The 72,089-nt window shown below is 38.5% G+C and overlaps 1 pseudogene; it reads right to left on the reverse strand.

Moving 5' to 3' along the window:
* Positions 1–29,331: 29,331 nt before the first annotated feature.
* On the reverse strand, positions 29,332–36,757 carry LOC149209323 (putative eukaryotic translation initiation factor 5-2; annotated as a pseudogene).
* Between the last annotated feature and the right edge of the window lie 35,332 nt (positions 36,758–72,089).

Raw genomic sequence — 72,089 nt, forward strand, 5'->3', positions numbered from 1 at the left:
CAAAGAAAGAAAAAAGAAAAAAGCAGAAGTAATGAGAGAGAAAAACAAGTAAGGAAAGCAAGCAAGAAAGCAAACCAACATGCACACCAGAAAGCAAAGAAAAACAAGAAGCAAAGACTACTCTTACTCCTACGCTAAACATTGCATGAGCTTACTCACGTGAAGTGATATTTCTAACATAACCACCATCACATTATCTAGCCCATGTTGGTCAAGGCATGGTTAACAGTAAAGATATGCATGTAAACGAGTGAACAAGAAAGATAGATCAGCGAAGACAAACACGTTCCAAGGTCTAAAACATCGACAGAATAGAAAAGAGTGAATGCACAAAACAAACATTCTGCAAACGCACCATGGTGTTGCAGCGCACTGTGCGCAGATGATAAACATACACATTCTTTGTATTGTGACATACGAGCGAACATGAGAGGGACTAGAAACTTATGCTTTGTAAGTGCACTCGTTGTGTAAGATTACTCCAAGGCTTGAGTGATGGGATCATGTGATTCGAGTGGAGGAAGCGAAATCTGGGTGTTTGGTTGATCTTCAATGCAAATCAGAGAGTGAGGAGGAGCCTTGGTTGTTTTGAAAATTTTCTGATCAGAAGTGGAACTAACCTCGGGATAGCGAGGGCCTGACCTAACCATTAGCCCAAGCTGAAGGGCCTCGAAAGTTTGCGGGGTTTCCAATCCGGAAATAGGTAGATCATCAAAGACCAGTGGCTTAACAATAAGTGAATCCACATCATGATGAAATGAAGAAGTACATATATCACGACAACTAGAATTATAACATTTAGGATGTTCGTCAGCATCCTCATGATTTGATGAATCATGGAGAGTGGTAGATGAGAAGAAAGGATGTTCACCCTTTGTGTTTTTAGAAATTATAGATGGCAGATGGGACAAATTTTCAGAGGAATATGTGTCCTCTCTGTAATGTACTGACAAACTGACATCCACTGTGCCCTGTGAATGATCGGAAGTAGAAACATCCGGAAACGAGTTTTCACAGGGGAAATTAATAGCTGTAGAATCGCAACGGATGTCATGATAGAGCGGATGAGGCACAGATGGAATGGAGTCATCCTTCATCATAGGTTCTTCTTTAGATTCCCACAAACACTCATCATGAATGACAGTGCAAGTTGGTTTCACAACACCAACTCCATCAAAAACTTAATCCTCATTCACAACAAGTGTGGAGTCCAGAACGAAAGAACACAACATAGTGTAGTCCAAAGGATCAACAAAATGCGGGGAAGGAGGTTGAGGTAACAAGTCCACATGAAAACAGTAGGCTTGCACACCAAATCTGTGTAGATACCAAGAGTAGGTGGGGTAGGAGGATGTGACAGTTCAACAGATGTGTGTGCATTTTCTCCCACATCACTCTGCGGGGGTGGAGGTGTTTGATGAGGGGAAGGCATACAACCACTTGTGATAGAAACTATGTCTTCTTGTGATTGTGCAGCTCCATCACTGAAGGATGTTGGGAGGGGTTCGAATGATACTAATTGTTTCAAATTTTAAGATATGTAAAGAACATGGTCAAATCTTCCATGGAGGAATTCCCAATCAATTTCATCTTCAGGAAATCGATATGAAAGATTATGAAAGCGCATGTAAAATTGTTCAGTGGATTCATTAGGTTCTTTATGTAATTTCATAATTTCTTTATTGAGCACTTTACGGTCAAAATGATTGAAATTATAGTCTATTTCTATGATCAGATGATGGAAAGAGTGAATAGATTTTTCGGGAAGTGTGGCACACCAATGTAGTGGGTTCCCTTGTAGAGGGCAGGCGAACAATGCACAGGTCGTGTAATCTTCGAATATTCCATGACTTTCATAGGAGCCTACAATGCCAACCACGTGTCTAACCAAGACTACTTGGACTCCACCATCGTATGTTTTACATGACAAGTTATTCCAGAGTCCTTCTGAGATTTCAAAGTCGTTTCCATAAGACATACACTCTGGAAGAGAAATTTTTTGTTTAGTCATGATATGTATGTGGAGATTCAAAATAGATTGTAAGGACTCAGCTTGTCATCTAGCCCTCCTTCTAGCACCAGAAATGTTGACGGTCTGAACCCGCCACCATTTAGTGGATATCCCCGGTATGAAGTCCCAACTAGACCTCACACCGTTTAGTGTAGGAGTCCCAACCGGTATGATGGCCTGGTTCCCATTATCTTAAAGATATTCCTTATCTCTTTCTTGTTAGAACGTGAGAGTGGTTTTCTTTGTCTTCGAATAGTGAGGTTTTCATGCCTGGTGAGTGCTTAGTGTCGCTTGTGTTAGAGTTCTTTCACTGCAGAGGGACAGGGTCGAAGTGAGACTCAGGTTGAGAGGGAATAGTCCCAACTCTGCTAGAGACACACAACACAATAGGACATGCATAGCTTCCAGTGGAGTAGTCCACATGGATGCGGTAGTCACAAACAAAAGGTGAATAGATAACACGTACAACACCTAGCAGAATAGTCCACACGAGTGTGATGGGCGTTATAACAAGTTTATAAGAATGAATCTGTTGAGTGTCTGGCAGGATAGACCACATGGGCGAGACAAAGTTAACATCTAATACAACACATTTCTAATAGAATATGTACTAGAACAATCGAAATAGTTCAACTGCCTTAATACAGGTTAAAGCAACATGCATTACAAGCGTCCAAAGAATAATCTCACTAACGAATACAATACATGTGTGAAAATGTGTTGGCTTGTTAATAGGCTTCTGAATTAAGTGAAAGTTCCAAGACACATCTGTACACCATTACATCACTAACCCCGATAGGGGGATGTTGGAGCCACTGCTCGGTCCTCAAAGAAAATATTACAGACTCTCAAGGCTACGTGGGAGGATCCAAGGTGAAAAGTATTTTGCATGTACAAATGAGAGGTATTTATAGCCAAGGGTAAAACTGCCCCTTGTGACTGTTTGACTTCCCTCACGACTATTTGACTTACATGAAACTTCAACTTTACATGAATCTTCAGATTTACATGTGGGTCTCTTGGACTTCCACGTTACATTACATTGATTACAAAAATGTGGCCCAAAATAGTGATGTGGCCGAGATGACTCATGACATGACTCGACATGACAAAGCTGGTATGTTCATGCTACGCGTGGTGTGCATTAGGAGCTGTAGTGATGTTGATTGATGGATGTGTTGTTGGTGTATCACAGCTTCACCTCTGCATGGAAAGGTGTGAAGATTCTTCGATGGTCTTTGTGTTCACTTGATATTTCATGTGCACGTCTCTCCTTCAGTTGTATCTTGGCATGCTCCTTATGCTCGTCCATTCGCAAACAAGTCTCCTTGTATATGATCCTTTTTCATCCTGTTCGTCATTGTGCCATGTCTCATCCATGTACTTGTATCTGCAATCACTGATGACAATACGACATCAAATCCTGAAATCTCCTAGTCTATTATGATACATTGTCTTACACTTTCGAATGTAGGTGACCAGGAGAGAGGACAAGGCTCTGAAAATGCGCAAGGCACATTTCAAGTCAGGGTGCGGGCCCTGGGCAGTGCCCATGAAAATTGTGCAGAGGTCATTGGGAGGTTGAGATGGGAAATTCAGATCAGCAGTAACTGTTCGCGAGATCTTGCTCATTTGGAGGGCAGATCTGCGGATTTTTTTCAGGGAGACAGTGCAGGCAGGAGAAGGAGACTGGTAGTGAAAACTGCACAATTTCTCCAGGGAGTTAGCAGCGGCCTGCGGGAGGTTGTAGGAAAAAACTATGAAGAGCTGGGGGGGCTTGCCTTCTAGACATACCTGTGCAGGTTCTGAGCTCAGCAAGATGTTGGGTAGCTAAGAGATTGCTCAAGAAAACTATGCAGTTTTCAGGAGGAGGAGAAAGGCAGTTGACAGGGTGACTGGCTGGAAAAACTACATAATTTTTTACAATAGTGCAGTGATAGGAAATGGGTGTCTATCCGACATGTCTGCGAAATTTCTTCAGTCAACGGAAGTGGGTATGTTTGGTAGCTTCTATGCAATTTTTTGGGGGAGTGAGGTGCAGGGTCACTGCTCAGTCAAACTCTCTGGTTGACCAGCTAGAGGTTTAGTGGTTTTGCTTGTAGGCAGCGTAGATTGAAATGGCTTATCGAGAAACATCTGCGTTATTCTGGGTGACGGTTAGTTGGGTCGATTCCAGGATTGCACGGTGCAAACTACCTTAGAGGAAACCTAAAGCTTTGCGCAATTATGGGTAGTAGTCAATAATTACTAAGGGCTGAGACTACGCAGTGTAGCTCAGTGGAGACCCAACTATTGGAGGGTGGCCCCGTCGACAGGTTTCAACAAAATAACTAAGTGTGTGAACAAGTGACTTTTTACATCCATGACCTTTTGAACACACACTCACGATGACTTGATGACAAGACACCTCAAACCAGCAAGACAACATACACTCAGTGTGATTGACCGATGGGTGAAAGTGACAAGCATGACACTTGTGATAGATCATTGAACAACCATGATGACACATGTGCGACAATGCTTACAACATTGTGTGTGAGTGTGATATATGTTTACATAGTGAGCACAACTCAAAAACAACCTTCAACATCACTAGAACGAGTTCACAAGCATGACAAGCAACCAACATGATGAGGACAACAGTTGGTCGAACAAGTCAAAAGAAAGCAAGACATGTACAAGAAACACATAAAATGAATTTTTGTGTTTGCGCACATGCATGTCACTGAGGACAGGATGATATGATAATGACAATCTATCCTGCAAACTCAACTAAGAGGTGTAATTTGAAAGGTGTTCTTTACTTACCATACTTACCCTCAAGATGGCCATGCATCCGATGAAGTTTGCATTCAGTCCTTATCTTTTCCAGTACTTTGTCTCTTGGTCCTTCTCCTCAACTCCTTGGAAGTGATTTCAGCATGTCACCTTTTCTTGTGGTCACTAAGAGGTAGATTTGCACAATTTCAGAAGACAATGTCTGCTGCCGGAATGAGGCCCTGGGAGGCCCATCTGTGCAGTTTCTGCATGCAAGATAGACATGGTAGCTTAGACAACATTCCAAATTTTTGAGGCACAGGACAGTCTTATGGGGTGTGGGTCCTAGGAGGATACCCCTGAGCAATTTCTGAGTGCAGTGCAGCTGGACTGCTCCACGCATTTCTGGAGAGCAGTGTTGGTTGCCTCACTGCTCTATGCATTACTGGAGAGCAGTACTGGTTTGGGTCTCTATGGGCTGCGGGGTTTCAATAGGCAAGGGAGGAAGGTTGATTGTTGCAGAAGCAAAGCACACAGTTCTCGGAAGCTATATGAGGCTAGGTTGCTTGGGAAAATGGCTAAGTGTGAGATCAGTGAAACATATGTAAACATTGATAGGACTTGATTGTGATCTCACAGAGACACTTAGTGACCCAACGTACACCATCCAGAATACATAAGACATATTTTTCTTGATGCAACTACCTTCCTGACAAGAGTGCGTGAAGTGAGTGTGAAACATGTCTATGTGGTGACAACCACTCATGCACACATGCTTTCCCCTGAAGCGAAACAACATTCCCTTTGCATGACAAACAACAACCCCTAAGCCCAAAAATGACACATGCTGCATAAATATGAGAACATGGACAACTCTTAGGATCAAGGAGGGGGGCTTGAAATCATCATCCTACCAATAAGTGAGCAAGGAGGCAGAGAGGACCACAAGCATAAAATTTAAACCTAAACCCTATAAAGCCAAGACATAATCATCACCAACATCAACTTTCATTTTCGTTTGCAAATTATAAGAGGTTGGGGTGTGAAAGCACCTAACAATAACAAGAATTTGGAGAGCATTAACATATTGATAGTGACAACCTAATATCAAGAATTTGGAGAGTGGATTTGGCATAGTAGCATTATCATTTGGTATGTTTGGAGTGTAACGTCTTCATAAATCTTCCTTTTCCAGCCATAAAACCCTCCTCTCTATTTTCTCTTCTAGAGACAACCTTGGATTGCTTACAAGACCAGTGCCTGGTAACATCTATATTTTATGTGTCTTATATGATCTTCAGGAAAGCAAAGACATCAAATACATTTTATAAAAATAGTAAATAAAAATATACAATAAACAACATGGATTGGTTCCTTCATCCAAGGACATAAGCCATGTATTTCTGGTATCCTTTGACATATACAACTCATAGGAATATAGCTATAAACTATTGGAGGCCGAGTAATTCGAGGACCTACAGTTTAATCATCTTTTGTAGAGTAATGAAAGAAGAGAAGGAGATAGATTAACTCATTACATAGAGATTGAAACATCAAGAATTCTACAGTTATCTGAGTTAAAGATAAACATAATGGATGAAAGCAGATTGGATGCTATGATTCATGGAGCGCAAATTTAAAGATATAATCTGTAAGGTACATAGAGGAATGTGCATTAACTAGTCAACATAAATGAATACGTAAGAGCATATGAGGCATTTATGGCGGCTACAATTGCATGAAATTAGAGAGGAAACGTAAACATAATGGAATTTATCAAAGAGGTAACATAATGTAGTACTCGAAGGTTGGAATTGCCACTATTTCATGTATATTATGAAAGATGTAAATCTAGAATTCATACAGTTTCAGAAATCACATGTAGTTATTCTTCAGAATTCAAAACCTTTTCTAGATGCTTCTTCCTCCCTTTTATAAGGAGAGGGAGAACAAGAAAATTACAAAATATCTCAGGCTGAACCTCAAGCTTCTTACATGACTAACTGTATCGGCATGCTGGCTCTATCGCCTCCAATTATTTCAATAGAAATATACCTTTCTTGGAAATAAAACAACATAACAATATCAATAACAAAAAACAACAAAAAATTCGCAAATGAGCTGAAATGATGGTCCTGTAAATATCTCCACGTGACTCTTCTTTGTTGGCCTCTGCTCTAAACATGTCTCTACTAAGTTACACCTCATACTCTCTCAGGAGGTTCCCTGTCGCTTTCGGCCTTAACCTATTTAATTATTCTTTTACGGGAACTGGGAGTGACACGCATAATGGCGATAACAAACTCTTAACACAGCTGCCATCTCATCCGCCCCTTCTTACAAACTTGATTAAGTGAACAAAATGAATCATGCCCCACGGAATAAATCATACAATTGTATTGAGACTTAGGCAATTTAGGAAATTTAAACAAAATGGGATTCATAAATCTCTGATTGTCGATTTCCTTTGGACCCTTATGCCTTAGCCCCAGGGGCTTAGATGAAAATTGCATGGTAGAAACCTGGAGACTTAAGGCCTAAGCCTTCTGGAGCTAAAAGCCTTTAGCTGGGATGAGGGCCAGTTCTCTGATATATTACATTGTAATAGGTCCCAATGCGTAATACGTGGGACCGTACTACATATGCTTCTGGGACCCCTTTCCAATATCGAAGCTCAGTGAATGGGTATCTCTAATCTTTGCTTCCGGTTGCACCCTCCCAAAACATGCGATTACGATATGCAATGTGGTTTAGTCCATGTCAGAAGAGGATAAGGGAGGGCCAATGCAAAGGCTTTACCACATAAAAAATCTCAATAAATTCTTTGCCCAACCATTTGATAGATACATAAAGTGCACATAATCATGCAACCGGCCTTATGCCACCTGTCCCCCTCACTTCAAGACCACAATATCGAGGGCTTCCATTATATGCACCTTTATAAAACGTCGATTACATGTTGCTCCATGGTTGTGATCATCGATCTGCGAGATGTCATCATCCTTTTCCACATGTCACCCTATGAGTGGTGACACGTGTCACCCTATTTTGGCCACTTATGACCCCTTAAAACGTCGAATCCACATGCCACATGTCCCTCCCTACCACTACATCATGCTGACATCAGCTGCCATGTGTCTTTCTTGGGACGAATCCTGTGTTGCCACGTGACCCTACTGGAGGAGAAAGAAACAACCTGCCTGCCTTTGGATTTTCACTGAATTTGTTTGTTAATCGCACTCGGCCCTTCGCCAGTGATTTACACTATAGGCTCAAGTCCTGATACTTTTAATGTTATGAGAATTTGGCAGTTTCATGATATTGTATTTGTTTGCAGCCTTAAAAAACACTAATCGTCGATCTGCAATACAACTTTTAGTGCAATCGCCAATATGCAGGATCGTTGTAACCTCCAATATGCAATTTACACCGAACCTCTGAAATTTGCGATTGCCAATATGTGGGATTGCTGGAACATCCGATATGCGATTTACGCTGGACCTTTCAAATTTATGATCATGGATATGCGGGATCGCTGGAACCTCCGATATGTGATTTACACCGGACCTCTGAAATTTGAAATCGTGATATTGGCGACTGTTGGAACCTCCAATATTTGATTTGCACTGGAACCTCCGATATGTGATTTGCGCTGGAACTTTGAAATTTGTGATCGTAATATTGACGATCGCTAGAACCTCCGATATGTGATATACATCGGACCTCTAAAATTTTCCTTATTGATATCGGCGATCACTGGAACCTTCGATATGTGATTTGCACTGGACCCCTCAAATTTTCAATTTCCGATATCATCAATTATTGATCGCTGATCTCACTGCCCTCCCCTGCTGCTGCTGGGAACTCCGATTGTGGTTTGTGATGAGCTGTACCCCTGGTCTTTTTCTCTTTTTTTTTCAGGCTTTCAAAGGGTAACTTCAATCTGCTCTAACTTCTGATCCAAAATTCCATTTTTTGACTTTCAGGTACCATTGCAAAACTTATTCTGAGCACTACCCAGTAGAGAGGGTCTAATTTAGCACTAAGAGCTTTTTTGGCTTGGAAGATGGTTGTAAACTTCTCGTTTCTTTTGTCCTCTTTGTACAACTAAAACTATGTTTTCAGAAGGTGACAACATTGGCTCCACCTAGGGACAATGCCTTGCTAGCAAGGTGCTAAGAACCTGCATACTGTGAACTTATCTTTTTTTTTGGGAATAAAGTCTTCTTAAACAAGTAAAATTTTTGTGAAAGTGAAACTTTTAAATAGAAAACTGGAAATTTCATATGATAATTACAACACACATTGGTATTTACAATGAGTGCAAGACAATACCTTTTAATTTTGGAAATAGAGTTTGAGGAACTAACCATTTACTGGTAGCTCCAACGATTCACCTTCCAGATTTTCGAGTAGGTACGTATTATTTCCCTTTTCTTCTGAAATTTTGAAAGGGCCAAACCAAACGGAATCAAACTTTCTGTGTTTAGACTTTTCTTCCCATCAGACGTCCCATCGGAGAACTAAATATCATGGTTGAAGAGGTCAATCCTTGGCCTTTTTGTGAAATAGAGATTTCATATTTTGTTGGTAATTTACCAATTTAACCCCCACCCATTACCTATTTTCATGAAGCTCAACTAGTTGGTTTATCCTTCGTGTTAAGGAACTTGGGTCAACCTCAGCTTCTTGTAGTAACTTTGCCATTGGAATTACTAATTGGATTAGGAAGAATGCGGCCTTATCAAACACTAGCTCGAAACGAGATTTCCCAGTGGAACGTTTAGGAGTCACTTGGTTGGCTGAGAGGGAAAAAATCAATTGGGTGTCCCATTTTCTTTGATTCTCAGTGATGGTCTTCTTCAAGTCTCTCACCATGGTTTTGTTTGAAGACTCACTCAACCGTTTCCTTGAGCATATTAGGTAGTGGAGTGCTCGATGATGATATTGAACTTCTGACAGAAGCTGGAGAATTTTGCAGATTTGAAGACTTGTGCATTTTCAATGATAATTTTGATAGGACAACTGAAACGAGCTAATATGTTTTCCTCCATAAACTTGATTACCATTGAATCTGTAGCGTTTCTTGCTGGGACTACCCACTTGGTGAAATAATCAGTGGTCATTAATATCCACTTATGTTGGCCACTCGAAGGTGGGTTTATCTCTACTTTGAAGTCTAGTCCCCACTATTTGAAAGGTTCGTCCACATGCACGGGGATCAAGGGAAGAGGAGAAAGTTTTTTTCTCTTAGCATGGACTTGGCACTTCTGACACGACCTAACTTGTAAATATACATTTCCAAACAGTGTAGGTCAGTAGAATCCCACTTTGAGGATTTTGTGAGTTGTGGTCTTTCATTTGTAATGACCTCCACAAACTCCCCCATGAAATTCTTCAATCACTTTATGATTTTCACCTTCTACCAACCATAACAGCAAAACTGCCACTGGGTCTTTATAGTAAAGTTGACCATTGGATATGATATACTTTTGAGCTTGCAGTCTCAACATTCTATATTTGGATTTGTATAGCCCTAGTGGGTATCTCAGGAATAACAGATAATGGATGATATTCTTATACCAGGGTGCTCCCTCATATTTAGCATAGATATTTTTCTTTGTTATTTTAATCCCACTTTGTTGAACTTCTATTTTGTCATCCTCTATTATCAAGTTTATTCCCAAAGCTTGGCAGTTAAATTCTGATAAAATCTTAGCCCACCCCTGGCCTTTTATGAGCTTAGTGGGCTTTATGTCTAACTCATATTCCTGTATATTTTCTATCCACCTACCCCTATTTCCTTCACTGTCTCCTTTGCACAAGGATTCCCTTAACTACTATCGTTGGGACAAATGTTGTGATTTTTTATTGTAGCACATACACTCGAAATGCCTTCAAAGCTTTGAGTAGTGCATATGCTTGTTTCTCCAAGATGTTATATTTCAGCTCACCATCTTTCAAGACTTGCCTAAACAAGGCGATGGGATTCTCAAAACCATCTTTACTCTTTTGTAGCAAAACTGTAACAATAGTAAGTGGAGAAGCAAAAAAAAAGATATAGAAAGGTGTTGAATAGTCAGGGATGACTAGTATAGGTGCTTTAGAAAAAGCTTCTTTAATTCTAGTAAAATAATCTCGAGAGGCAGGGCTCCATTTGACTTCATTTTCCTTTTTAATCATATCTATAAGACCCTTTAATCTTTCATCTTAGTTGGGTATGAACCTTCTCAAGAAATTGATTCTCCCCAAAAAGACTTGGACCTCTTTCTTATTTCTAGGTAGAGGAATGTGACTGATAGCTTCGACTCGCTTAGGATCAATTTTCACTCCCTCTTGCACTACTATGTGTCCTAGTAGCTTCCCCTCACTCAGGGAAAACTTAGATTTCTTGGGATTCAAAGATAGTCCATATCTCCTGCATTTTTGAAAGGTGAGCTTCAAGTGGTGGATGTGCTCTTTATCGGTCTTAGAGAAGATAGTGGTATTGTCCAAATATACCACTACAAACTTGTCTTACTCCCCTATAAAACCTATATCCATAGTTCTATGAAAAGTGGCCCCTGTATTCACAAGACCTAAACGCGTGTGAGCATACATGAAAGTTCCCCAAGGGGTGGTGAAAGTAGTCTTCTTCATAACCTCAGGGTGGACTTCCACTTGATTTTAACCATAGAACCCATCCACCATGGACATTCTAACTATTCCCACCACCTTCTGCACTATATAATCCATCTTGGGTAGTGGGTAATTGTCTTTCAAATATGTCGTGTTAATGTTATGAAAATCTACACATAAGCTTATTTCTCCATTATTTCTTCGGATTAGGACGAGGTTGGCCACCCATTATGAGTACCCTAAAGGCACTATGATTTTAACCTATAGAAGTTTCCTCACTTCTTTCTCAATAGAGGGGCGTAAGAGTAGATTAATTTTCCTGAGCTTCTGCTTGCATGGTTTTATTCGACTCTTTAAAGGTATCCTATCTTGTATGATGTTAGTATAAAATGCTTTTAATTCCTCATAATACCAAGTGAAAACATCCTTATAGATTTTGAAGAGATTTAAATACCTTTGTTTCTACTGTGAGGGGGTTCCCATTGATAACCTGACCATCTGGGGTTCATCTTCTAAGCCGAAATTGCAATCTTCTACTTTCTCATCTATCTCTAGATCCATTGCTTTGAAGGCTACATCATTATGGTTAAATAATATTTCCAGTGGAACTAGCCCACGAGGAATAGTATTCCCTTCAAGCTATAGAATTTTCTATCCGACCACCGTGTTCTCCCACGAAGTTGGTTCTTGATCTACCACTTTTTCCTCTTCCTGATCAATAGTCGAGCTAGTGAGCTCACCAACGACTTCTATAAACCGTTTGACCTGCTCATTGTCGTCGAATACCTACCAGTTCTTGACATTACCAAGTATAGAGGGTCTATGTCTGACCTCCACCTTGTACCTGAGAAGCGGATTTCCAGGAGATTTGAAGTTGCTTGCTGCTACAACAAGGGAATCAACCATTTTGTTTTCTACTCTGGGCAGAAATTTGATATTAAAGGCCAGGAAGAAGTTGTCAATTAAATCCCATACGTCATTCTGGTAAGTCCTTAATCTGTGGTGTTTAGCATGGAACTGATTTCAGATTTGCTTTACTATCAACTCAAAGTCTCCATGCACAGTTAATCATTCAATATTCATATTCCTCATTGTTTGTAGCCCAACGAGAAATGCTTCATACCCTGCCACATTGTTGATTGCCTCAAACTCTAGCTTGAATGATATGGGTATCAAGCTGCCCTCAGAACTTAACAACAATACTCCTACCCCATTTCTCGCTTTCGAATTAGCTCCATCAAATTATAATTTCCATACTTTATTTGTATTTGTGCACTGATCGTCTAACTGAATTATTAGATGTACTTTGGTTTCTTCTAATATGGTCTCATCTTCTTCTAAGACGAGGTAGGAGATGTCACTTTCTTTTCGATATACAAGAGAATTCCAAGAACCTTTAGCTAGGGTCATAGTTTTTACAAATCTGGACTCTCTATACAACCTCCTTTCTTCACCCCAAAAAGTGGGAATAGTTGCACAAGTTAGATCTAATTTGATAGAGCCCCCCACCTTGGAACCCCAGGACCTAGTTAGGAGCATGCCGAATCTAGGGGGAATATCTGCTACTACTATGTCCATCACTACACTCTTCACATGGATTTGAGACAGGCTTACCACCAAATATTTTATCATTCCCAAGCATTTGACCCTCCTGGATTCAAAGGAGTATAGGTCCTTGTAGAGTCTGATGATCTGCAAGCGAATTTGTTCAATCACAGCTAAGGGCACGAGGTTATGAGAGGCTCCAGATTCCAACATGCAGTTATTCAATAAGAGGTCATGAATTACCAGGGTCACATAGAAGGGTGTAGTGGAAGGATCAAGTTCTTTGACATGAGGCCCAAATGCAACCATTGGTCTCTCTTCTTGAAGGTTTAAACACTCATGGGTCAGAATTGCAGTGCATGTGAGCATGAACTGGGAGACTTGAGCTTTATAAGTGGGTTGTTTTAGAAGTTCATTTAGGGGAACATTGATCTTTACCTTCTCATGTTCATTTTCAAGATTGAATGTAGACTAGCCCTTTTCTACACCTCCCAATTCCACCTCTCTTTCTTTATCACCGGTAGCTTTTATCATAACGAGTGCCTTATTTTCTATGTGTTCCTCTGAGCTATTACATTCCTTAGTCAAGGAGACTTTTACTTTGGATAATTCAGGGTTCAACTTCCTTTTTCCTTTATTTAAAACTGGAGGAATATTTTGGGGAGAAGTTTCCTCTTGCTGTTTAGGTTCCCTCGACCTCTTTTTTGAAGATCTCAGATCATACTTTCAATGTATTTGTGCTTGCATGAAATCAGAAAATTGTTTACAATAATGACCTATGTCCTTCTAAATACAGAGGAGGAGGGATCTGATCGAGTTGATCTTTTCTTTCGATTTGAAGTATCTGTAATGGTGGTCTTCGGTATTGTGGGTTGTAACCTTGGTTGTTACCTTGAGCATTCTGTTTAGGGAGACTTTTGTTCTCGAGCTCAAGCTTCACCACCTTGTGTGATAAACTCTTAATCAGCTTATCCATTTATTCCCACTTCAGGTCTGGTAATTCTTTACCTTGACCAAAGGAAGATGCTTCTTCTTTCCCCCTTTTCTTCTCATGAGGTTCATTCTTTCCTCTTCACTTCCCTGCTGAGGTGAAAATTTCTTCCACCTCAAGAGCATCCACATGGAGTTTATCTAAGGTACGAGACTTCCTCTCCCTCAGGGGAAAGACAAATTCAGATTAAAGGGCTCCCACAAATATTGCACGAGAAACAACTTGATGAGGCTTTATCTTGACAGACAGGTTATTATAGTGCTTATTGAATCTTTTTATGAATTCTAAATTGTCCTCTTCTGGCTTCTTCCTTATAGAATTGAACTTTGTGAAGAGATGCTCATGACCTCTCTATTCACCCCACTTTTGTGTGAAAGAGTTTTCGAGTTCTTCCCAGGTGGTGATGGATGAATTGGGTAGGGATTTAAAACACTTTCTGGCTTCTCCATCAAGGGATTGCACAAAGAGTGTCACAAACACATCCAATTGTTCTACATTTATATTCTTAGGAAAAGCACAGAGGGTTTCAATGTGTCATTGTGCCGTGTTTTAGTCTTCCCGATTAAACCTAGGAAAAATTTTTAGGTAGTCCTGAGGCATAGCACTTAGGGGTTGAGGTAAATCAAGAAGGGTATATTTATTCAGTAAGTAGCTCGGAACATCCATTTGGATTAATGGGGGAGGATTAAGATTTATAGGAGGAACTTGGGCAAAAACCACAGTGGTTGGAGTAACTAGGCTGAGAGTAGTGAGACTCATTGTATAGTGGATATTGCTATTATTGAGGATAGCTTTACCTTTTTCAATATCAAGAGGAGGAGTAAATGAATCAGAAGTAGTCGTAACTGAGATTTCTTTCTCTTCAATATCTGATTTGTGGGCGCGATGCTCTAGCTCATCTTATGCAGTGTATGTAAGGACCTTAGGAGTAAAATATCAGAAGTGGATGGAAGCATGTTGGGAGATGGAGGAGGAACCTTCAAAGAATGGTGAGATAGTACCACACGTAGTAGGATTTTTCTCCTTCTAGACTCTTCTAAAAATTAATTTCTTTGGGTCAGATATAGAAGGGGTTTTCTGCCGAGAGGTATTTGAGAAAGTGTAAGGCTTTCTAAAATCTAGGATGATAAATGATAATGAAATTTGTGGAGTCACCAAGGTGACGAGGATGCAATCAGAACGTCTTTTCTCACCTACAAAAAGAGTGCTTAACTTATTGTATCCCAGGGGAAAAATCCTTCAATTCAATCCATGGCAATGACGCCAAGAGATGTTGTCACTTCGAGAGACAACCTTGGATTGCTTACAATACCAGTGCCTGGTAACATCTATCTTTCATGTATCTTATATGATCTTCAAGAAACCAGAGACATCATATACATTTTATACAAATAGTAAATACAAATATACAATAAACAACATGGATTGGTTCCTTCATCCAAGGAAATAAGCCATGTATTTCTTGTATCCTTTCACATATACAACTCACAGGAATATAGGTATAAACTAGTGGAGGTCAAGTAATTCAAGGACCTATAGTTTAATCAGATTTTGTAGAGTAATGAAAGAAGAGAAGGAGATAGACTAACTCATCACATAGGGCTTGAAACATCAATATTTCTACAGTTATCTAAGTTAAAGATAGACATAATGAATGAAAGAGGCTTGGATGCTATGATTCATGGAGAGAAAATTTAAAGATATAATCTCAAAGATACATACAGGCATGTGCATTAACTGGTCAACACAAATGCATCTGTAAGAACATATGGGACATTTCTAGCAGCTATAAGTGCATGAAATCAGAGAGGAAATGTGAACATAATGGAATTTCATAGAGAGGTAACATAATGTAGTACTCAAAGGTTGGAATCATCAATATTTCATTTATATTATGAAAGATGCAAATCTGGAATTCATACAGTTTCAGAAATTTCATGTAGTTTTTCTTCAGAATTCAGAACCCTTTCTAAGTGCCTCTTCCTCCCTTTTATAAGGAGAGGGAGAACAAGAAAATTACAAATTATGTTAGGCTGAACTTCAAGTTACCTACATGACTAGTTGTCTCGTTGTGGTCGCTCTTTCGTCTCTAATTATTACAATAGAAAGATACCTTTCTTGGAAATAAAACAGTGTAACAATATCAATCAAAAACAACAAAACATAATTCAAAAATGAAATGAAATGATGGTGTTGTAAAGATCTCCACACCACTCTTCTTCACTGGCCTCTGGTCCCAACATGTCTCTAGTAAATTACGCCTCGTACTCTCTCGGCAGGTTCCCTGTCACTTCTAGCCTTAAACACTTTAATTCTTCTTTTGCAGGAACCAGGGGTGACACGTGTAATGGCCATAACGGACTCTTAACACAACTGCTATCTCATCCTCCCCTTCTTACAATCTTGATTAAGTGAACATAACCAATCACTCCCCGTGGAACAAATCATACAAATATATCGGGACTCAGGCCATTTAGGAACTTTAAACAAAATGGGATTCATAAAGTTGCAATTTCCAATTTCCTTTCGCTCGTGATGCCTTAGCCGTGGGGGCTTAGGTGAAAACTGCATGGTGGAAACTTGGGGACTCAAGGCCTAAGCCTCCTGGAGCTAAAAGCCTTTAGCTGGGATGGGGGCCAATTCTTTGATATATTTCATTGTAACAGTTCCCAACACATAATACGTGGGACCATTCTACATATGTGATTAGGACCCATTTCCAATAGCGAAGCTCACAGATCAGGAATCTTTAATCTTTGCTTCCAGTTGCACCCTTCCAAAACTTGCAATTTCGATATGCGACGTGGTTTGGTTGACATGGAAAGAGGATAAGCGAGGGCTACCGTGAAGGATTTAGCACATGAGAACCCTTAATAACTTCTTCGTCCAACCATTTGATTGATACATAAAGTGCACATAATCATGTGACCCACCTTATACCACCTGTCCCCTTCACTTTGGGCCCAAAATATCGGGGGCTTCCCCAATATGCCCCTTTATAAAACACCGATTACATGCTTCTCCATGGTTGCAATCACCAACCTGCAAGATGATGTCATCCTTTGCCATGTGTCACCCTGTGAGTGGTGACATGTGTCACCCTATTTTAGCCCCTTATGACCCCTTAAAATGCCAAATCTGCATGCCACGTGTCCCTCTGTACACGTCATGCTGACATCAGCTGCCATGTCTCTTTCTCGGGACCAATCCTGTACTGCCACATGGCCCTACTGGAGGAAAGAGGAAGAGCCCACCTACCTTTGGTTTTTCACTGAATTTCTTTGTTAGTCACAATTGGCCCTTCCCCGGTGATTTACACTATAGGCTCAATTCTCGACACTTTTAATGTTATCGACGTTTGGCGGTTTCATGACAATGTATCTGTTCGCAACCTTTGAAAACACTGATCACTGATCTACGATACAACTCTGAGTGCGATCACCGATATGTGGGATCACTGGAACCTTCGATATATGGTTTACACCAGGCCTCTGAAATTTTTCATCGCCGATATGTGGGATTGCTAGAACCTCTGATATGAAATTTACATTGGACCTCTGAAATTTGTGATCACTGATATGTGGGATCGCTGGAACCTTCGATATGTGATTTACACCAGACCTCTAAAATTTACGATCACGGTATCGATGATCACTAGAACCTCCGATATATGATATGTGCTAGACCTCTGAAATTTTTGATCGTGATATCGACGATTGTTGGAACCTCCAATATGCGATTTAAACCAAACCTCTAAAATTTGAGATCGCGATATCGGCGATCGCTGGAACCTCCGATATGTGATTTATGTTGGAAGTCTAAAATTTGTGATTTTCAATATCAGTGATCGTTGATCTCTGATCTCACTGGCCTCCCCTACCATTTCTGGGAACTCCAATTGCGATTTGCGATGAGCATTACCCTTGGTATTTTTCTCTTTATTTTTCGAGCTTTCAAAGGGTAGCTTGAACCTGCTCTAACTTCTGATCCAGAAGTCCATTTTAGGACTTCCAGGTACCATTAGAAAGCTTATTACGAGCAACACTCAGTGGAGAGGGTCTAATTTAGCATTGAGAGCTTCTATGGCTTGGAAGATGGCTGAAAACTTCTCGTTTCATTTGTCCTCTTTGTACAACTGGAACTCTTTTTTCAGAAGGTGACAACACTCTCTACGATTATGAATATAGCTCATGAATTTATGATGTAATTTTTCAATCCTTATTGTGACATGTTTGAAATGAAAATATGAAATTAGAGTTTACTATATACTATAAATATGACTTTTTGTTAAATATTTAATCGTTTAATATTAAAAAATAAGGAATTTTGATTTTGGAATTTGTTTATGTATTATCATATGAATGATGAATCTGAATATAGAATATGAATTCTCGCTATATAAATGATGAATCTGAACAAAGAACATTAATTGTGATGGTATGAATGATGAAATTAGAAACAGTGTAATGTGTAATTTTTAATTTTTTTTCCAAAAATTGATTCTCTTTTTTGTAGGATATAAGTTAAATATATATTTATAAAAAAAATAAAGTTTGGGTGTTAAGTACACAATTCCTAATTTTGGTATGGTTTCCACACACATTCCAGAACCTTTTCCCATTCCTTATTCACCTATAATTCTTGTATCTTTGGAGTAGGCTGAGTTCTGTATCATTTTTGTATAAGAGTTGTGCTCAATTCTTGTAAAGTCTAAGACCTCTATAGGATATGCCACGCAATATGAAGGCTTAAGTGTTTGGTTTAGATAGGGATAATGTAGCATTTTTTTTTGTAAATATGAATTCTAGACTAGTTTCTTTTCCAAGAATTTAAATATTTTCCAAGTCCTTTTAATTCTCTAGAGATTTAATTTCATTTAGGAAAAAAAACTTTTATCTTTAAACCAAAACAATGCGAACAACCAAAGAAGAATAAATAATTCCTGAAGAGATTACATCCTAAAACGTTTGAAAATCAAATTCTCCTCCAGTATGAAGTGGAGATAGTACATTATAGAATTATATATAGAGGTTGGAGCAAAATGAAAAGAAAACATAGAGCAACAACATTCTAAATATGGATATGAATAAAAATAAATATAATATTGGCGGTGGTTGTATCAATTAATGATATCACAGGCCTCATCCTCTCCCTAAACCATCATATTATTTACATGAAACTCAGTAAATTTCCATTCCCTCACGCTGTTGAGATGCCCTTCTCTCAGCCTTCCAACATAGTATTCGAAATTGGAGGTTTAATCAACCAAATTAAGCCCTTTTTTCAAGCCATTACTTTAGTTTCCTCAACATTTATAAATCTCGATATGACAATTCCAGATGATAGTATTGATAGCATGATGGCATAAAGGGAATTTTTGTATGGGTTGAGACGTAAGAAATGGCTATGTTTATCGATTCTAGACTCAAGGAATGCCTAGATCTATTTCGGGTTTTCAAGAAAAAGATCAATTGAATTTTCTAAAGAATTAAAAAAAGTTGATTTCTTGTTTGGACACACAGGACATTTGAGGTCTTCATTAGATTTTCATGTACTAGTGCAAACTAGACTCATGGTCAATAGGCCTGCAGCTTGACATTTAAAGGACACCTTTAGGATGACTACATAAACCTTATTCATTTGCGAGACTTGAATGCAACCATGTTGTGGTGGCTACACTAGTTTTCTCAGTTACGACTGCAAGAATTTAGGATGGAGGCGAGCACGTTGGACAAAGAGACTGTGGGGGATAACACACTTTGGGATTTTAAAAAGTATTAACTTCATAGGACAAAATTAAAATGTCAGTCCTAATTTATGGATGGAAACTTTAGGAAGGATGACTTTCGCAAGAAATCTAAGGGAAAATGGATCCATATGTAGCCACACTTGCATGATATAACAACCCCCAAAATACGTTTTAATGGTATTCAATGGAGAAAGGGTATACAATGGAATTTATTCTTATGAAGGCTATGCTAGAAAAGTCCTAAATTCTGAACTGGGTATTCCTAGTTGTCAGTTTACATGACAATTTTCTAATTGTAGAAATAATAACCATTACACCAGGCCCATTTCAAAAACCCAATAGTCGCCTAACCACTGAGTTATTTTAAGATGCTTCTTGTCCTAGAATGTGTGTGTATATATAAACTAGAGAGGAAAATCATTTTTTAGTTAAATATATTGGATAAATTATAATGGAATTTTAAAATAGGAAACATGAAGAAGTTGATAATTCAATTCAATACTAACCATGTACAGAGTAAAACCATAAAGTCTAGGAAGAAATTTACTATTAAAAGGTAGGTCAATATGATCCTAATGTGAGTTACAACTCTTCCAAATATTCAATAAGCATGTCCAAGTACAAAGCGGTCAATCTTTTCAGCTCCACCATGAATCCATAGTTAGCCACAAATTCAAAAAATATCGCAGAACCTTTCTCGTAGCTCCGACCAGTGATGAGTCCTTGGAATATTAGATAAAAGGAGAAAGCACCTCCAATAAATCCTACCATCAACCGGTGACATTATGGAAGCTCAATATAGGTACAAATCATGTGACTAGCTTCTTAGGTGACTAGCTCCATCAATCAATAGGTACGAAGTTAGATCTCCCACTCCCAATAGTTATGTTACCTTATAGAAAGGATTAAGAGTGCCTTACAAGCTTGGATGAGCAATAAATCTATGTCAGTTATAATTTACACTTGAAGGGATCTTACAAAAGCACAATGAGTCATAGAGTTGCTACATCCCTATTCCATTGGTAGCTTCTTATCCATAATCTTTATGAAGTTCCCACCCACACCTTCACTTCTGCTCCACCACGTCATTGTACACAATTTTCTCTAACGATTAAATCAAACTAAGAATCAACTTCAAGTAAAGATACAAATTTATAGAACTTGTAGCCATCTACATACTAGTAAAGGGAAGAATGAAGAGGGAGTCAGATTTACAGTGAAAGCCCCTTAAATGAAGGGAAAATCCAACTGGTAACCCTACATGAACCAAACTTCCAACACTTGGGCCCTAAAATCTAGGACTAATTAAACCTAGACTTGATTTTCGAGGAATGGAGAGGGCAAAGTAGCCCCTAATTAGTCCCATTGCTGGAAATCACGGCGATCTAAAGAAAATTCTACCTACAAACTAGGCAAACTGGCCTTGGAATGTTTATCCACCCTATTTTTGATGGGCTAAAATATAATAATTATTTATTTTTTAAATATTTTTTGGGCCAACTATTGAAAAGGGGTGTAATTTAAAAAGAAATTCCCCTCCAAAATATGAAACACCTTAAATTTCACCAATGGGCTAAGATTCACTGTAAATGTTTCTATGCTATTACGAAAGAAAGGGATATTGAGGAGTGCTAAGCTGAAAGTTTCAAAGTGGGAGGATCTATCCTCATCCCTCATATGCACAAACTCCGCAATTTTGTAGTGAAATACGACTCTTGTGAGCCTTGGAGGAAAAGCCTTATTGTGCCGATCTTTAAAAGTGGGGATAAAAATGTTTTCTCTAAATATAGGACCATTATGATTAGCCACGTTTTAGCCAAACTGTATGGGCTAATTTTGGAAAAGAATATTAGCCTGTGGCTTTAAAGCCATGGTAAATGAGCTAAAGGTAAAGCTAGTTTTAGGAGACGTCACTCAGCTATTGACCATCTTGTTACTCTTAGGATCATTGTCGAGGATTTTTTAAATAATAAATGTATCTTTGTTGTTTTGTTGACTTTAGAAAATATTTTGACATATTTCCTCAAAATAAGAATTAGCGGAGACTTGAAAAGATAATGGTTCCTCTCGAATTGAGCATTGTTATGACTAGGCTATAACGTAATGTTATTGTCAAGCTTAAGACCATCGAGGATTGGGCTCCTGAAATTAAAGGGTGTCCCCTATCCACTGTCGTTTTTGGCATTTATATTTATAAGCTACAGGAGTGTTTGGAAGTTGCACGATGTGATGGCCCCAAGCACATTAGTATGGTCATTACACTTCTCCTTTATACTGACGATATTGTTCTTCTAGCCATAAGCCATGATGATCACGATGAGTAGCCTAGAATCCTCCATGACCACTTCTTGAAGATTGGTATGATCATTAATATTAATAGGACTAAATTCATGATAATTAAAAATCCAAAACTATCAACTATGATAGTTTCATTTATGATAGCGATCACTTGGAAAAATGTTTCTTCATACAAATATTTAGGTATTGGAATTCATCATCGACTAAATTGGAATTGTAGCATTGAGAAAAGTATAATAGGATGCTAGAAAGCTTATTATGAGCTTGGAAATAATTATAAGTCGATCGATCTTTGGGTATGGAGTAAAAAATGTTCTTCTTGGAGACTCTTGTCACCTTTTTTATATTATATGGATGTGATTCTTACTATTCCAGTATATCTAGAGATCATGGAGGAAGATTGTGTTGATTCAAAAGAAATTTATAACCTACAACCTCAAGATTAAAGGAAATACTTCAAAGCCTATCCTTTTCATTGAGGCTATCCTTCCCCCCATTGAAAGCATAGCTATGTTCAAGGGTTTGATGTATAAGAAGAATATTTACAACATGGAAGCTAAGAGTTAACCAAAATTTCTTCTAACTCTATCCAAAATCCTCACCTTCAACACAAGAGAGGGTGATATAAGGATACTTAGTATTAGCTCGACCATTTGGGGGTAAAGGATGAGATCATATTGCATAATAAGGATAATATTGAAAATACTAATACTTCCAAATTTAAGGATAATTTTTTGGAAAATAAGGAGTTAAAATGAAAAATGAAGCTAAGGTATTATAAGGAGGTGATTAACCCCAATCTTGCTAACCAAAATTATTTTTCTGACGAGTGCTAAGAAGAAAATAAACATTGTGAAGATAAGAACTAATTCTTATGAGCTTTGAAGTGAAATGGTCAAAGAACTAATCCTTATAAGCTTCGAAGTGAAATGATCAATTCCCAAAACACCTTTGGACAAAACAATTTCTCCCCTTTCAGATACTAACAAGGTTGAAGATGAAAAACACTTTCTCTTGGATTGTCTAGCTTTTACTCGCATCCATTCTCATTCACAAAACATTTTCCATACTACCAACCTTCTTGACTTGTTAAGGAAACAAAACTACATTGATACACTAATGCTTCTCTCCCTTCTTATTTATCGTTGAATATTAATGAGTCTTAATTAATATCTTAATTTCTTAACGTAAGACAAACCATATTGGTCTTAGTGAGCATAATAATCATCATCATCAATAATTAGAAAACATATATATAAATAATATAATATAGTATAATAATATTACTTATATTTAAAAAAAAAAAAAAATTAAAAAATTTGATAATTTAATAGAAAAATTATTCTATAATAACTAATTTATCTATGAGTTTCATTGTAACCATATTTATTTTACATAAACATATTTATTGACATTCTCTAGAATTCAAAATTGAATATGATTGAAAAATTAGAATTTCTTGAATAAGTAATTTTATGCAAATACATGTGTTTATTTTGGAATAATTTGTCGAAAATTTTAATTGAATTATTAATAATTGTTAAACATACATGGGAAACATAGAATAGGAAAGATAAATCATGTGAGTTCATTTTTTTATTAACATCAGATATACATTTATAGTACAATGTGTGACTCTTGGGTTTCAGATCCCAAGGTCTCTTGGACTGCTTTGGTCTATTCGGCTTCCACACTAACCCATTGAGAATTAGGTGTCCAACATTCCCCCCCTTAATCCGAAGGGTTATGTATGAGTCCAAGAAGAGAGCTGTAATACAACATGTGCAAAAAATGCATGGCAGCACTAGGGTGAATGTGCTCTATGAAATGTTGGTATAAAGGGCGGTGGTTTAAGGATGACCACCAACACTGGAACGCTTAGTGCAGTTCCCGGAACTCTTCCAAAACTGGCAAGAAACTGAAGTTTTCTGCTAGAGGAAGTGATCCTATTGTTTTAAAGAGGGAAACCTTCAACCATAAAAGGGAGGTCTCACCCCGCATAAAAGGTAAAACTTCAACCTGAAAAGGGAAGTCTCAACCTGTGATGGTTTAAGGATAACCAACAACTCTGGAATGCTTAATGCAATTCTTGGAACTCTTCCAAAGCTGGCAAGAAGCTGGTGTCTTCTGCTAGAGGAACTGTTCTCAATTTTGTTCCTGGAATTCTTCCAAAACTGGCAAGAAGCTGAAGTCTTCTGCTAGAGGAAGTGTCCCAGATTGCCAACTGAAGGCATGTTCAGGGGCATATTTGTCTCTGGCTACAACTCTGAAACTGGTGTGGCAGGTTGTGGCTCAGGCTCGCCTGATGTGACTTTGAAGCTTGTAGATGACCATCATTTCCCCCCCTGTCAGATACAAGGTGAGATGATGGAGGAAACTCGACTGCAAGACTGTTCAATATTCTGGAACAAGTTCTGACATGTGTTTGGAATATCTTCTTGGCTGTTGATGCCCATTGCCAAGAAGCGATCCATCCAAGATGAATCTTTGTTCTTGCAGGACGTTTGTTTCTGAAGCATCTGTGTGAAGAATGGCTAGTTTTATGACAGTGCTTACATGGATGAAGATCAAAACAGTGATCTTTCAAATGGCCAACTCGGTCACAGTGTTGGCATTTCACGATCTGTTGTTTTTGTTGTTGTTGTTGCTGTGGAAGAGGTGCAGAATCTGGAACAGCTGAAGATGAACTGTCATGAGAAGGAGGTGAACTGTCATGAATGAATCCAGCACTCTGAAACTGAATGGGCTTGGCATAGTCTAGAATATGAAAGGACAAGTCCTTGTCATATCCAAGACCAGTTCTGTGCTTGTTGTGGACAAGTTGTTCCCAAGGTCTGATGATGGGCTTGGGAAGTGCAGACTGAGTTTCTGCATCTGCATGTACAGCTGCTGCTTTATTGGGCATTGGATCTGAATGAACTGTACCATTATTAACATGCTGCTGATGGGTTGTTGTCTCAATGTTCTGAACAAAAACAGGTTCAGAATGGTGTCTATTTTGATGTAGCTCTTCTTGCTGTAGCTGTGATTCAAGCTGCAAAAAATCGATCTTTTCCTGTGCATCATGCAGGCAGGTATGAATGTCACAAAGAGTGTCTTTGCTAACATTTACCTTCCCACCAATAGTTGAGTGTATTAGTGTATTCAGTAACTCTAATACATCATCAAATCTAGCCATTGTCTCAATAAAGAAATGAACACTCAGCAAGTCTAGACAAACCCTAGCTATTGAAGATTTCAAAAATTAAGAATATCAGTTTGAAAAATACATTGTTCAATACCAGTCTTTCAGAGATTCTGTTCTTTAAATTCTGTAGAAATTTCACATCTGACTAGACTTTGTAGCTGATTCCTTCAAACTTTATAAAACTTGCCTCTATATCCCTTCTGGAAGCTCAGGAATGCAAAAAGAATAAAAAATCCGCGAATACCAGCAATGGAGACACGGCTCAAACTCCACGAATATACACAAGGGTAGCTCGACCTCTTCCTTCAATAATAAATCCAAGAATCTCAACCTCTTTTTTATTGGAAATGACCCCAATGATGTAAGAAACTTCAGCAGGGCTTTATTATGTATTCTGCCCTCAAAATGCAGAGATTCCAGCTAGGAATTTAGCCAATCACTAACAGATTTGTGTCCAGCAAGAATGAGAGGCTCAAAGTCCTTCCAACATAGATACAATAGATATGTTTTACCCTTAAAATGCTCAGGTATACCAAGATACGCTTTGTATGGATGCACAACTAAATGACTTCTTCCTTCTTTGAAATTCAAACTTCAACTACAGGAATGGATTACATATACCTCTGATATATCAACTCTAATAATAACAGAGATCTGAAGTAGAATATACCAGCAAATGTTAGGAAGAACAGTGGCTGTAGATAAGTGTTATAACATCAAAGAAGCTCTATCATTACAGAGAAAACACCACAGTGATAATATATGCAACGTATTCAGCTCCAAGACGGGGAAATAAATATGGAGTGTCTTCAATATATTCACAGCCACACATCCAATGAGATGAGGAAGTTTGAGACCCTCTATAGCAGAGGTACATCACCAAAAATCACTTCCAATAGTCTATACTCATTAAGATTTCAAGCACAGGTACAGTGATATGCTGCTCAACTGAAACAACCACAGAAAATACAAGTTTGTAGCCTTGGGACTAGATCATTCTTTATGGAAGTCGCTGTAGAAAATACAAAGTTGCCTATGCAGGTCACGAACCAACTTTAGAAAGATTGCTTTAGGCCTGGAACCAATTGTCTTCTCAAATTAAAGCCACAGGACTGAAACAAAGTTTCTAAAAATGAGCAGGCAAGAACTCCTCGACTTCAATCACCAAAATCATTTAACCAATTCAACTTGGCATCTCTAAAAGAGTCTGCTACAGCAAAGATAATATGGACTTGTGCAAAATACAAAGCATTCGACTTTCCAACAGTAATTTATCAACCACCAAAGTATGCACTCGGCCTTTCTAATGGAGGAAATATATATCTTGCCAAAAATGTGGTGCGGTGAACAGTGTATGAATTTCAAAACCCAAACACGAGTCAGTTGATGGTTTCGGGCTCAATATATGTCTCAACAATATTTGTCCCAATATTTTTAAAGAAGAAACTTCACGGGCTCTAAGAACATTTAGCGGTATTTAACAAACAATTTGTCTATTCCATCTTACTGGTGAATACCTGTGAGAACTAAATTAGAAAAGACTCTCTCCATCCCTGGTGACAAATTCCTTTGAGCACTGCACCTACAATATATCATAGACTCCTCCCTTAACGCACGGAAAAAAACACCGCGTTAGATCATAAACTGCGTGCTGGTGGAAGATGGAACAATAAACTAAAGAACCATCACATTTAACCACATCACAGGTGAAGGCATCTGCGTGACATTATATGGCTCGATAATGAGAAACCCTTTTTGGTCTTGTTGGCACTACTCCAGCAATTGCAAATAACCAGAGAATAACAACCGTCAGTATCTTGTTTCTGAAATGGATCACTGAAACCGAGAAAATGGATCTCGTAAATAAGACCGAGACCCATGTCTAGACTCTAAATCATTTAGAGAGACCTTCAATCAACCTTGCAGCAACTGTAAAATATCAATGCGAAAATCCCCAACCCTGGCCGCGATTCTAGAAAATGCGACAGAGGGATTTCAATTCCAGTGCTCGTGCAACACACAATGAAGAAGTAAGTGGGTGGTGGAAAGTGCAAGAGTTGACGATTGAAACCCTCGAAGCACAAACCTCGAACGCTATAGCACGACAACCATGTAGTGGAATCAAACAAAGAGCAAGAAGAGAGTCACTGTCTTATATTTCAACTGTGAAAGAAGCAGGAATAGGAAATGGTAGAGACAGAACAGAGTTCTGTGCCCGAATTTCACAATCGAAAAATTAATCGACAAACTGGAACTATTACGCAGCGACGAGCCATTGGCTAGACGTTTGGATAGTTGTAAGGCCACGATCAATCCACTCTCATGTCAACATTACCCACTTATGGAAGATGAAAAATCCAATATTGCTGAGTCGGTCTCACGTTTAAAGATCTTCCTAATTGATGGCCAAGTGTCGCGTGAACCAGCATCAAGGATGTGCAGATGCAACAAAACAGCGTTCAATGCATGGCACAGTGCTTCCAGAATCTTACTACAGTCTAGATGGTCAAATTGCAGGTTGTCTAGCTGATCTCAAGGGCATTCTACTCAGCGATTCAGAGGATTCTCCAGGCTAGCGCTAAAAATACCATGGACAGCGTTTCTTTTATGAACCGTTTATGAACAGTCAGGAGCCAGAGAGCGCAGGTAATGGCAGACACTAAAAAATTATGCAGAATTTATGTGACTGACAAACAGCATTCAAAAATTATGAAATGTATGGATTCTAAACGTATTCAGATGAATAGGGCGTAGGTCTTATAAATAGAATACGACAGAATGCAGGTAATGTCAGACATAGAATCTTAAAATAGCCAGAGACCTGCGGATTTCAGAGGTCAGGAATGTCGGGATGGCAGAGCCAGCGCGCCAGGGCTTTTAATGCACACATTGTTGTATTCATTCAAACGCACCGAAAATTGTACATATGCCAGCACAAATATATATAACGAATTCAACACCAGCACATAAATTAATCAACCAACAATATCACCAAGAGTTCACGACCCACATAACATTAATGGTCAATGCATAGGTCAGGTGAGAGAAACACAACAAAAGGCCACAAGCAAACAGTGACTCAAATATGAGCAGGGCCAGAATTCGCCTGCTCTGATACCATGTTAAACATACATGGGAAACATAGAATAGGAAAGATAAATCATGTGAGTTCATTTTTTTATTAACATCAGATATACATTTATAGTACAATGTGTGACTCTTGGGTTTCAGATCCCAAGGTCTCTTGGACTGCTTTGGTCTATTCGGCTTCCACACTAACCCATTGAGGATTAGGTGTCCAACAATAATTATTACGTAGATGGTTGGAATTTAACCTTCACAAAATATAATGTTGGTTTTAATCATAAACCGAAAGTTAAGATTTATCTTAAAAGTAGTTAAGATATTTCTATCATTTTAATGAAATTGATTAATCAAGAAAATAACATGCCAACATGTGTATGGATTTTTCGGCATGTGTTATTATTAAATGGTCGTATTGGCCGAAGGTATTGTAAAAAAGGACATTTACAAGTTAAGAATCTCCATGCTAAAGGGAGAGAATCTCCATGGTTGAAAATCATGTACATGCTTTTTCTAATGTATATATGTTTAACTCATATATAAACTAGGAATTTCACCACATGTTCCAAAGGAAACACCATAAGGCAGAAGCATAGGAAAGAGTAGCGTAGGAGAAAGAAGATGTTGCATAGAAGGAGCCATTGTGAAGGAATGAGAGGAAAATTATGCTTCGATGGAACCAGGTCATGGAGGTTTCAAAGATATTGATGATAAGAGTGATCAACAGGTAAACACTCCAAAAATGCTAGGAAGATGCATGAAACACACACTTCTAAGGGATGAACCCTCCTGTATCACCAAGTTGTCATAAATACATATATATATGTAACCAACATAATATGTTCACATATATAAAAAAAAAATGTTATCGATATTGAATTAGAAAATTAGGGGTGAAAATCCTTTGGTGATTGATATCAGATGGAAAAGCCTCATGGAAATTGATTGTTCACAAAAAATACCTCCATTTAACTTCGCTGCACAGTGTAGACAAGAAGCTTCATGATATAAAAGCTTCAGCAATTTGGAAACACTACACTAATCGCTTTTGTGACACAGCTTAAAATGGTCAAACATTTTTAGTTCACCAACTAATCCTCTTCAAATTTAGACCTTGTACTTCTCATCCACTCAACAAATGGCTTAACATTTTTCCATATTGAAGAGTTATTTCCGTGGGAACCCAAAGTATGGTTATCATTGATCTAGATTTAAACAGGAATGCAGCAAATTACAGAGATAACCATAAACACAGAGATGTAGCGCAAATAATACTTCAGTTCATTAATGTAAAATACTGAAATATGCTTACAAACAGAATTGGAAATAAACCAGCTAGGGCGATGGTAGCTTATCTTTGAGAAGAGATGTGGCAGCTACCTGAAATATGTTACAATGAAGCTCGAAGGCCTATTTATTGTTGAGGAACAATGGAAAACCCTTAACATCCCAAAACCTAACCCTAGAAGATGAAATGCCAAACTGTGGGCTCTGTTTGGGTAAATTGGTACATCAACTTCACACGGTCGTAACTTTGGCATACGATCTCCATTTGACGCGCACAATATCTCGTTAGAAAGATCTATTCGAGAACTACAACTTTAGGAAGAGCAACATCGGTTCTTGGACCCACGTTGCTCCCAGTTTTCCCAAAAAACATCGTTTAGGGCCTCAAAACGGCTCTAGAAGTTCAGGACCCGAAAAACTGCTAAAAATAGTAAACTGGGCTACAATTAAGGAAACTGAAAAGCTGAAAGAAACAATGGTGGGGGTCCAACTGGACTTGGTAGGTGGCCACAAATATCTACCCAGATCATTCCTCCCCCCTTAGGAAGCAATGGTCCCCATTGCGTTGAGTTCCTCCATGAGATGAAACTTCTGTTGAACTTGGTCCCTGGTGAGCCACTTGCCCTCATGAAGGAGTTGGCCTGGTTTGAAAACTTGATAAAATTGGATATTCTGCTGGCAAGTGTGCTTGATCTGTGTGTCCATGATCTGATCAGTTGCAGCTTTTTCCATGCAATCTGGATTTAACTCTGTGGGTGTGCGTTGTTCTGCAATGTTGGATGTGTCTAGTAATGGTGGAAAGTATGGCCAAAGGTAGTCCACATTAAACATTGGGTCCAGGCCAAGGAATGGGGGAATGTTGAGCTCAAATTCATGGTATCCCACAGCCTTGGTAATGGTGTAAGGGCCATATCGGAGTGGTCTGATTTTCCGATAGGCTCCAGTAAGGCGTTCCTTTTGCAAATGCAACCAGACTTTGTCGCTCACCTGAAAGTTGTATGGCACCCGATGTTGATCATGTCGCTGCTTGTACTTGGAATTTTCTTTCTTCGGAATGTCATGGACCTGCTGGTGAATATGTTGGATGTGCTCAATGAACCTGTTTGCCTTATCTGTTTCGGACTGGACATGAGCCGAATCTGCGTGAGTAGCTACAAATGGCATGGCCACATCAATGGGACATAGTGGTTGGAATCCCAAGGCCACCTGAAAAGGGTTGTGGCCAGTCGAGCTGTGGAGAGCCCGATTGTAGCTGTGCTGAATATAGGGGAGGCTCTCGTCCCGTGTGCGTGGATGCTTTGAGTTGTACATGCACAGAATCTATACGATCATCCTGTTGACAACCTCTATCTGGCCATCAGTTTGAGGACGGAGGGCTATGGACTTAGTGAGTTTGGTGTCAAGCATCGACCAGAGACTGGACCAAAATGTACTGAGGAACCTTTTGTCCCGATCTAAGATGATAGACTGTGGGATCCCAAAGTGTACCCACACTCGTTCAAAGAAGAGTTTAGCAGTGGCTTCTGTTGTCATATTCTTCTTGCAGGCAGCCAGAATGGCCATCTTCGAGAACCTGTCGACGACCACAAAAACATAGTCGTTTCCATGCTTAGTGGAAGGAAGGCCTGACATGTAATCCGTGGAGATGGATTCCCAAGGTCGACTAGGGGTAGGTAGCGGGGTATAGAGGCCTTGCTTCTTGATGGTCGGTTTGGCAATGGCGCAGGAAGTGCATGATCTGATGTACTTCCCGACATCCTGTCGAAGGTTCGGCCAATAGAAATAATTTTGCAGTACTGCCACCGTTTTCTCGACCTCGAAATGTCCAGTAGCCCGACTGTAGTGTGCTTCCCAAATAATCTTGGCACGCTCGCTTGAAGGAACACAAAGGTGACCCAGGTGGCATAACAGGGCATCCTCGAGGTGAAAATCTGGAACATGCTAACCCTCCAAGAGTGTCTAGTCTATGTGGCCGAATTCTAGGTCACTTTTGTAGATAAGTGGCCAATCAGAAGTCTCGTGGCCACAAGAGTTGAGCACAGTGGTTAACTCCATGATCGGTGGTCGAATGAGGAAATCTACAACATTATTGGTGCTACCCTTCTTATCCTTGATATTCAAATTGAACTGTTACAGGTATGTGGACCACTTCTGATGGCGATCATTCTGTAATTTCCCTTGGGTCTGTATGAACTGCAGGGGTTAGTGGTCTGTGTGGATGACTGTTTCCTTCCCCAAAATGTAATGCTTCCATTGTCGGCAGGCCCGCACAATGGAATACATCTCTTTGTCATAAGTGGGATACTTCCGGACTGTGTCTGAAAGTGTCTCACTGTGATATGCCACTAGATGCCCATGTTGAGTGAGGACTGCCTGAATAGCATAGTCAGAGGCATCTGTCTCGACCTCAAATGGTTGTTTCAAGTCTGGTAATGTGAGCACTAGTGCCATGCAGAGGCGATATTTCAACTCTGTGAATGCCTTCTGTTGAGATTCAGACCAAAAGAATTTTTCTTTCGCTCCTCCCTTGGTGACTTGACTCAAGGGCCAAGTGATATGAGAAAATCCCAACATGAACCTGCGGTAGAATTTGGCAAGACCTAGAAAACTGTGGAGCTCTGTCAGAGTGGTTGGAGATGACCAATCTCAAATGACTTGGATGTTTGATGGATCCACATGTACCCCTTGTTCATCAATAATGTATCCCAGATACTGAACCTGGGTCATGCCAAAAGTGCATTTCTCCAAATTGGCACATAACTTGTGTTGCTGCAGCGTTTGGAGAACCTGTCAGATGTGGTGGAGGTGCTCTTCCCAACTCTGGCTGAAGATCAGGATGTCATCCAAGTATACCACTACAAATGAGTTGGTGAATGGCCACAAGATGTCATCCATTAGCCTCATGAAGGTTGCAGGAGAATTCGTCAATCCGAAAGGCATAACCAACCATTCGAAAAGGCCCGCCCTGGCTTTGAAGGCAGTCTTCCACACATCAGAGGGTTCGATTGGTACCTGGTGATATCCTAACTTCAAATCGATCTTGCTGAAATATTTTGCCCCCTTCAGTTGGTCCAAGAGGTCATCAATCCGTGGGATCATGTACCTATTACAGACAATGATCTTGTTCAGCGTCCGATAGTCAATTCAGAGTCTCCAAGTCCCATCCTTCTTCTGTACCAACACGATCAGGCTCCCACAGGGCAATGAACTTGGATGGATGTGACCTTTCTATATCAGCTCTTGAATCCGCCTCTTGATTTCATCATTCTCCAGAATAGAGTGCCAATAGATTGGTCCATTGGGTAGCGACGCACTTGGGGTTAGATCGATGGAGTGCTTGACCTGACAGTGCAGAGGAAACCTTGCGAGGGAGGTGAAGATATCCTCATACTCCTCCACGACCTTGTCCATCTATAGTTGTCGTGCGGAGGGACCTTGTCTGGAGGTCACGCCCACCATCTTCTTCTTTCCTTCTGGGCGTATCATTAGCAAAACAAATTTCCCGGTTTTGGAAATCAGCTTACTGCATTGATTTGCAGTTTTCAAAGAGATGGCGGTAGGTGGTGCTACCTCTGGTATCCTGTACAACTTATTTCCCAAAGTAAAAATAACAGCATGGGGCCTTGATTCATACATAGTATGTCACTTCCACAAGTAAGGTTGTCCTAATAATACATCACAAACATTAAGGGGAGCAATGTCAGACAATACCTCATTCATGAAGGGCTTGATGTTGTATGGAAGGCGACACTGCTAGCTCACGCGAAGATCCTGTCCTTGGTGAAGCCACCCGATGGTGTACGGTTGTGGATGTGTTGTAGTTGGTAAGCCTAGCCACTTCATGACCTTTACCAAAATCAGGTTCTTTTGGCTCTCACTGTCGATAGTGAACTGTAGTGGGGAGCTCTTTACCCACATCTGGGAGTGGAAGAGACGCTCCTCCTCCTCCTCTGGATCTTCGTGGTGGCAATGGTGGCATTGGGCTCTCCATCGATAATATGCTTCCCTTTGTCATTCCCCTTGTTGGGTTCTGACTTAGAGTTGGAAAATGCATCTGATTCTGAAACCTTTAGCTCGGCCACCAGTGAATGTTTGGTCCGTGACTCACTTGTGTTGTGAGTGGAGCTCTTATGGAACTCACACCACTTTCCTGTGTCCTTTTTCAGCTTCATGGCACTTTTCTTTGCTTGTAGCTTTGGCGGGTTGTCTTGGGCCGCGCTGCCTTGGCTTTGTCCTTTGTTCTGCAGTTTTGGGGTACCTTTCCCTTGCTTTGGATTCGCAGATCCAAAGTCTTACTTCTTCTGTTTAAACTTTTGCTCGACCTTGACGACATATCGGTATGCTGTGCCGAGTGAGGGCATGTTTAGGAATTCTATTTCTTCCTGGACGTACTTGTGCAGGCAGCCATGGTATTTGAGTATCAAATGCTGCTCTGAATTCTTGATACCCAACTTTGTGCGAAGGGTATGGAAAATATTGGTGAACTCCAGCACATCTTGGTCCCTTCCCTGCCGCATCATGGTCCACTTTATGTATTGATCCTCATAGCTTCCAACAGGGTAGTACTACCCCTTGATGGCATCTCGGAATGAATCCCAAGTGGGTGCGGCTGAAAACAGTGAGCATGTACTCTCATCCTTCTGCTCATAGTAGGTTTCCCACTAGTCCCTAACGTGGGGGGCTGCTTTGAGAAGAGCGAAAATAATCTTTTCTCAACTGGAAAAATCATGAATAGAAAAATAACCCTCTATTAGATTTAACCATTTATCGACGGCATCTGTGTCTATCTGACCCTCGAATATGGGGATTTCAAAATTAACTTGTACCTTAAATGGTGTGGCATTTCCAGAGTAGCTGTTGGAAGCCGATGCGTCGCCCCTGGGTAGCCGCTGAAGGATCTGGGCAAAGTTGTCCATCATCGCGTTCCTTTGTCGCTCGACGGCTTCTTCGAGCAAGATTTTGATCGGATCTCCTACCGCCCGGTCTTTCTTTTCATCCGCCATGGGAGGCCATCAGGATTTGCGAGGTTGGTCTTGCAAAGGTTCGACCAGTTCAATCCCTAACTCCTTATCTCCTGACCTCGTTGGGGACATGCAAAGAAAAACATAAAAAAAGCAGACCACTCTGATACCACTGATCTAGATTTAAACAAGAAAGCAAAAAATTACAGAGATAACCATAAACATAGAGATGCAGCGGAAATAATACTTCATTTCATTAATGAAAAATACTGAAATATGCTTACAAACAGAATTGGAAATAAACCAGCTAGGGCGATGGTAGCTTATCTCTGAGAAGAGATGTGTTGGCTACATGCCTTTGAACTGTGTTACAATGAAGCTCGAAGGCCTATTTATTGTTGAGAAACAATGGAAAACCCTTAACATACCAAAACCTAACCCTAAAAGATGAAACACCAAATTGTGGGCCCCATTTAGGTAAATTGGTACATCAACTTCCCGGGGTCGTAACTTTGGCATACGATCTCCATTTGATGCGTACAGTTTCTCGTTAGAAAGATCTATCCAAGAACTACAACTTTGGGAAGAGTAACATCAGTCCATGGACCCATGTTGCTCCAAGTTTTCCCAAAAAACATTGTTTAGGGCATTAAAACGGCTCTGGAAGTTCAGGACCCGAAAAAATGCTAAAAATAGTAAACTGGACTACAAGTAAGGAAACTGAAAAGCTGAAAGAAACAATGGTGGGAGTCCAAGTAGACTTGGTAGGTGGCCACCAATATCCACTTGGATCAATCATACCATTAGAAAATAACTTTTTCTAATATGTCATCGTTATATAAAACTTTCATAACTAAAGAAACTTCCTTGATTGCATTTTCACTAGCATGCTTGTAAAAAGCATCAATTGCATTCAACAACAGCAACTAGGAATCTTCATTATGAAGAGCTTTGGACAAGTAAATATTTCTCTTTGCAACCTCCTTGGAAAATCCTTTGCCAACACCTTTTTACTTCCCTCAAACAATGCAATCATCACTTCTTGAGGAGAATCACTGAGAGATTGTATGTACTCTGCCAACTGATTAGGAGACTTTCTCCTTTGAAGAAAATCATTAAAATGAACAAGAAGCTTAGCATGAATGCTTAGCCCTTTAACTGTCTTGACGTTTTTCTCATCAACATCACTATCTTCATCCTGATCATCACTCTCTGGCATAATTTCTCTTGATTTCTTACCATTCTCAGTAGTAGTCTTGCTTTCTAGCTCAACCATTGTGTTCTTTGAAACGATCTTCCCTACAACCTTCATATCAATGCATTTCTTTGTACCTTTTTCAGGTATAATTAACACGACCATTTCACTTGTAGTAAGAGTCAATTTCCCCTTGATCCTTTGAGTGGTCTCAATAGAGGTGTCAGTATGCCATTCTACTTCATCATCATCTTCCTCATCACGGTCGTCGTGGCTCCCTCGAGGAAATTGATCATCGTCATAAAAATATTTCTTCTACACTACTCTTTCCTCTCTGGATTTCTTACCATTCTCAGTAGCAGGATTGCTCTTAGGCTCAACCATTGTGTTCTTTGAAACAATCTTCCCTACAACCTTCATATCAGTACATTGCTTTGTACCATTTTCAGGTATAATTAACATGACCATTTCACTGGTAGTAAGAGTTAGTTTCTCCTTGATCCTTTGAGTAGCCTAAATAGATGTGTCAGTCTACCATTCCACTCCATCATCATCTTCCTCATCATTGTCGTCCTGGATCCCTTGAGGAGATTGATCATCTTCATCAAAATATTTCTTCTACGCTAATCTTTCCTCTGTGGATTTCTTACCATTCGCAGTAGCAGGCTTGCTCTTAGGCTCAACCATTGTTTTCTTTGAAACGATCTTCCGTACAACCTTCATATTAGCACGTTGCTTTGTACCTTTTTCATGTATAATTAACATGACCATTTCACTGGTAGTAAGAGTCAGTTGCTCCTTGATCCTCTGAGTAGCCTCAATAGAGGTGTCAGTCTGCCATTCCACTCCATCATCATCTTCCTCATCATGGTCATCATGTCTCCCTCGAGGATATTGATTATCCTCATCAAATTATTTCTTCTACGCTACTTTTTCCGATGTTGATTTCTTACCATTCTCAGTAGTAGCCTTGCTTTCAGGCTCAACCATTGTGTTCTTTGAAACAATCTTCCTTACAACCTTCATATCAATACGTTGCTTTGTACCTTTTTCAGGTATAATTAACATGACCATTTCACTGGTAGTAAGAGTCAGTTGCTCCTTGAACCTCTTAGTAGCTTCAATAGAAGTGTCAGTCTGCCATTCCACTCCATCATCATCTTCCTCATCATGGTCCTCCTGACTCCCTCGAGGATATTGATCATCCTCATCAAAATATTTCTTTTATGCTACTCCTTCCTCTATGGACTTCTTACCATTCTTCATAGCAGGCTTTCTCTTAGGCTCAACCATTGTGTTCTTTAAAACGATATTCCCTACAACCTTCATATCAGTACGTTGCTTTGTACCATTTTTAGGTGTAATTAACATGACCATTTCACTGGTAGTAAGAGTGAGTTGCTCATTGATCCTCTGAGTGGCCTCAATAGAGGTGTGAGTCAGCCATTCCACTTCATCATCATCTTGCTCATCATGGTCGTCATGGCTCCCTCGAGGAGATTCATCATCCTCATACAAATATTTCTTCTACGCTACTCTTTCCTATGCTACTGACTTACGACATTTACTTTGTACCATTTGGTGAAATTACTAGTCATACAATTTATAGATGTAGTTGTTAATGTATAAAAATAATTATGTGTATTTTTGTTTTTAACAAAAGTATGAAAAATTCTAATCGACTTTGTTGTGAAGTACTAAGTAAATCATGATATTTAATGTTCAAATCCTTATGGGTCAAACAAAAAAATTCATAAATATGAAAAATATGATATTTCTTTAGTGAGAATAAAGTAAAGGAATAATAATATTCTTGTTAAAGTTCCAAGTTTGAAATCATCTAGTTACACATTCAACCATATTAAAGACTGTGAACTTAAAAATAAAATAAATAAAAAAACACTATAAATTTATTATTGTGGCCCAGGTAAAATACAATCCCAACATTGTAAATTCATTGTTTCATTCTAACAAGATCAAAATGGACACATTCCCATTTGAAAACACTCATTATACTATTTCATAAATGAATTCACTTTGTGCACGTTTTTCATTCATCTAGATCTAAAGTGCCTCCTTTAAAATATTATTTCCAAAGTAATCATACATTCTACTCAAATAAATTCATAAATAAAACATAAATAAGATAATATTTTAACCCCATAGAAAGATAGGAAACCAAAATCCCTCCAACACCAAACCTTCTTCAAATATCTCCAGAGGCAAGCACCCAAGACGATTAAGTGGTGTCACTGAAGAGAATAGTGTACTATTTCCAAATTGTTGATGTTGCTTTTATATCTTGAAGTTGTCTCAAGATTTTCCATTTTTGCGTCATATAAAAAAAAATCCCATGTCTACAAAATAGTTACTACTAATTGCTAAGCTATTTTGGTGTGTTCTTTCACCTAAACTATTATTGGTTCATTTTTACCCCAGATCTGGGAGCATAAATTCACAATAAGTAGTAAATATTTATATAAACATAAATACTAAAACCAAAACAATTTTATTTCATGTGAAACAAAATACCGATTCTTGTTGCTATATATAAAATATAAAATACAATAAAAATAATTTATCCCTTATAACCTATTTAAAACACATGTGAGCAAGGTTTATTGATATAACATATCTTAAAAAATAAACCATAACCATTATATCATAGAATCTATTATTATCTACACCATTTTATTTCTCCTTATTTCTCTCATTATTCAGTAACTAATCCTATTATATATATTAGCAATCTCTTCCAAGTTAAACGATGTGGATTGCCCGGAGCTATTTTTTGGGTGGCAGGAATGGTCATCTATAAGGAGGAAAAGAAAAAGGAAAAATCATAACCATTATATCATAGAGTCTAGTATCTACACCATGCTATTTCTCTACAACATGTTATTTTTGTACATGAAATAAGATTTTAATTCGAATTTCTCTACTACTTTTGGCAATTGTTATGGAATTGGTTTATACCAAACAAAGGCAAGTATTTCCTTCCATTCACATGATAATGGATCAATTGAGGTAGCAAATTTCACTATGATTCAATCATTATGTATATTAAATTAGAAACATTCAATTGTAATAAAGTTCCTTGCGCACATATAATCAAATTCAAGAAGCTTAATAATAGAATTCATTCAATTTAACCACAAAAAAAATTGACTTACTGGTCTCATCAACTAAGAGTTTCATTAAAAATCAATACAACTACGACCCATGATGATTTCAAATTCAAGAAGCTTAATATAACAGAATTCATTCAATTTAAACCCAACAAAACTGACTCACTCGTCTCATCAACTAAGAGTTTCATTAAAAATAAATACAACTATGACCCATGATGATTTAATGATTCTCACTGTGATGTCCTTGAATCATGAATCACATTTCTAAACTACTTACATTATTTATATAATTATGTTTATATACACTTATTATTACAATATCATATATTTTTGAAAAGAAAGTTTTTCATTTTAAAAACAAAAGCATAAGCATAAATCAAGTCAAAACATGGTAAAGGTATAGATTTTAGTAACTTTTCCATTAGTTTTCTTGTACTTCTCACACATGCAAAGTCCAATATAACTAATAAATGTGAATACATGAAGTTGTTGTTATGTGAATTTTATACAGAGAACACTGCTAAGATGCTTAAAGGAGAGGGGCTTGTACCTGGGCTACAAAAGATAAAGCGTCTATTATGTTCTTCCTCTTGCACATTTTGATAATAGAATTCTATGGAAAACCTAACATGCTCACGAAATTTGGAGAAACTTTCAACTTGAATCGATTTTATAAGGCACCTTTTTCATGTGATTTGTCATTCTCATAGTGTGCGTTCTTGAAAGTTCTCATTAGGTCATATGAAAGTTGGCCAATCTGTTTGATCATGGAAAAAGCAGCAGGGTCGAGTCTTTATCCTTTCAATGTGACGTTCATAGGACATATTATGCTTTTAGGACCTCCTCCTTCCACAAACAGAATCATTCAACACTCCAAAATGCTAAAATTATAAAAGCACAAAAGAAAGATCAGACAGATCTGCCTATTTCCCACTTAAAAGAATCTTTCATGGCCACATATGTTTGTTGTCACAATGGTAGCTTATACATTTGGGAAAAACACATCTAGTTCTGAATCTTCAAAAAAATTCAATTGATCTTTGAAACTTTTGGGCTCCACAATGTTTACAAGAAAACATTAGTCTAGTAATTTGATGGGATGGAAATGAGATTAGCTCTCGGAATTACCGAGAACAAATAGGATCGATTAGATGGGTCTAGAAACCAACAACCATATGAAATAGAAGAGTTTTATCATCATATAGAAATCACAGAAACTCCTCATTCATTCATACTCATTACTCATCTCCCAAGTACAAAAAAGAGCCCTTATCACTCTTCTTTTAATGAAAAGAGGTGGAATTTGGTTTTTTTTCTTTGAAATGGTTGTGTTGTTATGAAGGATTCAAAAAAGACAATGTAAGAGTGGAGATTGATGACACTGGGACTCTAATATTGAGTGGGCAAAGACGGTTCCAGGAAATTGGAATGATGGGATGGACATGGCACAAAATGGAATGCGCTGTAAGGGGAGTTCTTCTCAAAGGGGAACACCTTACAGTTTAATAATATACAAAACTTAAAGGTTAAGGCTTTTTGGACATGTGGTATTCATAAATCATGGTATTGAGCCATAGTATTGTAATGAAATCTATTTACAATTAACAATATCCATGATAAAATTAAAGTAAGTGTTTCAATGTTTCTTATAATTGGATGTTTATCAATATTACCAGACCATTTAATTTATATGACTGCGTTTTTTTTTCCTATATGATTCATCCTCACCATAGATTGTTGACTCGCTACATCTATGAAATATTGTTCCAGGCATATTCACCTGAATATTGCTAATGCACTACATCTATGGAATATAGTCCTAAGAACATCCACGCCAAGGGATCACTTTGTGTCGAGAGAATTGAATCCATGATAAGCTATAGAATTAAATCCGTGGAAAGCTAACCCTTAAAGCTAAGACTAATTTATATGACCTCAAGTCCCTTTAGGTGTAAACATGTTTTAGAGTGAAAAGTGATTTGATCCCTCATAATTGAATCCATGACAAGCGATCAGTTAGTGTCGAGAGAATTAAATCCATGTCAAGCTAACCGTTAAGGGTAAGACTAATTTATAGGACCTCAAGTCCCTTTAGGTGCAAACATATTTTAGAGTGAAAAGAGATTTGATCCCTCTTGGCACTTGGTAGATCCGAATTAAGATGTATAGAGGCTAATTTAATTATTAATTATAATTATTTATTTTATTGTATTTTTTATTTTACTTTTATTTTTAGATAATTTGATGTCCTAATTAATAATTATAATTATTATTTTATTTTATCATAGCATAACAGGAATATAATTTCTTTAGAGTGGAGAGCCCCTTTCAATGCAATTCAGTGTATGTTCAAGCTTTAATGAAAAGATTTAATGAAAAAAGAATTATTCTTCATTATCACTATTCAATGAAACTTGGATTTTATAAATGACGGTTTTAATTAAACCACATACTTGACTTTCAACACTATTGTTATTGTCACTAATTATTTTTCTTAGTTATATTAATATTCTAAACTTATCAACCTTTAAACTATTTACTTTATATAATCAAACTAATTCAATTATCTATATATTCTTTTACTTTATTTTAGTATAAAAATGATTTTACACTTATTAATAGATATTTGTTATTTATCTTACCATTTAACTTAAAAAATAAACCTATTAAAAAAAAGTTGTGCTCACCCTTATCGAAAAAATTCTCTAACAAACCTACCTAGTAAACCTGGGTTAAACTTATGCAAAATTTTCTAATTGATTGTAATTTAAGAAAGCTTTTACATATTTTTACTGGGTAATGTTAAAAATCTTCTTATTGATATATACAGTTTTGAATCTGTGTTATTAATTACTTGTTTGAGTGCTATGGATAATCAATAATATGTATGCATTTTCGAATTTTGTAATTGGTATGGTTGTGTTCAATGTAACTTTAGGTTGATGTCATAAAATACCCAAAACATAAATTTTTATTTTATTTTTTTAAATTTTAAATTGGAATGCTATAACTTGTAAAATTTAAAAGTTCAATCATTTTAAAATGTTGAATTTATTTATATATTTAAAAAAATATTTTAAATAATAGAAAAATACAATTTCATAATTTTAATTAAATTGTAACTAACACCAATACATTAACAAATATAAACTAATAAATATATATCAATTATATAAACAAGTTCATTACGATTTTTTTTTTCAAATTTTAGAATATGAAATCTAACCCGCATAAAAACAACATTTAAAAACAAAAAAATGTTAATTTATACTACACTACTGTTAAATAAATACACTCTGTGGAAGATCTAATGTTTGTGAAAGAACTAATTTAAAGCATATCAATTGCTAACCACACCAAATTGCATCTACCAATCCACTCTAAGTAAAATTTAAATGAATTAATCACTTACAACATAACGAACCTTAAAAATGGCACTGTAAATTGCATTGAGAATGAAAGGCGCACTTCATTCACCAAAGCACCTAAATCTTGCATTCCAACCCACAGGGAGAAAAAAATTCTCGAAATAATGTCAGATTTAAGAATACAAATGCGTGACTAATACTTTTGTTAGCCTCCTATTGCAATAGGTTTCATATTTCATGATTGACTATTTTAAATGCCAAATATGTCATCTTTTCATGCTGCAAGGTTCCATATTTCCAAGAAGTTCCATTTTTGAAGAATCATACCATTTTTGAAGAGTTGTACAATTAAGGGAAAGCCAAACAGCTTAATCTTGGCTTCCCTAGGTTTAAATTGCTTGTTTTAGAAGATAGAGAATGAATATCTGTCCAAACTGTTTAATCTTGGCCGATTTTAGCTAGGTAGAGAAACAAGGGTGCTCAACAACTTAATCTAAGCCCCTGGAAGCTATAAGGGCAGATTTAGATCGGAGGATAGCGAAAAGAAAAGTTGAAAAGTTGGGTTTGCTAGTTCAAGTGCACCCAAACCAAAAAGAAGAGAAAATGCTAGGTAAGTACGCTGGGTAGGTAGTGTTGAGGTTGCAGAATCAATGATTGTGATCCGTTTTGTGTTTTCAAGAGTTAAATCTATTCAAATCACAATTTCAAGGAAAAAATCCTTTTGGAGCAGCTCAAGTGAGGCATGTCTAACTTCCCCCTCTTCCTCTTCCCCAAATCACTCACTAATTCCCCTAAAGAGGTCAACATTTGCTTGACATCTCTTAGTTTCATCATGCTTCATAAACATTTGCCTAAGTAAAGATCTGCTTTACTTGGGAGTACTCATATCTCATTCTATAAGTCCTATTTCCCCTTTGAAGCCTAAGATTTCTATCCTTAGCGCTTTTCTGATCAAAATCCATATTAACTTCTAACATTATTATATAAATCCCATGAATTCTCCCTTCCCCTTACTAGAATATGTATAAAACTCCCCTATGTATATATCCCCTCCCTCTGGTTGAAATATAACATTAAATATGCCTTTGGAATTACTAAGTTTACCTGAAACTTAGTAAGAACCCTAATCTTGCTCATCTAGCCACCTTCCTATGCATTTGGACCCCTTCCAAAGCATATGTAACCCTCTTCCATGCGATCGGACCCCTTCCGATGCGTTATAAACCATCTGTCCACCTCATTTGAGCTCCTCTGATTTCAAAAGGCTTCCTCTAATCTCATTTTTTCCTTCTCCGATCATAAAAAACCTTTTAAAGAAATAAAATCCCCTTCAAATGTTATCGGACCCCTTCCGATGCATTAAGGACCCTTCCTAAAGCATATATACCCTTCTTCCGATCACCTAAGCCCATCTCCGATCAAAAGGATCTACCTCCAATCTCATGGACCCTTAGCCGATTTGCAATAGCCTTTGCCTAATCAAAAACCCTCTTCCGATCGCATTGGACTCCTTCCGATTGCGAAATCCTCCCTCCGATCATATTATGCCTTGGCCGAATTATAAAACATGCTTTTGATCAAAGTTTCCCCCCCTCCGACGCGATATTGCTATCGGAGGTCGCAGCGAAAAGAGTTGCCCCTTAATCGTTTAAACTTAAGGTTTTATGAAACTTAAGGTTTTAACAGAAAACCCGCATTTCTCAAACATATCGCATCGGCATTCATATATATATAAAACCCCGCCCCCCAGGTTTTGCCGATGGCGAAACAGCGATTGAATGTCAGCCGTCGGATCACCCCGCCCATTCAACGGCTCAAATCATTTCGGCGATCGCATATGTATAAACCCCATGTCCCTGCCGATAGCGAAGTGCCGAGTTAATTGCGGTTGCCCATTTTGGCCCTCAGATCAACGGCCCATATTCAGTCGCATCGCCCCCATATATGTCTCCGACTGGCCGGAGCCGAAATAATATAGAATGCAGCATAATAGGAGTTCGGGTCTGCAGGCTATATCGCTCATCGGAAGTTTTATTTGTTGGATCCGCCGATCGTCGATTTAGTGCCAACCGTTGGATCTGCCTTCGCGCGATCCAATGGCCAGGATTTAATCTAACGTACAATGCCGCGCACGCCCATATTTTTCACGAATTTTGCATAGAAATGGGTATTTTCTGTGTAAAAGGGAAAGGAGGCAATTTTCCATATTTTAACATATATGCCTGTACGCGCTCCCAATAAGGGAAATCATGCATCCTTAAGCCATTTTGGGTCGCTCCAAGCCCAGTTTGTTCCAGAAAGCCAGCCTCCGCCTCAGCACAGTCAGCAGCATACAAATCCTCCTCTTTTGCAGCATTTCTTCAGATTTTAGTACTATTTTTTATCGGCCAGTGCCGATAGCATTCCAAAGGCCACAGAAATCATTGCAGCAGTTATTTTTGCCTTGAAAGGGCAGAAAAGGGGCGATTTGACAGTTTCAAGCATAGCAAGGGAGAGAAAGTGGCCCGATTCAAGTGTTAAAGAGTATCAGAGGAAAGATAAAGCCCATATTCAATTAAAGAGTATCAGTGAAGCGGCAAAGAGTATCAGATCGACAATATCAAAGCAGGTGAACATTAAAAGCCTCCATCAAAGTCAAAGAAAGCAGTGAAAGCCCATTAAGGCTCATCAGATCGAGATCAGTGCATATTAAAGCCACCTAAGAGTAGCAGAACCGACTAAGAAGTGCGGATCAAAGACCAATGCGCAGTTATGGCTAAATGAATAGCACAGAGCCACCAAGAACAGATTTCAACTCATTTTTGATGCAGCTGCCCCAGCGCAGCATTAGATAGATAGTTTTGCATTAATTTCAGGATAAGATTAGATTAAAGAACTCATTTCCCTCAGATCTGTTTAAGATCTGCTGTAATAGATATTTTTGGATATTTTCTCTATATAAACCACCCTGATGCATTGTTTAAAGGGTTGGTTGGTTGATAATCCTCATTGTAGACTTGCGCTGTAAGCCTGAGAGTTTCTATAATCAAAGACTGCTGGAATGCTTTGGATGAAGAACTGTCTGTTGTGTTATTGAATGGCTGAAGAGTGGCTATGGAATTCATGTGCTACTACATGGCTCAATAAGTGTTTCCTTACCTCTGTTTGCAGTTTATATATGTTTATGCCACCATTGTGTTACCATCTAAATAGCAGGAAGGAAGACTAGCTTAGAATTTGCTTAGCAGCACTCTATGCTCAATTGCTGCCATTTCTTTATGTTTTCCTCTGAAATGGTTATGAACATGCATACTTAAATGATCATGTTTACCCTGTTTCTTTCACATATGACTGTTATTTAGGAATTCTTGACTGCTCCTAGATAAACTTTCATTCACCTTCCCTCTCTGTTAGCTAATGAAAGATTCTTAGTTTCCTTTCATCTCTGACCTTCATTCCATCTTTATTCCAGCTTGATATTGTTCTATGTGCAGCTATCCTGCTCTGTATTCCCCTTCTGACCAAGAAAACGTAACAGCAAGCCCTTATCCTTGACTCCATGCCCAATGGTTTGAACTTCTCACACTATGCATCCCAACTCTGCTTGCAAACATCATCCTTCCCACCAAAATCAAAACAAAACCCAAGTACGTCATAACTAGCCTAAACTCACCCCAAAACAAAGCTATATTATAAAGAGAGAGCCCTCTCTGATTGCAGGTAGGCTAGAACCTGCAATCCAAAGATTGGTTTGTGGTTACCTCGGCCGTATCCCTTAAGGAGCCGAGGGACAACCTGAGTGATAACATACTGGCGACTCCGCTGGGGAACTTATTTAGAAAATTCCAAAAAACAAGTTAGAAGCTGGCTCCCAAGACAAAAACACGTAATACTAGGTCAAATCCAGACCCAAATCCACCAGCTGTTTTTGAAAATCCCAATTTAATCCCTAGAAACCTTAGCAAACAAAACCAAGAAGAGTTTGTTGGTTCTAGTCCTGAAACAGTTCAGCCAAGCTGCTTTCCAACCCCTGTTAAAATTTTGTTTCGTTCAACCCCTACTTCCCTTTGTTCATCATCCACCTCTCCAAGCACCTTTTCCAAACCTCCATTCACTGCACATACTACCATTACCACCATTGTTGTCACAGCTGTTCCAGCTGTTCCATTTATCCCTGCTGTTCCACTTATCCCTATAAATATGGCTAACAGATATGCACCTTTACAGTTACCTGCAAATCTAGGGGCTATGCCTCAGGATTATCAAACCAAAATCACATATTTTGATGGTACTGGTTCTTGCATAGCCCTGCAACATATCAAGAAAATGTAGGATTATTTTGAGAGTTATGAAATAGATGATGATCACGTAAGAATGAAAATTTTTGTCCAAAGTTTAACAAGTGATGTAAGGCCCTGGTTTAGAGCTCTCCCTGCAAATTCCATAGCTGACCTAGAGGCCCTTTACCAAACATTTCTTAATAGATGGGAGAAAAGGAAAGATCCACTGCACACTCTAGCTTAATATGACACTATCAAAAGAGGCCCTCAAGAAGCTGTCTTAGACTATTGTGCCAGGTTTAACAATGTTTACAACGCTATTCCACAAAACCTTAGACCTCCACCTGATTTAGCTTTATACAAATTCCCTGATGGATTTGATTCAGACATGGCTTATCAGTTAAAGGAAAGAGCCCCTCAAACCTTAGCAGAGATGCAGAATATAGCTGTTAGTGTGGAGGCAAATCTGATTGCCAAACGAAATAGAGCAAGAGCTGAGAGAAGAACTACTTTTAAAGATGAACCTTCAGCCTTTGAGAAAAAATTGGATACAATCATCAAAGGTATGGATAGCTTTGAAAATAGAATGGGAACTATTGAAAGAAAAGCCTCATGGGAAGGACAACAAAACAATCCTATCAGAAATCCAAACTTTAGGAAAAACCAAAACCCAAATGTTGGAAGGGCAAGTCCTGACCATGATATAAGACCTCATTTTCATGAAAACTATGCCGAAGCATCAACATCTAGTGAGCCAACCGAGGACTCTCATATCAACTTGATGGGTTTGAAAAGTGAACAACAAGTGTTTCTAACCCAAGAAGACCAAGATGACCATGATATAAATCAATTTCAGACCAAGTCTGGAGAGTCATTTGACTTCAAACAAGGCTATGATTCAGCTGTTTACGAAGTCCATAAACAATACAAATTGAGAACAAGAACCATTGATGTGTCTGATCCCATCAAGCCAAAGGATGCCAAGCAGCCTAAGAAAGTAAAAGACAAGGCCGCTATCACAGAACCTGCTGATAAAACAGACCCAAAATTAAAAGAAGTGACCATAGAGGATGTATCTGACATGCAGCCCTCTAATAACCAGCCTTTTGTATCCTTTCCCTCAAAAGACAATGTAAACAACACTCCTGAAAGCCTTCCCAAAACAGAAAAATCTCAAGAAATCACTGATAACCAAGAGAAGATCACTGAAGATACAATTGAAAAGGGAAAATCTGCCAGTCACAATACTAAAACACAGTCAGAAAAACCTTTTGATTTAGAAGCAGAAATTGGTAAATTAAAGATATCTATTCCTCTCTCTGAGCTTGCCAAACATGATGTGTACAGACAGCAAATCAAAAGATCACTGCAAATGCCAGAGAACAGGGATGATGTTAATGTCTTAGATGATCAACCTGAATTACTTTCTGGTCCTGAAGTCAATGGTAAATCAAGACATGCAGTTGTTTTACCCTTTTATGTCAGTTTTCATATTCATGATAAAGTGTTGCACAATGCTATGTTTGATTTAGGTGCTTCACACAACCTAATGCCCAAAGCTGTAATGGAGAAGCTAAACCTTCAGGTTACTAGACCATACAAAGACTTATTCTCATTTGATTCTAGTCAGGTCAAGTGTTTAGGCTTAATCAAAGATTTATGTGTGTCTTTAGTTCAATTTCCCAACAAGACGATCCTAATGGACGTGGTGGTTGCTGACATTCCACCAAAGTATGGCATGCTCTTATCAAGATCTTGGGGAGCAAAACTCCAAGGATCTCTCCAACTAGACCTCTCTTATGCCACTATTTTAGTCTTTGGGAAACCAGAGAGACTGTATAGGGAAACACTTATGAAATATGTGGTAAGTAGTGAGGAAAAGCCCCAAAACTTTCCAATTCATTCCATCCATTCGGATATGGATACATTTATCTTGTTTAATGATGATATGTCTCCTCCCACTAATGATAAGCCTTTAGCTTCAGAACAAGAAACATGCATAAATGAGGAATCGGTTGCCCATAGCCAAGAAACTGTCAAAACAATCAATGCAACCAGCACACAAGAGGAACTCAATGAAACAAAAAATCCAAATCTGCCACTCCTAAAATGGTTGAAACTCTCAATACTAGTCAAAAGCAAGAAATCCTATGGTATTTAGAGTTCGATGGTTCAGTTAATAGGCTAGGAGCAGGGGCAGGAGTATGGATCCATAATACACAAAACAATCATGCAGAGGGTCATGCTTATAGATTAAATTTCAGATGTACTAACAACATGGCAGAGTATGAAGCCCTCCTTTTAGGCCTTAAGCTAATCAAATCTCTAGGAGCTGCAAAAGTTTCCATTCTAGGTGACTCCGACCTGATTATTCAACAGATGAAAGGTAACTTTGTTACTAATGACAATAAGCTAAGAGCTTATAGGACTGCTGCCACAGAAATACTTGATACCTTCACCGAATGCAAGCTTACCAAAATTCCAAGAAGCCATAATCTACATGCACACAGCCTAGCTACTTTTGCTAGCACTTGTAAGCTACCTTTTGAGCCCAATCACCATTTCTCAGCTGAAATAAAGCACAGGCCTGCTGTCCCAAACAATGTCAAAGACTGGCAAGTCTTTGAAAGTGATGCACAAATCAACAATTTCCTCACTTTACAGCAAGAATTCTCAAGCTTAAACATTGATGAAGATGCCATGGATGACCCACAACAGCAAATGAGCCAAAATGAGCAAACTATAACAGCTGAAGCAGCAAATCAAATGCTGCACCCAACCATTTTTGATGAGAAAAACATGCAAGAGCTGAAGCAAATGCATTTAGAAGAAATAGCTGAAACAGAGGCTGAAATCATTGATTTAAAAGACAATTTTCTACCTGCTGGCCTCACTCCATTAGAAGACATATTTGATTCAAACGATGTCCCCAAAAAGCCAAAGATGCAACCATTAAATGCTGCTGTGGAAGACTGTAATATTGGGACAGCAGAGAAGCCCAAAATGATTAAACTGTCCAAGTCTTTGCCTCCTGATCAAAAGCCAAAATATGTTGACTTGTTTAAAGAGTTCCAAGATGTTTTTGCCTGGAGTTATGAGGACCTCAAGTCCTATGACACCTCTATTATTCAACATACCATTCCCTTAAAGCCAAATCAAAAGCCTTTCAAACAGAAACTAAGGAGAATCAATCCTGTGCTTCTCCATTTGATTGATAAAGAAGTGAAAAGAATGTTTGAGGCTGGTATCATAGCACCCATTAGATTTTCCGAATGGGTATCCAATCTTGTTCCCACAAGAAAGAAAATAGGTGAGATTAGACTATGTGTAGATTTGAGAAACTTAAACCAAGTCTCCCTTAAAGATCACTACCCATTGCCAAAAATGGACCATATTCTACAAAGAGTAGTGGGGTCTTCAAGAATTTCTTTGCTAGATGGATTTTCAGGTTTTAATCAAATACTTGTTCACCCGGATGACCAAGACAAGACAGCCTTTACAACACCGTGGGGAACCTTTAAATATGTGAAAATGCCTTTTTGACTAAAGAATGCAGGTGCTACCTTTCAAAGGGCCATGGACATTGCATTTGCCAAGGAAATCCATGATTTCTTGGTTGTCTATCTTGATGACCTTTCCCCTTTCTCCAAATCTGATCAAGAGCACCTAAAACATTTGAGACAAGTTTTCTTAACATGTAGGAAATATGGCATTTCCTTAAATCCTAAGAAATCTCTCTTCGGCCTAGAAGAAGGCAAATTTCTAGGCCATATCATTTCAAAAGATGGAATTAGAATAGATCTGGAAAGAATCCAAGCCATTATCCAAATCCCTTATCCAAGAAACATCAAAGAGTTGCAAGCATTCCTAGGAAAGATCAATTTCCTAAGGAGATTTATCCCAAACTTGGCCGAGATGATAAGAATGCTAAATAACATGTTAAAGAAGGATTCCAAGGTAAAATGGACCTTAGAAGCCAAGCAAGCCTTTGAGGGCATAAAAACTGCATTAACCCAAGCACCAGTCCTCACAAGTCCTCAATTTGATAAAGATTTCATTATTTTTTCCTTTGCATCTGATCACACCATTGCTGCTGTCCTTTTGCAGAAAGATGATCAGGGAAATGAAAAGCCAATTGCATTTTTCAGCCGAGCCCTTAGAGATGCCCCCTTAAAGTACCAAATCATGGAAATGCAGGCCTATGCCCTTATTAAGGCCATCAAAGACTTCAGAATTTACATTTTATATTCACATGTGATTCCTTACGTGCCAAATGCTGTTGTAAAATACATATTAAGTCAAGAGGGAATAGAAGGCAAAAGAGGTAAATGGATTGCCAATATCCTTGAGTATAACATTGAGATAAAACCCACCAAGCTCATAAAGGGACAAGGTTTAGCCAAACTGATGTCTGAAACGAATTTTCAAGCCCTAGACATAAATTAACTGGACAACGAACAGGAGCTGGCAACTCCACAGATCAGTCAAGCTTTCCTACAATCACCTTGGTATGCTGATATTTGTTTTATATTGTTAAACCTGTTTGCTCCCCCAGGGTTGTCCAGAACCAAAAAGAGATTTTTAAAGATGAAAGCATCAAAGTTTTGTGTCTTAGACAGTGCCCTATTTTGGAAGAATCATGAAGGAATTTTGCTGAGCTATTTAACTTCAAATGAAACTGACAGTGTCATGAAAGAATTCCATGCAGGGGACTGTGGAGGGCACTTATATTGGAAGTCCACTGCTGACAAGATTTTAAGGGCTGGTTTCTATTGGCCCTCTTTGTTTGCTGATGTGAGAAAATTTGTTGTTTCATGCCACAAATGCCAAATCTTTGAAGGAAAAAGAAAGCTGTTGCCCTTGCCCCTTAAGCCCATTTCAACCGAGAAGCCTTTTCAACAATGGGGTCTTGAATTCATTGGAGAAATCCATCCATCCTCTTCTGGCTAGCATAAGTGGATTCTAACAGCTATAGATTACTTTACCAAGTGGATTGAAGCCATCCCATGTAGGCAAGCCAATGACTCCACCATCATCCAATTCCTTGAAACCAACATTCTGTCCAGATTTGGCTGTCCTGAGAAGATCATTACAAACAACACTGCTGCCTTCAAATCCAAGAAAATAATTAGTTTTTGCCATAAATTTCACATCACCTTAGGCCACTCCACAGCCTATTACCCTCAAGGTAATGGTTTAGCCGAGTCATCCAATAAAAGCCTCATCAATATCATCAAGAAGGTCTTAGAGGAGAACAAGAAGAACTGGCACAAAGAGCTTGTAAGTGCCCTATGGGCAGACAGATTGTCAACCAAGAGATCCATTGGGATGAGCCCATATGAGTTAGTCTATGGCATGGAGGCCAAGTTCCCCTCTTCTTTGGGAATCCCCGTTATCAAATTGCTGCAAGAGATTCAGGCAGAGCCAAATGATATCCAAAGAAGAATAAACCAAACCATCCATTTGCAGCAAACAAGAGAGCAAGTGTATGACAGAGCCCAGATGTTACAAGAGAAGCTTAAGAAAATGTTTGACAAAAGAACCAAGGCTGAAGATTTCTACATAGGCAACAAAGTCTTAAGGTGGGATTCAAGAAGAGAGGACAAAGGAAAGCATGGCAAGTTTGATTTCCTGTGGAAAGGCCCCTTTATTATTTCTACTGTTCAAGGCAGCAACACATATTTTCTGAAGAGTTTGGATGGCACAGAAGCTGAAGAAGACCCTGTCAATGGTCGAATGTTAAAGCATTATCATGATCCCTTTTGTTGAACACAACGCAACTGTATTATATTTGTACATAAATACTTGTATTATCAGCACTTTTATTTTAATATTTGCAGTAGGCCGATAAGAGGGAACAACGCAGCAAATTTTGAAGGAAAGATCAAAGAAACCTCCATATCTGATCCCTGTTTTGAATCAAATTCCAAAGAAGTGCTCAAGCAGATTTCAATATGTTTACAAGCACTCAGAAGGCAAGAAGCAGAGCTGTAATTTTTCTGCAAATTCATCTCAAAAGGATACTGCATATTAGCTTATAAGAATTCAGTCAAAGGCATTGAGAAGAAGGAGAATTTCAATTTACACCAACAATTGAAGATCAAGGCATTCTGACCTGCTGTTCTTGGCTTTTCATCTTGAAAAACCATCCCCAAGTGGAGCCATTATTAGCCTCCTGTTGCAACAGGTTTCATATTTCATGATTGACTTTTCTACATGCCAAATATGTCATCTTTTCATGCTGCAAGGTTCCATATTTCCAAGAAGTTTCATTTTTGAAGAATCATACCATTTTTGAAGAGTTGTACAGTTAATGGAAAGCCAAACAGCTTAATCTTCGCTTCCCTAGGTTTAAATTGCTTGTTTTAGAAGATAGAGAATGAATATCTGTCCAAACTGTTTAATCTTGGCAGATTTTAGCTAGGTAGAGAAACAAGGGTGCTCAACAGCTTAATCTGAGCCCCTGGAAGCTATAAGGGCAGATTTAGATAGGAGGATAGCCAAAAGAAAAGTTGAAAAGCTGGGTTTGCTAGTTCAAGTGCACCCAAACCAAAAAGAAGAGAAAATGCTAGGTAAGTAGGCTAGGTAGGTAGTGTTGAGGTTGCAGAATCAATGATTGTGATCAGTTTTGTGTTTTCAAGAGTTAAATCTATTCAAATCACAATTGCAAGGCAAAAATCCTTTTGGAGCAGCTCAAGCGAGGCATGTATAACTTCCCCCTCTTCCTCTTCCCCAAATCACTCTCTAATTCCCCTAAAGAGGTCAAGATCTGCTTGACATCTCTTAGTTTCATCATGTTTCATAAACATTTGCCTAAGTAAAGATCTGCTTTACTTAGGAGTACTCATATCTCATTCTATAAGTCTTATTTCCCCATTGAAGCCTAAGATTTCTATCCTTAGCGCTTTTCTGATCAAAATCCATATTAACTTCTAACATTATTATATAAATCCCATGAATTCTCCCTTCCCCTTACTAGAATATGTATAAAATTCCCCTATGTATATATCCCCTCCCTCTGGTTGAAATATAACCATAAATATGCCTTGGGAATTACTAAGTTTACCTGAAACTTAGTAAGAACCGTCATCTTGCTCATCTAGCCACCTTCCTATGCATTTGGACCCCTTCCAAAGCATATGTAACCCTCTTCCATGCGATCAGACCCCTTCCGATGCATTATAAACCATCTGTCCACCTCATTTGACCTCCTCCGATTTCAAAAAGCTTCCTCCGATCTCAGTTTTTCCTTCTCCAATCATAAAAAACCTTTTAAAGGCATAAAATCCCCTTCAAATGTTATCGAACCCCTTCCAATGCATTAAGGACCCTTCCTAAAGCATATATACCCTTCTTCCAATCACCTAAGCCCATCTCCGATCAAAAGGATCTACCTCCGATCTCATGGACCCTTAGCCGATTTGCAATATCCTTTTCCTAATCAAAAACCCTCTTCCGTTCGCATTGGACTCCTTGCGATTGCGAAATCCTCCCTCCGATCATATTATGCCTTGGCCGAATTATAAAACATGCTTCTGATCAAAGTTTCCCCCCCTCCGACGCGATATCACTGTCGGAGGTTGCAGCGAAAAGAGTTGGCCCTTTATCGTTTAAACTTAAGTTTTTATAAAACTTAAGGTTTTAACGGAAAACCCGCATTTCTCAAAAATATCGCATCGGCATTCATATACATATAAAACCCTACCCCCTGGGTTTTGCCGATGGCAAAACAACGATTGAATGTCATCCATCCGATCACCCCGCCCATTTAACGGCTCAGATCATTTCGGCAACCGCCCATTTCGGCGATCGCATATGTATAAACCCCATGTCCCCGCCGATAGCGAAGTGCCGAGTTAATCACGGCCGCCCATTTTGGCCCTCAGATCAACGGCCCATATTCAGTCGCATCGCCCCCATATATGGCTCCGACTGGCCGGAGCCGAAATAATATAGAATGCAGCATATAAGGAGTTCGGGTCCGCGGGCTATATCGCTCATCGGAAGTTTTATGTGTTGGATCCGCCGATCCACCGATCGCCGATTTAGCGCCAACCGTTGGATCTGCCTTCGCGTGATCCAATGGCTAGGATTTAATCTAATGTACAGTGTCGCGCCCGCCCATATTTTTCACGAATTTCGCATAGAAATGGGTCTTTTCTGTGTAAAAGGGAAAGGAGGAAATTTTCCATATTTTCACATATATGCCTGTACGCGCTCCCGATAAGGGAAATCATGCATTCTTAAGCCATTTTGGGTCGCTCCAAGCCTAGTTTGTTCCAGAAGCCAGCCTCGGCCTCAGCACAGTCAGCAGCATACAAATCCTCCTCTTTTGCAGCATTTCTTCATATTTTAGTACTATTTTTGATCGGCCAGAGCCGATAGCATTCCAAAGGCCACGAAAATATTGCAGTAGTTACTTTTGCCTTGAAAGGGCAGAAAAGGGGTGATTTGACAGTTTCAGGCATAACAAGGGAGAGAAAGTGGCCCGATTCAAGTGTTAAAGAGTATAAGAGGAAAGATAAAGCCCATATTCAATTAAAGAGTATCAGATCGACAATATCAAAGAAGGTGAACATTAAAAGCCTCCATCAAAGTCAAAGAAAGCGGTGAAAGCCCACTAAGGCTCATCAGATCGAGATCAGTGCATATTAAAGCCACTTAAGAGCAGCATAACTGACTAAGAAGTGCGGATCAGAGACCAATGCGCAGTTATGGCTAAATGAACAGCATAGAGCCACCAAGAATAGATTTCAACTCATTTTTGATGCAGCTGCCCCAGCGCAGCATTAGATAGATAGTTTTGCATTAATTTCAGGATAAGATTAGATTAAAGAACTCATTTCCCTTAGATCTGTTTAAGATCTACTGTAATAGATATTTTTGGATATTTTCTCTATATAAACCACCCTGATGCATTGTTTAAAGGGTTGGTTGGTTGATAATCCTCATTCTAGACTTCCGCTATAAGCCTGAGAGTTTCTATAATCAAAGACTGCTGGAATTCTTTGGATGAAGAATTGTCTGTTGTGTTATTGAATGGCTGAAGAGTGACTATGGAATTCCTGTGCTACTACATGGCTCAGTAAGTGTTTCCTTACCTCTGTTTACAGTTTATATATGTTTATGCCACCATTGTGTTACCATCTAAATAGCAGGAAAGAAGACTAGCTTAGAATTTGCTTAGCAGCACTCTATGCTCAATTGCTGCCATTTCTTTATGTTTTCCTCTGAAATGGTTATGAACATGCATACTTAAATGATCATGTTTACCCTGTTTCTTTCACATATGACTGTTATTTAGGAATTCTTGACTGCTCCTAGATAAACTTTCATTCACCTTCCCTCTCTGTTAGCTAATGAAAGATTCTTAGTTGCCTTTCATCTCTGACCTTCATTCCATCTTTATTCCAGCTTGATATTGTTCTATGTGTAGCTATCTTGCTCTGTATTTCCCTTGTGACCAAGAAAACGCAACAGCAAGCCCTTATCCTTGACTCCATGCCCAATGGTTTGAACTTCTCACACTATGCATCCCAACTCTACTTGCAAACATCATCCTTCCCACAAGTACGTCATAACTAGCCTAAAATCACCCAAAAACAAAGCTATATTATAAAGAGAGAGCCCTCTCTGATTGCAGGTAGGCTAGAACCTGCAATCCAAAGATTGGTTTGTGGTTACCTCGGCCGTATCCCTTAAGGAGCCAAGGGACAACCTGAGTGATAACAACTTTGACAAAATAAAACAGTAAAAAATGACATCCAATTATCTTCTTATCTATTCAAAGTGCATGAATTATTTCTTTTAATATGTATTGCATTCTCGAGGGCTGAATTTATTTTTCTACCTATAGCTCTCTCGAGTAGTACGGCGTCTGGAAACTCAAAAGTGTGGATTAAAACGAGTCATTAGCATGTCAATTGTCTTAATCATTTTCTCCTAAGTAAATACTAAGTAAATACTCTATTGAAGATTTAATGTTTGTGAAAGGACAATTCTAAATCATATCAAATGCGAACTACCCTAAATTGCATCTAGCAATCCGTCTGGTAAATTTTAACTCTAATAGATTTTGAAAAAATAATTAATCATTGAACAATAACAATGGCAATGTAAAGTGCATTTGTAGCCCGAACAATAACAATGCCAATATAAAGTGCATTTGTACCCCTGTATAATTTTGGGAGAGAATGAAATGTGTATTTCATTCCCTTGCAGGTAAATTCACATTTTATTTGTTAATTTCAAGGTCTCTCCAACTGCTCAAAGAAATTTATAAATATCACAGAAATCCCAAATAATATAACTATCATTGGAGTCTGCTAAACTCATCCAGCTTGAAGAGTATATATATATTAAATCAAAACATACAAATACAATACAATAGTAAGGACAATGAAAGATCCACTTATTTCATGAATGGTAAAACAAGGAAGTCAGAAATCCCTCTATTACATATATACTAAGGACATATATACTAAGTACTCTGGCGATCTTCCCAGATTTCGATCCCTCTACAGCAATCATCACCAAGCTCCCCATCTGGGTCAGACTTCCTAATCTCCCAGCGCATCTATGGCACTTTGCTGTATTCCAAGGAATCGGCAATTCTCTAGGCCGCTTTCTAGCCACAGACACCTCTAGAGGGGAAAAGGGCATATACTCCTTCCCCAGAATCTATGTAGAAATAGACATGAGGAAAGGTCTACCTGATCAGATTAATCTCAAAATTGGAGACTTCCATTGGACTCAAACCCTGGATTACGAGAACACAGCCTTTCGCTGCCGAAATTGCCATCTCACAGGGCACCTTCAAAGCTCTTGTCCCTTGATGCCTACCCAAAAGAATAAAGCCAATCCTAAGCTGAAATCCAAAAGCTGGAAACCTCATGATCCTCCCCCCATGGATGATTTTGATTCCAGCTCAGATGAAGAGGAAGAGGATGCGGAAGGAATGGACGCAAAGCAGGCACAGGATCCGCCCTCGACTGGTCCTGAGGAATCTAATGTCCCACCTGACTCACAGAAAAGAACTCTTGAGTCCTCTCCCTTGGATTCAGACAAGGAGACCTCTCCGTCAGCCCAGCTCAATTTGCAAATTATGCCAGCTCAGCAGAGTCATCTTGGTTGGGTCAAAGTTGGTAAAAAGAAAGGGAAAAAATGCCGAATAGTTGATTCTACCCACGTTGGGTAGAATCCTTTGTCCTGCTCTTGTTACTCTGTTCTTCTTGTTACTACTTGCTTAGCACTGCTCTCTTCTTGTATTCTCTTAGGGGCAGAGGTGGATAGTCTATCCTTTCCGGCTGCCCGTTTTCTTGCTTCTCTTGATTGTAACTTCTTATTGTACCATACGTCCTCTTAATAGAATTAGTTTTTACGAAGAAAAAAAAAGAAAGTACTCTGGCGATCTTAATAATAATAATGTGTGTTAAAATTTCAAGTTTGAAATCCTGTAGTTACACAATCAATGATATTAAAAATTGTAAACTTAGAAAATAAAAATAAAAAATAAAAAAAAACCTATAAATTTATTATTATGACATATATTTATTATTTTTAACTAGCATTTGCCGTCAAAAATATTCCCAACTCATTCTTTCACTTCTTTGGCCACCCTCAAAAATAATAACATAGAAAAAAAACTATAATTCCCGTCAACCCACAACCGGTGCTTGGTAAGCAAGTAGCTAGACAACCATCCCTTCTTACTTATTGATTCATCCTTTGTTACGTATTTATGCAGACAACCATCTACAGTAATATCAATTTTTTTTCACCGTCATTCCAATCAATACACTCCTCTTGATTTTTTCACCGCCATTCCAATGATTACACTCCTCTTGATTAGCCAAATAAAATTCATGGTTCTAACCTTTCCTTTATTGACTTATTTCTTCATTTATTTCAACGATTTTTTTTTCACCGTCATTCCAATCAATACACTCCTCTTGATTTGCCAAATAAAATTCATGGTTCTAATCTTTCCTTTATTGACTTATTTCTTCATTTATTTCGTTGAGTTTCGTTGCATTCCGGGAAATTCCAATAAATTCAGTCATTCCAATGAATACACTCCTGTTGACTAAAATCCATAGTTCTCACTTTTCATTTATTTCGTTGTGCTTTGTTGCCTTCCAGGACAGGACCTCTCGACATTCTCTTCATCCATCTCGCTGGAATACAATACAATAGTAGGGACAATGTCCTGATGATGAATCACATTAGATGGTTCCAAAAGTCTAACCCAAACTCATAATGTGATTAATCCCAAAAAATTTACCAAAAAAATAATAATGTTTCTTTTGAAATTTCATGTTTGAAATCTTGTTACTACACAATCAATCATATTGAACATTGCAAACTTAAAAATAAAAGAAATAAAAAAATATTATAAATTTATTATTGTGGCTTATATTTATTATTTTTAACTAGCATTTGCCTCGAAAAAAACTCCTAATTCGTTCTTTCAATTCTTTGGCCACCCTTCCCCAAGTTTAATAGTAAAGAAAAAAGATTCAATAATAAAGAAAAAATAATAACATAGAAAAAAAATTGTAACTATAATTTGATGGAAATGAGAATTTGGGGGTTAATCCAAATCCTTTTTCCTTAACAAATCGATTCTGAGGCCTATGGGTTATGGCCCACAAAGCCTTATCGGAAGTGTTTATTCATTTCTTAGGCCATAAGCCTTTAAATCCATAGACCATATAATTATCAAAAGCTTTACTATAGGCACTTAAGCCTTAAAACCCGCATATATACATTAATCAAATTATAAAGGGATAACGGGGAAAACCCGTTCCTACTGCATACAAGAATTTCAAATCTCATACACTGCATTTATAAATCATGTCGGGTCCGTTTCCTCCAACCGTTCAAATCTTCGATCGGCCGACCTCTGATCCAATAGAGCTCCGATCGCCGACCTCCGCTAGACCCGATCACTCGATCGCCGATTAGTTTATCGGCGATATCGCCATCAGCGTATTGCCACTCCACAGACCATAGCCCTTTGACCTCCCCGATATGCGATCGTCGATTTCATTTAAACCATCGATCTAGATCCTCGATCCGACGGTTGCGAGTTCATCGCATATCGCTATCACCATACCTTAAGGTCTGTGGTCCTCCTTCTTACAAAAATCCGACGATGCGATAAAGGATCTGGACCATTGAACATTCAGATCTAACGGTTTCTGCGTATTCTTGCCCGCTTCCTCCTTAACTTGGTCTTCTTCGCGTTCAATGGGGGTTTTTTTTGTGCTAAACGCAGTTCTGCCATACACCAGTTCACTCGTAATATGCACATATATAACAGTAATTCATTAGATCGCCATCACTCCTGATGGTCGACCAACACGCATAAAATTGGGATTTAAACTGTCGCACACATATATGAAACAGTGTTAATAAGAGACATAACATAGCCACGTTGTAAACACACAACACATATTTATTATCATATATGCAGTACAATTACAGCTAAGGCATTTCAGCCTTAGAACGAGTCTCTCTCGACTACATTGTAAAACACTCTATTCTCACAATCTTCTATCTATTTCACTCTGTCTCACTCCTCTTCTCCACTTTGAACACGCAGGTTCAACACATATATATATATGGAAGCATTGTTGGATCAGATCACGGAAGGATCCGATCAATCGTCTAACAAAAGCCCCAAAGCTCTCGTTAATGCATGCACATCATGGCAGATTACAAGGAAACATTGGATCGGACCACTATGAGGGATCCGATCACATCCCCTCCTTGATTTTCTCAACAACCCATATACACGTGGCAGATTACATTAATAAGTCTCCTCGAGACTTTATCCAATCCATCTTTATCTCTGTTTTAAAACAGAAAAGTCCCTGTTTTGCTCCCCAGTCCACGTCTTCCTCTTCGCCTCACTTTGGATTCCTCACTTTGACTAAGGGTGCTGGATGCTCATGCATGAGTCTCCTGAGGCACAAAAATTTATGACCTCCTGGCCATATGCTTCTCCTTGTTCTTAGCAAGTCTACCCAGTGCATTTCTTCAGTGGAACTGCTTTCATTGTCTTCTGTGAGCTGCAACCAAACCTCTCCCATAACAGTCTTCTTCTGCTACATGATACCTCGCCAAGCTTTCTCCTGACCTTAGTCTTTTCGCATCCTTCAGGTTCTCTTCTCTGGAACCATATGAGCACTCCTTGCTCTAGGTCTGCTGTAGGTCTTCTCACCTTCTGTTGTCATTCTGTGTGATAGTAAGACCATAAACTCTCCAGTCTTCAACAGCTGTACCTCCTGCTCCTTCTTCTTTCTCTCTGTAATCCTTTCCTTTCTCTTGTACGAAGAATCTTCGTCTGCCTTCTCGCAGGAAACTTTCCCTGCTTTGATACCAAATGATGGAAATGAGAATTTGGGAGTTAATCCAAATCCTTTTTATTTAACAAATCGATTCTAAGGCTTGTGGGTTATGGCCCACAAAGCCTTATCGGAAGCGTTTATTCATTTCTTAGGCCATAAGCCTTTAAATCGGCAAACCATATACTTATCGGAAGCTTTACTATAGGCGCTTAAGCCTTAAAACTTGCGTATATACATTAATGAAATTACAAAGGGATAACGGGGAAAACCTGTTCCAACTGCATACACGGATTTCAAATCTCATAGACCCCGTTTATAAATCATGTCGGGTCCGTTTCCTCCAACCGTTCAAATCTCCCATCGGCCGACCTCCGATCCAATAGAGCTCTGATCGCCGACTTCCGCTAGACCCGATCACTCGATCGCCGATTAGTTTATCGGCGATATCGCCATCGGGATATCGCCGCTCCACAAACCATCGCCCTTTTACCTCCCTGATATGCGATCGCCGATTTCATTTAAACCATCGATCTGGATCCTCGATCCGACTGTTGCGAGCTCATCACATATCGCTATCACCATACCTTAAGGTCTGTGGTCTGCCTTCTTATAAAAATCAGCTGATGCGATAAAGGATCTGGAACGTTGATCATTTAGATCCAATGGTTTCTGTGTATTCTTGCCCGCTTCCTCCTTAACTTGGTCTTCTTTGCCTTCAATGGGGTTTTTTTTTTGCGTTAAACGCAGTTCTGCCATACACCAGTTCACGCGTGATATGCATATATATAACAGTAATTCATTAGATCGCCATCACGCCTGATGGTCGACCAACACACATAAAATTGGGATTTAAACCCTCGCACACATATATGAAATAGAGTTAATAAGAGACATAACACAGCCATGCTGTAAACACACAACACATATTTATTATCATATACTCAGTACAATTACAGCTAAGGCATTTCAGCCTTAAAACAGAGTCTCTCTCAACTACATTGTAAAACATTCTATTCTGACAATCTTCTACCAATTTCACTCTGGCTCACTCCTCTTCTCCACTTTGAACACATAGGTTCAACACATATATATATATGGAAGCATTGTTGGATCAGATCACGGAGGGATCCGATCAATCCTCCAACAAAAGCCCCAAAGCTCTCGTTAATGCATGCATATCATGGTAGATTACATGGAAACATTGGATCAGACCACTATGAGTGATCCGTTCACATTCCCTCCTTGATTTTCTCAAAAACCCGTATACACATGGCAGATTACATTAATAAGTCTCCTCGAGATTTTATCTAATCCATCTTTATCTCTGTTTTAAAATAGAAAAGTCCCTGTTTTGCTCCCTGGTCCACGTCCTCCTCTTCGCTCCGCTTTGGGTTCCTCCCTTTCACTAAGGGTGCTAGATGCTCCTGCACCAGACTCCCGAGGCACAAAAACTTATGACCTCCTCGCCACATGATTCTCCTTGTTCTTAGCAATTCTACTCACTACATTTCTTCAGTGCAACTACTTTCATGGTCTTCTGTGAGCTGCAACCAAACCTCTGCAGTAATAGTCTTCGTCTGCTACATGATACCTCACCAAGCTTTCTCTTGAGCTTAGTCTTTTGGCATCCTCCAAGTTCTCTTCTCTGGAACCATATGAGCACTCCTTGCTCTAGGTCTGCTACAAGTCTTCTCACCTTCTCGTGTCATTTTGTGTGACAGTAAGACCATAAACTCTCCAGTCTTCAACAACTATACCTCCTCCTCCTTCCTCTTTCTCTCTGGAATCCTTTCCTTTCACTTCTACGAAGAATCTTCGTCTGCCTTCTCGCAGGAAACTTTCCCTGCTCTGATACCAAATGATAGAAATGAGAATTTGGGGGTTAATCCAAATCATTTTTCCTTAACAAATCGATTCTGAGGCCTATGGGTTATGGCCCACAAAGCCTTATCGGAAGCCAAATCCACAGACCATATACTTATCAGAAGCTTTACTATAGGCACTTAAGCCTTAAAACCCGCGTATATACATTAATCAAATTACAAAGGGATAACGGGGAAAACCCGTTCCGACTGCATACACGGACTTCAAATCTCATAGACCGCGTTTGTAAATCATGTCGGGTATGTTTCCTCCAATTGTTCAAATCTCTGATCGGCCGACCTCCGATCCAATAGAGCTCTAATTGCGGACTTCCTGTAGACCCGATCACCCGATCTCCGATTAGTTTATCGGTGATATCGCCATCGGCGTATCGCCGCTCCACAGACCATCGCCCTTTGACCTCCCCAATATTCGATCACCGATTTCATTTAAGCCATCGATCTGGATCCTCGATCCAACGGTTGCGAGTTCATCGCATATTGCTATTGCCATACCTTAAGGTATGTGGTCCGCCTTCTTATAAAAATCCACTGATGTGATAAAGGATCTGGACTGTTGATCATTCAGATCCAACGGTTTCTATGTATTCTTTCCCTCTTCCTCCTTAACTTGGTCTTCTTTGCCTTCGATGAGGTTTTTTTTACATTAAACGCAGTTCTGCCATACACCAGTTCACGCATGATATGCATATATATAACATTAACTCATTAGATCGCCATCATGCCTGATGGTCGACCAACACCCATAAAATTGGGATTTAAACCCTCGCACACATATATGAAATAGAGTTAATAAGACACATGATACAGCCATGCTGTAAACACATAACACATATTGATTATCATATACACAGTACCATTACAGCTAACGCATTTTAGCCTTAGAATAGAGTCTCTCTCGTCTACATTGTAAAACACTCTATTCTCACAATCTTCTATCTATTTCACTCTGTCTCACTCCTCTTCTCCACTTTGAACATGCAGGTTCAACACATATATATATGGAAGCATTGTTGGATCAGATCACGGAAGGATCCGATCAATCCTCCAACAAAAGCACCAAAGCTCTCGTTAATGCATGCATATCATGGCATATTACATGGAAACATTGGATCAGACCACTATGAGGGATCCGATCACATCCCCTCCTTGATTTTCTCAACAACCCGTATACACATGGAAAATTACATTAATAAGTCTCCTCGAGACTTTATCCAATCCATCTTTATCTCTGTTTTAAAATAGAAAAGTCCCTGTTTTTCTCCCTGGTCCACGTCCTCCTCTTCGCTCCGCTTTGGATTCCTCCCTTTGACTAAGGGTGCTGGATGCTCCTGCATCAGACTCCCGAGGCACAAAAATTTATGACCTCCTGGCCATATGCTTCTCCTTGTTCTTAGCAATTCTACCCACTGCATTTCTTCAGTGGAACTGCTTTCATGGTCTTCTGTGAGCTGCAACCAAACCTCTGCAGTAACAGTCTTCTTCTGCTACATGATACCTCACAAAGCTTTCTCTTGAGCTTAGTCTTTTGGCATCCTTTAGGTGCTCTTCTCTGGAACCATATGAGCACTCCTTGCTCTAGGTCTGCTGCAAGTCTTCTCACCTTCTGCTGTCATTCTGTGTGACAGTAAGACCATAAACTCTCCAGTCTTCAACAATTGTACCTCCTGCTCCTTCTTTCTCTCTGGAATCCTTTCCTTTCTCTTGTACGAAGAATCTTTGTCTGCCTTCTCGCATGAAACTTTCCTTTCTCTGATACCAAATGATGGAAATGAGAATTTGAGGGTTAATCCAAATCCTTTTTCCTTAACAAATCGATTCTGAGGCCTGTGGGTAATGGCCCACAAACGCTTATCGGAAGCATTTATTCATTTCTTAGGCCATAAGCCTTTAAATCCATAGACCATATACTTATCAGAAGCTTTACTGTAGGCGCATAAGCCTTAAAACCCACGTATATACATTAATCAAATTACAAAGGGAGAACGGGGAAAAACCGTTCTGACTGCATACACGGACTTCAAATCTCATAGACCCCGTTTATAAATCATGTCGGGTCCATTTCCTCCAACCGTTCAAATCATCGATCGGCCGACCTCCGATCTAACATAGCTCCGATCGCCGATTAGTTTATCGGCGATATCACCATCGGCGTATCGCCACTCCACAGACCATCGCCGTTTGACCTCCCCGATATGCAATCACCGATTTCATTTAAACGATCGATCTAGATCCTCAATCCGATGGTTGCGAGTTCATCGCATATCGCTATTGCCATACCTTAAGGTCTGTGGTCCGCCTTCTTATAAAAATCCGCCGATGCAATAAAGGATCTAGACCGTTGATCATTCAGATCCAACGGTTTCGGTGTATTCTTGCCCGCTTCCTCCTTAACTTGGTCTTCTTCACCTTTGATGGGGTTCTTTTTTGTGTTAAATGCAGTTCTTCCATACACCAGTTCACGCGTGATATGCATATATATAATGGTAATTCATTAGATCGCCATCATGCATGATGGTCGACCAACACACATAAAATTAGGATTTAAACCCTCGCACACATATATGAAATAGAGTTAATAAGAGACATAACATAGCCACGCTGTAAAAACACAACACATATTTATTATCATTTACACAGTACAATTACAGCTAAGGCATTTCAGCCTTAGAACAGAGTCTCTCTCGACTACATTGTAAAACACTCTATTCTCACAATCTTCTATCTATTTCACTCTTGCTCACTCCTCTTCTCCACTTTGAACATGCGGGTTCAACACATATATATATGGAAGCATTGTTGGATCGGATCACGGAAGGATCCGATCAATCCTCCAACAAAAGCCCAAAATCTCTCATTAATGCATGCATATTATGGCAGATTACATGGAAACATTGGATCGGACCACTATGAGGTATCCGATCACATCCCCTCTTTGATTTTCTCAACAACCTGTATACACATGGCAGATTACATTAATAAGTCTCCTCGATACTTTATCCAATCCATCTTTATCTCTGTTTTAAAACAGAAAATTCCCTGTTTTGCTCCCTGGTCCACGTCCTCCTCTTCGCTCTGCTTTGGATTCCTCCCTTTGACTAAGGGTGTTGGATGCTCCTGCATCATAATTCCCCTCAATCCACAACTGGTGCTTGGAACGCAAGAAGCTAGACCACCATCCTCTGTTACTTATTGATTCATCCTTTGTTACGTATGGATCGACACACCCAACTACAGTAATATTAGGCTTTTTCCGTCATGCCAATAAATACACTCCTCTTGATTAGCCAAATAAAATCTGTAGTTCTAACCTTTCATTTATTGACTTATTTCTTCATTTATTTAGTTACATTTAGTTTCTTTCGCCGATAAGAAATCTCGACCTTCTCTCCATCCATCTCGCTATGATAAACTCAACTTCTCCGGAGTTCTTTTTCTTCCACCATTATTGTTGTGAAGAAATCCAACAATATAGCAGCATGGCTAGACAAGCTCTATTTATGGGTTAGGACTGAGTCCGATTGGGATTTTGCACATCAAATATACGGAGGGAATGTTGTCTTGTTCCGGAGCTTCTATTTTTTCTGCCACTATAAGATTGATGGATCTGTAGCTATTTATTATGATGGGGTTGGAAGGTGTTAGTCTCACTATTTGGACATGTAAAGCCAGAAAGAAGGGAAGCTATCACAAGAAATATGGAAGAGTTTCTTTGGGAAAGAAGGCGGGAAAATAGTGAATGCAGGAAGAGAGATTAATAGGGCTTAGTGAGTTAGTTAAGCTTTCAGTGGGGTAAATGAAAGAGGTGGATCCAATGGCCTAAAATATTTGAATAGTTTAATATTTAATCTTATGGTGTAGATAGGTACACGGTGGCAGCTCGGGAATTGTTTTCAAAGAAGGGAGAGTCGTTTTCAAAGAGAAAGGCCTCAGGGCATAATTATTTTTATAAGTATTAGTAATAATATTGTTGTTATAATTTAATTATTTTTTCTAGTGTTTTTTAATATTTAGCAATGCCAGATATATCATAATATAAGTATTTTGATAATTATTATGGATTTATTTTTGTTTACATTTATCAATCAATTAGTCTTTTAGTTTTATAAGAAGAAATTAATAAGTATGGATTTTTTATAAAAATATTATTGTTAATATTTTTTTAATTTTAATTTTTTAATTAGAAATTAGAATATAATTAAAAAAATTATTAAAAAAAATAAATGATAAATTTATTGATTTTTGGCGTAGTTATTTTTCTACAACTCTTGGTGGGCTTATATTTTTTTAATGGATCGAATTATATTTTTATTATATAAATGAATTTAGTGCTCCTAAAATTTATTGGAGTAATTGGATTCTAAAAATTACACAGTTTAAATCTACAACTCTAACAAATCTCTATCACACATTTAATAAAATAAATCCATAAAAAATAAAAGATCATAATAATTAAATTATATTTTTGTTTTATGGTAAATGTAATATTTTTTAATATAAAATTATTTAGAACCAATTTAATAACGTTTTTATTTATATGGAAAAAATACATATAATAATAAATTATAATAAAACATATTTTAAATATTAACACAAAATTTTAAAATTTTAAAATATTTTTTTAAAATATTAAAAAAATAAAATTGTTGAAGTTTTTAAGTAGGGAGGTTTTGATAGTTGAATTCACAAAGTTAAAATTCAAATGTATTTAGTTAAAACAATGAAATTTCTACTTTTCATTAAAGTCATTTACAACAAAAAATTTCACCACAAATGACATCAATTGCCTTTTGTTTGGTCTCTATATTGTTAAATAAATAATGAATTTACAAATGTTTATAAATATATATCTTGCATTATTTGACAAGTTAATATTTCAATGTCTTATATCACTCTTACAAAAGTTTCCCATAAAATCAAGCTAGTTATTAAAGGCACGTAAAATTATTTGAAAGAAAAACATTTAATATGAGAAAACCAAGGTAGCTATTAAAGGGGGGTAAAAATGCTTGAAAGAAAAATATTATATAATATTAAAGGAACATATAACTAATTATAAAAGACATGTTCACTTAGGGGTATACCAAAGAGCTACAAAGATTTATAATGGAGGAGACAATGTTTTTCTTATCAATATTTGAAATATATTGTTAGTAAAGACATAGTTAAGTTTTAGGCATTTTATGTTTTTATGAAAATAACAATAGAGAAATATTTATAAATATTGGGAGACTTTAAGTTATTAATATATTAGATAGGAAATAAATGTAAAACTGAGACTATAATATTAGTTCCAATTAGAAATAAATTTATGAAGGTAAAAAGTAATTTTGATGATTTTTTTCATATATATATATATATATAAAATTCAACTCAAATGTTGATCATCAATCTAAAGAAGTTGTATTAATGTAAGAAAGGACTCAAGTGCACCAAGGGTTTATAGGAAGAACTTAGATTGCATTTTCAAAAATATTCCTATATTGATATAGGAAGTGATAGCATATCATAAATGTGTTTGTTGAACATTTTTGTAGTTGTTGCAATAGTATTGGAGTCCTAGTTGTAAGGCTTCAAAGAGATTTTGTTAAAGATTTACCATTATAATTTAAAAATATTTTATTTATGTAATCAAATTAATAATTTTAGATGTTTTTCTTATATTAAGTAGATTATATATGCCAATATTATATATAAAGGTAAATCTATATATAAAGTGATTTGACATTTAAAATTATATATATATATTTCATGTTAATTAAAAGTCAAACATGAGTTTGACACACTTACCTAGAAATGAATCTTTCATAAATATTGAGATTTGATGTGTGTATTTTTTTTCATAGATATTAAGATTCGATGTATGTACTCTGAAAAGTCCTAAACCCAACACATCAGAAACTCCTACTGCAATTACTGGTTTACAATCTCCTATTTGTTCTTTACAATAACAAGTTATTTAGTTCCATAAACATCGAAGTAAACACTATTGCAGCCTTCACAAATATACAGATCATGTACTGAAATAAGTAGAGACAATAACATAACAGACACCGTTGTTTTTGGACAATCGTCCTCGAAAAACCCAATTCGGGAAAAACGGTGCAGCATATAGAGGGTTTGTATTATTAAGCAGCTTTCATGAATACAACTAGGGTTCCAGAAATGGCTTACCCAACACAGAATATCCTCGGCAGTAGTACCTCTATCTCGAGAAAGATATTCCAACAAATCAACAATCGGATGATCAAACCCAACAGAGACCCCGGCTGTTCCCTATTCTGGATAGTGAAAGTTGCTCCAAGCACTACTCTAGTATTGTGTCACTCCTCCAGGAACTGTGTCTCCCTGTCTCTCCCACAGAATCTCCCTAGCACTACCACTGAGGTCGAGCATTAGCTTCTGTGGCTTCTGCGTCTCACTGCATCAACCCTTTGCGTCCTCTGCATCAGGTTTACGACATGTGCGTCATCCCTACTAGAGATTGTGTTGTCTCTCCCGACACTGCACTGTCTCTCTGTTATGTATTCTTCAGCCTCAGATGAAAATCCCTTCTTGAACTGCCCCTCACTGCAACTGATCACTAACTTGATTTCCTCAGCAAACCTCACCCTAGAAAATCAAATTCTTGATCTCTCTTGGTGTATCTCCAACTAAACCTCAAGCCCCCTCTTAAGTCCCTAATCAACAGCTAAGATTAGAATTATCTTGATATCTTCACTCAGAACTTTCTCACCCATTTTATATTAACACACATTAATATTTTTATTTTCCTAAGTTTAGACTTAGGAACCCATTAAAAATATTAATTATTTTAATATCTCTTCATCTGGGTGGAATTGCTCCAAACTATTTCTGGGTATTTGATATCTCATGCTCCTTAGCCTGTCTACCAAATTTCATGGCTAGAGCACATCTGATGCTACCCAAAATAAACATTCCCTCTTAGCGAGGAATGTGCTCTAGTAATGCCTCACCATAGAAGCATCACACTAATCCTCCGCATTGGTCCTCTGTGCTGATGCTAGTCCTTCTGCCCCACATCCACTGCACTGCTGCCCATGACACTGCCACTACCACTGCTACATCTTTATTGCAGCTCCCTCTCAACATGTTGCATCATGCTGCCCATAGCACTGCCACTGTTAATTGCTGCACTACAACTCAATTACCGAGAGGTATGTAACTAATGTTAGTGTCGGTATCTTCATCCCTCCGTTAGTGATCAAATTCTCTTCTTGCATTGCATATTAGGTGTCTCGCTCAGTCAGCTGGATTCCATTAGGAGCATGGATCATCTGACGGTAGTGGCTCATTATACATTTTCCCTCATGTCCTTTACCTGCTGGCTAATTTCCATCCATTTAGATTGCCTGTAGTCAATTTTTGTTTTTAAATCTACAAAAGTCATTTTTAGGGTTTTCAGTCCCATTAGGTCTAGGGTTTCGTCAAAAAGGTCTTCAAAATGTTCAATAACGGTCATCAGGCGCATGAGGAGGTTGAATAAAGTTCTAGTACCAATAAATTTCATAATCACATGCTCAAAAATGTATTTTTCCTCAAAACCCTGTTTTGAGGAAAAACAGAGTATTTTATCTTTTCATGTCTAAATTTGATGTAATTTCAGTTTTTCATGTTGTAATAGCTTCAGTGGCAACCCTGGTTACCTTGCCAAGCGTCAGCAGCTCCATTCCCTGCAAGGCAAACAAAAAATCAGATCATTCAGTTCATCAAAGGCAAAAATAAAGTAAACTGCCCAAAAAATAGAGTTTAAAAGTAAGTCACAATGCAAATATTATAAAAGTGGGTTTTATGAATGAAAAATCCAAATCCATTGTATATAAATCATTTTTCATGTTCAAAGAGCTCATTTGCATTCAAAGTAAAAATATTGAGCAAGAGAAGGTCGTGTTGGAGAAAGGGAGCAAGTTGGAAGCAAAACTGTGCAAGTTTGTGGGCACGGCGCATTGGGTGCATATAAGTGGAACGATAGATTGGGCCGGCCTTCACAGTGTAAAAAATACACTGGCATGATGCATATAAAGGGCGCGGCGTGTTGGGTTTGTGGCGCGGTGCATAGAGCTGCAAGCCCGATTTCACCATAAACTCCCTCAAATTTCCAAATTTGCTCAATCCTATGGTGCACAGGTAATTCTAGAGTTCTTCCCTTGCTAGTGAAAGAGTTTCTCTTAAAATTTATGATGGTTTAGTGTGTAAAAACTCAAACCCTACCTCTTTGCATTTTTTTCCCAAAACAATTGCCTAGGGTTTGCATTGGTGTTTTTGCTACCAAGTCCACTCCACCACTCCATCACTTTTTGACTCCTCCATTTATTTTCCAGTTTCATCCACTCATTCCCTAATTCCCATATTCCTAAAATCATTCACCCCTATCCTGAATTCCCATTTTCCCAAACCCTAACTACAAAATCACCAAACCCTAATTGCTATCCCATAGCCTAAAACCTGTACCTAAAACCCTTCCATTCCCAAAAAAAAAAACTTGTCATAACATTCCCAAAAACCGCCCATACCCTCTCCCTCCACAGTCCCTCATACATTCTCACCCTTGGTGGGAGAAAACTAAAAACACCATAAATCTCTTCATAATCATCAATAAAACTCACACATTAGCAAACATGGAGTCTGATCCTTCCTATGACCGAGATGAGGAGACACACAGTGACTCTCGTACACAAATGCATGCAACAAGGAGACCTCACAAGGCTGGCAAACATATACGAGAGGAGCCTACTTCACTTGTCGAGCTGCAGGCCTGCCCTCTTGCTATCACATGCTTCCAACACCAATCCTGTTATCAGTTCTGTGAGATGGTTGCTAGAGTTTAGTACCATCATGAGTTGGCCAGGTTGTTTGTGTTTCATCTACATAATGGCCAAGCCACGCTAGCTGGTGTGACATTCACCTTGACACCGGAGTCTATTTCTCTAGCAACCGGCATTCCTAATGTCGGAGAGCAGTGGAATAAAAGGCAGAAAATTGACAGGGAACATTATGAACCATACATCAAGCCTGGTTATTTGAGACAACTCAGCAGAGTTTTTCCCTTTCGGTACCTGAAAGTCTCATATGCACCCTTGATGAAACTCATAATTAAGTATTTCAGCTGTGAGGGCCGGTTTTCTCGCCTATATACCTATCATATCAGATTTTTGATGCACTTTACCAGGGTGAGAATGATGAATCTCCCCTACTTCATGTGCTGAAATATTGAGAAGATGACCACCTTAGTGCAAAAGAAAACTCCTCAGCAGCAGTATAACAGTATATATCATTTTCCACTCATCAAAATTGTGGTCATGCATCAGCTTGGTTTGCAGGACATTTCATGGGAGGATTTCATTTCTTATCAGTTCTTCACGGCTCTTCGGGTACCTCCAAGAACTTTTC

This window comes from Pinus tabuliformis, chromosome 1_2 (genome assembly GCF_031772625.1).
Source record: "Pinus tabuliformis cultivar Carrire ecotype Pingquan chromosome 1_2, CPIR1, whole genome shotgun sequence".
Taxonomy (NCBI): Eukaryota; Viridiplantae; Streptophyta; class Pinopsida; order Pinales; family Pinaceae; genus Pinus; species Pinus tabuliformis.